Genomic DNA, 71,920 nt, shown 5'->3' on the forward strand with positions numbered 1-71,920 from the left:
GAATATAATTTATGGCATTAATAATTCAATTAATGAAGATTGACCAATTAATACGGTATGTTGATTTATAATCAATAATTCAATACTATATTTAGAACCAAGATTTTTTTTCTTTTCCATCGATAGAAGAGAAATGATTTTGACGGGAATTTGATATTAAGAATTAACCTTAGAATGTCATGTATTATAATTATTTTCTTTTATTAGTATAGATAGATAAGTAGATTGGTAATTTAACATCTTAATTATGCTAGCAGCTAGTATATTGAAGAAACACTAATCGGACCCCGGGCAGATTACGGATAACCTGGGGGTTAGATAGATGTTTCCCACGAGGGGTTGGACCCGGCAAAGATGGTTCTTCTGATAACCTGCAAAACAGACACCGTGAGCTCGTCACTGAGAAGGGGGGGTTCCTCCTTGTGACCACCCTCCGGCGTGAGAATCAGACTAGATTGCTCTTGAATATAAATGTATATTAAGAGATTGCTAGAGCAGATATCAGGTATAATATGTAATACGAGATAGTATATGATAATAAGATGATAAGATCATACCATTTGGGGTATTTATAGCCGAAGGTAGGTTTCCAAGAAGGTGTAGCCGGCTGAATAGTATTCCTGTTCTACCAACTGTGGCCTACGCACGTGCCATGCTGGTAGTTGGTGGGTAGGCAGCGGCTGACAGTGACCAGGCCTGCTGTGTACTATTCCTTTTCCACCAACTGCCGGCTATGCACGTGGTATGACAGGAGTTGGTGAGTAGGCAGCGGCTAATAGTGACATACAGTACAAGAGCATGCTGCTCGCCATACTGTTGTCAATGAGTTGTCGTATCTTTGGTCAGATCTTTTGCCCATACCTCGTCAGGTACAGTACAGAAGATCTTCCCGTATCGTACGGACTGGCTTATTTGGGCGGGAGTATTCCCCCTCCCGCCTTTGTGCGGGATTGTTCCCGGCTTTGCTCATTCCTTCAGGTGACAACTGAATTATTGAGAGCTAAGTGCCTTGTGCGTGTAGCCTTGCTGCGTGGGTGGCCTTCCCTGATGGCTTGTATCCGCAGCTGCGGGAACAGGCAGAGTACTTCACCATTGGGAGGCATTTCCTGCGGGAACAGCTTGCGTACTGCGCGTAAGGACGTCACGTCTCTGAGCATGGTGGGTCTTGCGGATCCAGTTGGTTTCTGCGCAGACGTCTCTCTTCAAGGTGAGTCTTGCGGGTCCAACTGGGCTCTGCTGGGACCTACCTCTTCAAGTCCCCCCAGTCCAATGTTCTTCTCATGAATGTTTAATAAAGTGAGGTGAACTTTTGGACTTAAGCAAAGGGTTTTGAAAAGGGTTTAGTTTTAAGGTTTTCCATGGGGATTCTTCCCGCGGAAGTCCTTATGTCACTTGCAGAAATTCCCGACTTTCCTGCTTGATCTTTGGGTATGATGCGGGTAGGTCTGTAACCTCCTCGCAAGTCAGGAGCGTTGAGTCCCACTTGTGTGGATTCTCCATGAGGTTTTGGTAGTTTTGAACATAGTGATCAATTATGTTTAAACCACCAATTCCATCTTGGAGCTTCAAACAATGTAGTTCTCGACGTTCCCGCTATGCGGGGATGTTATTCCCGTTTCCGCAAGCATTGCCCAGAAGATCCTTCTTGATTTCAATTCCCTACGGAGCGCTAGGTATGTGAAGGGTTTGCCTTAACACTGTACCCGCACTCGTCTTACGGTTACTTTACTTCCAAGGTATTCCTGGCGTCAATTCCCTGCGGGTGCTAGGTATGTGAAGGGTTTTGCCTTAACAATGTACCCGCACCCGTCTTATAGTTACTTGGTTGCCAAGGTATTCCTGGCGTCAATTCCCTGCAGGTGCTAAGTATGTGAAGGGTTTTGCCTTAACACTGTACCCGCACCTGTCTTACAGTTACTTGGTTGCCAAGGTAAGGGGTATTTTCCCGCTTACTTTTGAATCTTTTTGAATTTTTTGAAATTCGAAGAGTTGGTGAAAGGATAAGAACAGTCCAAACCTCTGAAACGTCGTGCGACGGTTTCTTCTGATTGTGTCAGGACGTGCAGGAAGTTATGGTGACGTGACAGTACATGGTCATTCCAGATGCTTTTTCAGGCGCGTGGGCGCGATTTTTCGGGCGCGTGGCCGCGAAATTAATGGTACGCGTCCTTTCAACAGCTGTTGCCAGCTTGCTTTTTGCCACGTGTCATAGTTTCATTGCACCTTCGATTTCTCTCTCTTCCGCATTAAATTCATCGCATTAATTGCGATTAGTATATAAAGGGGGAGAGGGTTCTTTGTAATCCACACTTTCACTTTTCTCTTCATCTTCAAAACGATTTCCGGCGAATACTCAACTTTTCAGTCGAGCATTCTCTCGAAATCGTTTTCTTCTTTCATCTGCAAGATGTCTTCTGCTTACGATCTTGAGGGTACAGCCCAGGAGGTCGGGGTGCACGCCGATGACAAGAGTACTGCTGGCGAGTGCCAGTGTGCTCTGCCTGTCGATCTATATCAGTACATCGTCAGGAAGTTCATGCTCGAGTCTCTCGAGCCTGAGTTTCCTGAACCCCATCAGACGGTGTATGATGCCCCCAGAGGCAAGATCGGGGTATATGCTGCATTCTTTGTCTATGGGAATCTTAGGTTCCCGTTGACAAAGTTTGTGTACAGTGTCCTAGAGAGGCACGGTGTACACCTGATCGAGGTGCACCCGTTGGCGATCGCGAAGATTCGCCACTTCGAGTGGGTGTGCCGGATTCTGGGCATTGAGCCCTTTGTCGACCGCCTGATGACCTTCTACACTTGGAGGTGCATCCAGGGGTGGTATACCCTAATAACCCGGATCAAGGGTTTGAAGATTTGCGCAACCGAGCGCAGTCTTCGCTCGTGGAAGCGGGAGTTCTTTTTCATCTCCGCTCGCGCCATCCCCCTTGCCATGAAATTCAAGAATGGGCAAGCACTTCCCAGCCTTCACGCCTCCAACTACCAGGAGGCGGAATGGTTCTCGAAGATATCCCGAGTCCAATCTCCGGTTTACCGGTTTGCGGAGTCCGGGATGGTGATGCTCGGGATGAGCCGGGTGTGGAAGGATGCGGATGCGCAAAAGATCCCGATCGTCCTCGAATACGGTTTGAACTCTGTTCCTTACGGTATGCTCTGTTTCTTTTTGTTGATTTAGAATCTCTTCTAACTTCTTTCCTGTTTATTTCAGAGGGGAACGACTTGCAGTCGCTCCTGTATCCGCGGGAGGCTGACAGTCCCGCTCGGATGGGTACTCGTGCTCTAGATGAGAACGAGTTGCCCAACCTAGAACAAACGGCGGATCGGTTCGTGGAGGTCTACCCGCTAGGCCACGAGATCCTGAGCGCCAGGCGGCCAGGTAAGGCGCTATTCAACCCTCGACCCCTCAATGTTGAAACCTCTGCTGGAATTCCTCTAATCTTATGTTCTGATGAGGAATCCGCAGATGGTCCTCCGTTGGTGCGGAAGAAGAAGGCTGCCGGCGGGAAGGGGAAGGAGAAGGTGGCCTCCACTGCCGATCCGGTGCCTCGGTCTGACTCAGAGGCCGAGAGCGAGGAGGTGGCGGGGAACCCCGGTGGTGATAAGACCACCGCTCCGGAGGCTGTGACGACTGTCACCTCCGGAGAGCCCAGGATGACAATGGTGAGCGGCGTGAAGAGGCCGGCTCCATCGGGTTCATCCCCGCCTGTCCGCACTTTTAGGCTCAAGAAAACCCGTAAGTACAAACTTTATTTTTAACTTCATAGTTTTCCATCATTAATACTTATCCTCTTTGTGCAGGCGTGGATGTTGACGCATTCCAGGGTGGAGCGGGGATGAGTACCCCCCCGCCCATGACGGTAGGCTTGGTCAGCCTACCTGAGGCGACGACCCAGGCGGCTGCACCTGCTTCCGCTGGTTAAGTTGCTCATTCCATTGAGCCAACTGTTCCAGCTGTGATGACATCACCGCCGGCTGTCAGTGCCATTTTTACCGCATCTTTCACTGAGCCGGCGGTTACTTTTGCTGCGGATTCCGCAGCGGCGACCGCGGCGGCCTTCACCATGTCTCCTCCGTCATCGGCAACGACGGCCGATCCTTCAGGTATGCATGGGGCTTCTCGCCAACCTCTGCCTCCTTCCCATCTACCTGACCTCTTGGACGGATTTCCCTTGGGTTCAGGTGATGGGTTTGGCGGCTATCGGCCTGTTATTGACCCTACAGGTGCGTAGGGTTCTTTTGGCCTATTTTTTTTTTTTATATATCATCTTTTCCTAATTGCTTTTTGTTTTTTGCAGTGTCGGATTCCAATGAAGTGTATGTTCCACGAAAGAACATCCGCCGAGGAACAACCCTTCGCACACCTGTGGAGTGCGTGGAGTGGGCTCGTCACGCAGCTCCCAGTGGTGCGTTGGGGGAAGCCATGGCTAGCTACCAGGAGGGTAGGCTAACCAATGAGCTTCGGGTTCTCCTGGCCCGGATGCAGCCGCGCGTCGAGCTGCTTTGTCGTGAAAACGACAAGTTAAAAGCAGCTCGCATTCAAGAAGAAGCTCAGGCGCGGGCTGTCCGGGAGGAGAATAGGAGGCTCTCCGCCGCGGCCGCGGAGAAGGAGAAGGCGTTCAAGGCACTTGAAGTTGAGGTTCAGGCCCGTCTCGAGGCCCGTTCCAAGGCTGCTGTGACATCTGACCCGATCCGACCCGACCCAGGTACCCGTTTCTCCGATCCGATCTCTTTCTTTATGATTTAATATATATTTATACTTATATTTTACTTTTAATAATAATATATATATTTTCCTTCCCGCCTCTTTCTCTCTCTTTCTTTCCGCCGTCCCGTCCCTCTCCTTCTCTCTTTCCGCCTTCTTTTCCCTCTTGTCGCCGTCCCACCCTTACGCCTTGTTTCCCTCTTTTCTTCTAACTCTTTGCTTGTCCTTTGTTCCTTCCCGCCTAAGGTTGTCTGCGCAGCTCCACGCGCCAGACCCCTTACAAGGAATCCTGCGTGAAGACCACCTGTTTCAGCGATACGCGAGACGAACTCTTCTCGCAGCGCGCTAAGAATTGTAATTCTTCTCGCAGCGCGCTAAGAACGGTAGTTCTTCCCGCGACGCGCTAAGGATTTGTAGTTCTTCTCGCAGCGCGCTAAGAGTCGTAGTTCATCCCTCGACGCGCGAAGAATTATAGTTCTTCCCGCGGCACGCTAGGAATTTTAGTTCCTCCCGCGGCGCGCTAAGAAATGTGATTCTTCCCGCGGCGCGCTTGGAAATGTAGTTCTTTCCGCGACGCGTTAAGGTTGTTTCTGTCTGCCTTCGCGCTCGCGCTCTCTTGACCTTCTGTGTCTGCCTTCGCGCCTTAGCCTTCTCGCGCTAAACCCTTTGAGTTTTCTTCTGTTTAATCTAGCCGTTTGCTTTTGTGTTGTCTTATCTTTTGTGCTGTTGACCTAATCTGCTTTATGTCTGAAAAGTTACTTTCGGCGCAGCATGCGCACCAACCCCATTGGTTGGCAGAAAAAGTGACTGACATTATCTTTTGAGATCTGCTTTTTCCATGCTTGACCTGTACCTTTATCTGATCCGCCCATGCTTTTTACTGTTCCCTGACAGCATTATCTTGCCTCTGCAGCTGCCATATCTTTCCATATCTTTTGCTTTTGGAATCTTTTGCTTTTTGAGATCTTTTCCCCTTTTTCTAGGGATTGTGTTCCCTAGGGTTTCTCTATAAATAATAGTATTATTTTCCTAACACTACACACACAAAACACTTAATCTCTCCTGTCCTCCTCCTTGCTCTCTCTGCCGCCTCCCTCTCTGCCTCCGTCTTCCTCCCTGTTCTGCCCTGTTTTCCGGTAATATATTATATATAATAACTTATTAATTATGCTAACTTGTAATCAAGACTTAAAACCAATCATTAAAACAATAATCTTTAATTATAGGTTAACTTGTGCTTGTTTAAAGTTGGTTCTTGCTTTACCTTACACCGCACCGATTATCAAGTGAGTAATCTCGTACCTAATCCCTTTTTGCTTTTAATGTTTTGGGATGATCATGTGTTCATACAAACTTAGAGTCTTAAACTTGTTTATGAACTTTAGTCGCGCAGTATCCCATGTGTTGAGGACGTAGACTTGGCTGTTTATTTGTATGTGTGGATCATTAACCGTCTTGTCGGTCTATTCCGCAGTTTTCATGGTACCATTAGATGAACACGGGAGAACTATCGTTTATGATTTTCTCTTTTATTTACACATGCACAGTTAGTCTTGTTTGTGAGCTCAATTGTGAGCACTGGCAGTCTTATGAATCTTAGAGTTGGTCCCGATCAGATTACACCCTTGTTGAAAACCAGACATACACATGTTGCGCGCAGATTTATGGTTATCTATGTATTGTATTAAACTTGATTTCTCACCAACACGCAGGTGTTTGACGTTTATTTTAACACATGTTCAGGTTTGCAGTAGCTGTTTTGGAGCTTGTGGACACATAGGAAGTTTTCTTTATTTTGGACCTAGATTAAAATGTATCAAGACAAGTTATTGCTGTTCGAATATTATGATTTATAATATATTGATTTATGATGATTTATGTTATCTCTTGTTTACCCCGCGCGTGCGCAAATGAATGTATTTATTAAATATCGACACCCAATAGTGTCACGAGTAATGAAACAATATGTGGCGCCCCGATGTATAATCCGCCTTTGGTCGGGGTGTTACAGATTGGTATCAGAGCTCGTTGACTTTAGGATAGGTGGTTAGACGTAACGGCCTAGAATACCTAAGAGTCCCTTCTCGCGCATGAGGGAAATCTCATGTTTGCGCGCTTATTGTTAATTACTCGTTATTTATGAATATGCTCGCGCTTGCGCAGTATATGATTTTATGTTTTATTTCGCGATATTTCGATTTTTGTTAAATTTCGATTTTTATTGATTTTACTTACATATTCGTTTGTTGGGTTTGAAAATCCGAAAAGTCATGGTGATACATGAATAGTTGATTTTCAATTTCCATTTACGATTATGTTCTGAGGTTGGAGACTTGAAAAGTCATGGTGATACATGAATTGTCAACCTCCAATACTCATTTTCTTGTATATTTTATATTGAAGATTGAAAAGTCATGGTGATACATGAATCGTCAATCTCCAATACTCGTTTGCTCGTATATTTTAAATTGGGAATTCGGAAAGTCATGGTGATACATGAATTGTCGATTCTTGATTCGAATTTGCTACCTTTATTAAGTCTGCATTTAGGGTCATTTATTTTACTTTAACTTTTGACAGTAACTGACTCTGCGAAACCAAGCTTTATAAAGTTATACTTTGCGATAAAACCAAGATATTAACTAAAATTAAAATTTTTATAGAATGCCTCCGCTATCTCGCCGATTTCAGAGAAGAGAAGCCTCGCGCATGCGTAGACAGCAACGTTCCCAGGAAATGGCCGCCGCAATAGCCCAAGCTTTGAGCCAAAACAATACCAACACCTCCAGTTATAACATTAAGTCCTTTAACGCGGGTAACCCTCCAAAGTTCACAGGTCTTGAAGGAGCCACCGTGATGCTCCAATGGCTTGAGAAAATAGAAAACACTTTCCTCCATACCCAATGCCCCTCAGACAGACGAACCCTATATGCTTCCAGTGTCCTGGAATCCAGAGCGCTTACATGGTGGAATGGAGTAGCTCATGCGCGTGGCGCAGAGGCTGCTTCTAGCATGACATGGGAGGAATTCAAGGAAATTCTTACGCGAGAATTCTGCCCTCCCAACGAAGTTAAGCGCCTGGAGGAGGAATTTTGGAATCTTAAGCAGTACAGCGGTGAAGCGCGCGAGTACGCGACGCGCTTCCATGAACTAAGCCTGCTTGTCCCTCACCTTGTTACCCCTTCCCGCCGAGCCATAGAGAAATTCCTTGGGGGTCTCCCCATGGAAATTCAAGATTCTGTATGGGCCAGAAACCCAGTAACCCTCCCTGACGCTATTGAGTTGGCCGCTGTGCTCAGCGACAACCATGTCAGAGCAGGAACCTTGTTCCTGCGGGGAACAGAAAAGACCAAACTCACCAAGACTGCCCCTGAACCAACAGAAACCAAACCTGAACCCTCAAACCGTAACAACCTCAAGCGCAGGCGCAAGGCCTATGCGCTTACCAACCCGCCCATTGTCCAGCAACCCGCATACCAACCTCCAGTTTACACGCCTAACCCACTATCAGCCTACCCAACTCCCCCTATAGTCCACAACTATGCCTTAACCAATCCAGCACTCCCTGCCCCACCAACTAAGAAACCTTACACAGGAAACCACCCCTTTTGCCCAACCTGTAGATTTCACCACCCACCTCAAGTCCCATGTCGACTTTGTACCCGATGTGGCCGCGCTGGTCCCCTTGCAGAAAACTGTAGAGTCCCTCTCGCCAACCCAATTGCGCCAACACCACCAGTCTACCCGCAAAACCCTCAACCAACCTACCAAAACCCACGACCCAGAACGTGCTTTAACTGCGGTGATCCCAGTCATTTCCGGAACGCGTGCCCGAGACTACAAGTGCAAATCACACAAGCGAATCCGGTGAACCAGATTTCAAACCAAGTAACGCGTGGACGAGCTTTTAACATAACCGCGCACCAAGCGCAAGCGAATAATGACGTAGTTAATGGTACATTTTTGCTTAACGGATTTTATGCTTCTGTACTTTTTGATACTGGCGCCGATCGAAGTTTTATCTCTCGCGCCTTCGAGCAGAAGCTTGCGCGACCGCGCAACGATTTAAAAGAAGATATTTCAGTTGAATTGGCTAACGGTGAAACTGTTTTAATAAACTCAGTGATTAAAGATTGCACGCTTAACCTTAACGAAAACGATTTTCTGATTGACCTCATCCCCATGCCTCTTGGAAGCTTTGATGTTATCATTGGTATGGACTGGCTCTCGAAGAATCGCGCTGAAGTTATTTGCGCCAAGAAGATGATTCGCATTCCTCGAGAAAATGGTGATCTTCATATCTACGGCGAGAAACCCTCCAGTGGTCTTAAGCTTATGTCTTGCGCCGAAGCCCGAAGACTCATGCGGAAGAAGTGTGTTGCATTTCTAGCCCATGTGGTTAAACCTGCTGAAGAAAAGAAGCTTCGCGATATCCCTGTTGTGCGTGATTTCCCTGAAGTTTTTCCTGATGATCTTCCTGGTATCCCTCCCGCTCGTGAAGTCGAGTTTCGTGTTGATCTTGTCCCTGGTGCTTCCCCCGTAGCTAAATCTCCTTATCGTCTTGCACCCGCTGAGATGCAAGAATTGGCAAGCCAACTTCAAGAGTTGACTGCTAAAGGATTCATTCGCCCTAGCTCTTCGCCCTGGGGTGCTCCGGTGTTGTTCGTTAAAAAGAAAGATGGATCGTTTCGCATGTGTATTGATTACCGCGAGTTGAACAAACTCACCATTAAAAACCGGTATCCCTTACCGCGTATTGACGACCTCTTTGATCAACTCCAAGGTGCCTCTTGTTTCTCGAAGATTGATCTCCGCTCTGGTTATCACCAGTTGCGCATCCGCGATGAGGATGTTCCGAAGACTGCTTTTCGAACTCGTTATGGCCACTTTGAATTCTTGGTCATGTCCTTCGGTTTAACCAACGCACCCGCCGTTTTCATGGATCTAATGAATCGGGTGTGTAGACCTTTCTTGGACCGTTTTGTGATCGTGTTTATCGATGATGTTCTGGTGTATTCTAAGACCAAGGCCGAGAATGAGCAACATCTTCGGTTGGTGTTGCAGAAGCTTAAAGCTGAGCAACTCTATGCTAAGCTTTCCAAGTGCGAATTCTGGTCTGATGAAGTACAGTTTCTTGGTCATGTTGTCAACAAGATGGGTATTCATGTCGACCCATCCAAAACTGAAGCAATCAAGAACTGGATTACGCCATCCTCTCCTTCCGAGATCCGTTCCTTTCTGGGCTTAGCTGGTTACTACCGGCGATTTATTTCGAACTTCTCGAAGATCGCTTTGCCTTTAACAGCTCTAACGCACAAAGGTAAACCGTATATTTGGGGCTCGAAGCAAGAAGAAGCCTTTCTGACGCTCAAGCGATTGTTGTGTGAAGCTCCTGTCCTTGCGCTACCTGAGGGTAATGATGATTTTGTCGTGTACTGCGATGCCTCCAACCAAGGTCTCGGTTGTGTTCTTATGCAACGAGACAAGGTCATCGCTTACGCATCAAGGCAACTTAAGGTTCATGAAAAGAATTATACAACTCACGACCTCGAACTTGGTGCAGTTGTTTTTGCCTTAAAGATCTGGAGACACTACCTTTATGGTACTAAGTGTATCCTCTACACTGACCATAAAAGCCTTCAGCATATCTTTGATCAAAAGGAACTTAACATGAGGCAACGCCGATGGAACGAACTCATCAGCGATTACGATTGTGAGATCCGGTATCATCCTGGTAAGGCTAATGTGGTAGCCGATGCGCTCAGCCGAAAACCCTGCCAGCTTAACTGTATTTTGCCGCGCACGCAGCTTCACTTCGCGCCGATTCAAAGCAACCTTGAATCGCGTATTCGTGACGCGCAGCGCGCATCCATCAGTAATGGTAACCTTCGCGCCGAGTTAGCGTGTGGCGCGGAAGCACATTTTGTGCCTAATCTAAGTGGAATTCTCTGCTATCTCAATCGCATCTGGATTCCCTTTGATAAGAATCTTCGCGCTGATATCCTGAGTGAACCACACAAATCTCGGTATTCTATTCATCCTGGCGCTGATAAGATGTACAAGGATTTGCGCATTACTTATTGGTGGCCCGGTATGAAAAAGGATATTGCTGTGTTCGTAGCTAAATGTCTGACTTGTTCTAAAGTGAAAGCTGAACACCAACGCCCATCTGGTTTGCTCGAACAACCAGAAATTCCTACGTGGAAATGGGAATGTGTAGCAATGGACTTTATTACCAAGTTACCTTTGACAGCAAGCAAACATGATAGCATTTGGGTAATAGTGGATCGATTGACTAAGTCTGCTCACTTCCTGCCCATTCGTGAAAACTACCGTGTTGAGCAACTCGCGCAGCTTTATGTCAAGGAAATTGTCTGCCGCCATGGTACTCCTTTGAGCATCATATCCGATCGCGATGGCCGTTTTATATCTCGCTTTTGGAAATCTCTCCAATCTGCGCTAGGAACTCGCTTGGACGTGAGTACGGCATATCATCCTCAGACTGACGGTCAGTCTGAGCGAACTATTCAAACTCTTGAGGATATGCTCCGATCTTGTGTTCTTGATTTTGGAGGTAATTGGGATTCACACCTGCCTTTGATCGAGTTCTCTTATAATAACAGCTATCATTCCAGTATTGGTATGGCCCCATTTGAAGCACTTTACGGTCGTAAGTGCCGCTCCCCGATTTGTTGGAGCGAAGTGGGTGAAACTCAAATCACAGGACCCGAACTTGTTCAAGAGACAACCGATAAAATCGCCAAGATCCGTGATCATTTGCTGACTGCCAGAAGCCGACAGAAGAGTTACGCAGATCGTAGACGGAAGCCTCTCGAATTTCAAGTTGGTGATCTTGTTCTCCTCAAAGTGTCGCCCTGGAAGGGTGTTGTCCGCTTTGGGAAGAAAGGTAAGCTTGCTCCTCGTTATGTTGGTCCATTCAAGATTCTCGCGCGTGTGGGAAAAGTTGCCTACAGACTTGACCTGTCGCCCGCGCTCAGTAATGTGCATCCAACGTTCCATGTATCCAATCTCAAGAAGTGTTTAGCTGACGAGAACCTTCACATTCCACTTGATGAAGTTCAAGTTGATGAAACTATGCATTTCGTTGAGAAGCCTGTTGAGATTATGGATCGCGAGGTAAAGCAAACCAAGCGCAGTCGCATCCCTATCGTGAAAGTTCGTTGGGAGTCCAAGCGCGGAGCCGAGTTTACATGGGAAAGGGAAGATCAAATGAAGATCAAGTACCCGCACCTGTTCTCTGCGCAACCTACTTCGAGATAAATTTCGGGACGAAATTTCTTAAAGTAGGGGAGACTGTGACATCTGACCCGATCCGACCCGACCCAGGTACCCGTTTCTCCGATCCGATCTCTTTCTTTATGATTTAATATATATTTATACTTATATTTTACTTTTAATAATAATATATATATTTTCCTTCCCGCCTCTTTCTCTATCTTTCTTTCCGCCGTCCCGTCCCTCTCCTTCTCTCTTTCCGCCTTCTTTTCCCTCTTGTCGCCGTCCCACCCTTACGCCTTGTTTCCCTCTTTTCTTCTAACTCTTTGCTTGTCCTTTGTTCCTTCCCGCCTAAGGTTGTCTGCGCAGCTCCACGCGCCAGACCCCTTACAAGGAATCCTGCGTGAAGACCACCTGTTTCAGCGATACGCGAGACGAACTCTTCTCGCAGCGCGCTAAGAATTGTAATTCTTCTCGCAGCGCGCTAAGAACGGTAGTTCTTCCCGCGACGCGCTAAGGATTTGTAGTTCTTCTCGCAGCGCGCTAAGAGTCGTAGTTCATCCCTCGACGCGCGAAGAATTATAGTTCTTCCCGCGGCACGCTAGGAATTTTAGTTCCTCCCGCGGCGCGCTAAGAAATGTGATTCTTCCCGCGGCGCGCTTGGAAATGTAGTTCTTTCCGCGACGCGTTAAGGTTGTTTCTGTCTGCCTTCGCGCTCGCGCTCTCTTGACCTTCTGTGTCTGCCTTCGCGCCTTAGCCTTCTCGCGCTAAACCCTTTGAGTTTTCTTCTGTTTAATCTAGCCGTTTGCTTTTGTGTTGTCTTATCTTTTGTGCTGTTGACCTAATCTGCTTTATGTCTGAAAAGTTACTTTCGGCGCAGCATGCGCACCAACCCCATTGGTTGGCAGAAAAAGTGACTGACATTATCTTTTGAGATCTGCTTTTTCCATGCTTGACCTGTACCTTTATCTGATCCGCCCATGCTTTTTACTGTTCCCTGACAGCATTATCTTGCCTCTGCAGCTGCCATATCTTTCCATATCTTTTGCTTTTGGAATCTTTTGCTTTTTGAGATCTTTTCCCCTTTTTCTAGGGATTGTGTTCCCTAGGGTTTCTCTATAAATAATAGTATTATTTTCCTAACACTACACACACAAAACACTTAATCTCTCCTGTCCTCCTCCTTGCTCTCTCTGCCGCCTCCCTCTCTGCCTCCGTCTTCCTCCCTGTTCTGCCCTGTTTTCCGGTAATATATTATATATAATAACTTATTAATTATGCTAACTTGTAATCAAGACTTAAAACCAATCATTAAAACAATAATCTTTAATTATAGGTTAACTTGTGCTTGTTTAAAGTTGGTTCTTGCTTTACCTTACACCGCACCGATTATCAAGTGAGTAATCTCGTACCTAATCCCTTTTTGCTTTTAATGTTTTGGGATGATCATGTGTTCATACAAACTTAGAGTCTTAAACTTGTTTATGAACTTTAGTCGCGCAGTATCCCATGTGTTGAGGACGTAGACTTGGCTGTTTATTTGTATGTGTGGATCATTAACCGTCTTGTCGGTCTATTCCGCAGTTTTCATGGTACCATTAGATGAACACGGGAGAACTATCGTTTATGATTTTCTCTTTTATTTACACATGCACAGTTAGTCTTGTTTGTGAGCTCAATTGTGAGCACTGGCAGTCTTATGAATCTTAGAGTTGGTCCCGATCAGATTACACCCTTGTTGAAAACCAGACATACACATGTTGCGCGCAGATTTATGGTTATCTATGTATTGTATTAAACTTGATTTCTCACCAACACGCAGGTGTTTGACGTTTATTTTAACACATGTTCAGGTTTGCAGTAGCTGTTTTGGAGCTTGTGGACACATAGGAAGTTTTCTTTATTTTGGACCTAGATTAAAATGTATCAAGACAAGTTATTGCTGTTCGAATATTATGATTTATAATATATTGATTTATGATGATTTATGTTATCTCTTGTTTACCCCGCGCGTGCGCAAATGAATGTATTTATTAAATATTGACACCCAATAGTGTCACGAGTAATGAAACAATATGTGGCGCCCCGATGTATAATCCGCCTTTGGTCGGGGTGTTACAGCTGCCCAAGCTGTTAATGAACAGCTTCGGCTGGCTAAGGAAACTGCTAGGAACGCAACTGAAAGGGCCACCAAGGCTGAAGCTGTTGCTGAGCCTCTACGCGTGGAGAATGAGGAGCTTAAAGCCAAATTAGAGGCTCTCCAGCAGGCTCATGATGCCTTGGCGATGGAAGACGCCAAAAAGCTCCAAGAGATCTTGGACCAGAGGGGGGTGCTTGACCACACTGAGCGGAAGCTAAAGGGCGTCGAAGAGGCTGCGGCTAAAGAAGTGTTGCTTGCCAACCTCAACAAAAGTGAAGCCGAACGCGCCCGTAACGAAGCTCAAGCTGCCCTCCAGGAGGCTCTGGTTGCCAAGGAATGGCTTCTTCGAGAAGCGTTGTCTCAGGTATGTTTAGCTTCATGTCTTCACGCTTTTCTTTGTAAATAGAAAAGGTTTTGATAATTGTATTTTTTTTTCTTTTTGTAGGTTGTGCATCGGGTCTTCACGGAGACGTCTTATGACGATGCTATGAGCGCAGCCCTCAACGCTTCTCATGAGGATGGGGAAAAGGCCGGTTTCCTGCTTGGTCTAGGGTTCGTTGAGAAAGGCATCCCGCCTTCCAACTTCCCTTTATTTGATGTAGATACTGAAGCTGTATACGACCAAGCAGTGAATCAGTATGCCGCCTTCCCGCATCCGGTGGTAGAGAAGGTGAACGAAGTTGCTGCTGCTGATGATGGGCTAGCTATCCTTAAAGCTTTCCTTGAACTGCCACGCTCTACTGATGGTGCTGGTCCAAGTGGAAGTGGCCCTGAAGCTTGATCCTGAAGATCTCTTCCCACTGCTAGGATAGATTTAGCTTGTATAGATTTATATTCTTGTAGGCGGGTAATTACCCGGCCATTCTTGTAATGAATATTATGAAATATAAATCTTTGTGCGGGTAAGACCGCTACTTTCACTGGATTCCTTGCTTTATAAACGTTATATGACTTGCATACTTTAGTTTAAATTAGCAATTTTCCAAGTGTTTAGAATAAGTTAACCTGTGAACGTGGTAGATAATAGGTTGAAGTTTTGCTTCCTCTTTCGTGATTGTGCGGTTAGGACCGTCACTTGCACTTAGTAGGATGGCTAAACTTTACCTATATCTGACCTGCGTGGAGGTTTTCCTCATCTTTTTAGAAATTTCTAAGTGTTTAGGATAAGTTAACCTTTGAACGTGGTAGATAATAGGTTGAAGTTTTGCTTCCTCTTTCGTGATTGTGCGGGTAGGACCATCACTTGCACTTAGTAGGATGGCTAAACTTTACCTATATCTGACCTGCGTGGAGGTTTTCCTCATCCTTCTGTTAGAAATTTTCCAAAGTATTTTGAATAAGTTAACCGTTCGACGCGCGGTTGTCAATATGTTAGTGTTCAGTTTCCTCTCATGATTCATGCGGATAGACCGGCACTTTCATTTAGTGGGATGACTGAACTTTAACTGACCTGCGTGAAGGTTTGCCGTTTTTTGGGTTTATGCGGGTTTTGCCGCCTTCCCCACGCAACGACTTTCCACGTAATTATGCGGTGAAAACCGGCATATCCGTGTTGAATAAATTAACCGTTCGATGCGCGGTTGTTAATAGGTTAGTGTTCAGTTTCCTCTCATGATTCATGCGGATAGACCGGCACTTTCATTTAGTGGGATGACTGAACTTTACCTTTAACTGACCTGCGTGAAGGTTTGCCGTTTTTTGGGTTTATGCGGGTTTTGCCGCCTTCCCCACGCAACGACTTTCACACTTATGTATGCGGTGAAAACCGGCATCAGTGTTGGAAGTTCATAAAAGTATAAATGTAAAATCATCAGCGTCGATGTTCTAAAGAGAATCATTTCCATTAGAAGTGGCTCTGGGCCTTTTCTTTACAAATTTGGAATTGATCTACATGCAAACTGTGTAATTGAGTTCCCTTCCCTGTTGTTGGGATGGGAGTGCCATCGAGCCGATATGCACCTGGTTCGAGATCTCGTTGTTTGCGCAGTATGTAGTCTCCAACATTGAAGCTGCAATTTTATTCGTGTTTTCCCCAACTGGGGTTCTACACGCATCAGCCTGCTCAGCGTTCATTGCGCCACGAGGTGCGCGAGCGTCCCATCTCTGACAAATGCTTCGACCATGTCCTTTACGTCTATGCATTCTTCAGTGTTTGCTTCGATCAGCATTGTGACGATGTCGGATTATTGGAGCCTTTGGCCATGGGAGCTCCTCAGTGGCGAATATCTCGATGACGCTTTTGGTGAGTGGCGTCCATCTGGAGTTCTTGTTTGACTGTACGTTATCCCTTCCGCCTAACCGATGTTGCAAGCCGGATGAGGTGTCAAAGTTTACCCTTGACTGCCAAATGCCTAGCTTCCGCTTTTTGTTTAGTCGGGCGGTAAGGACGTTGTCTTCTCTTGTTTTTTGGGTGTAGAGGTTTGTGCTTTGGGGGAGATCTCTACCCAGTTGCTTCTCCGTTTCCGCAAAGCGTTTTGCTGCTGTCATGATGGCATCCCATGTGGATGGCATGCCATCTTTACCCGTTAAGGTGCGGATGAGCTCTGGGTCGTTCGCGCCCTGGATGAAAGCAGCGCGAACAAGATCTTCGCTGATATTACCCAGACTTAGCTTCTTTGAGTTGAAGCGAGTGATGAAGTCTAGCAAAGATTCATCTTCCTCTCGAATGCATTTGAGGATTGTCCATTGCTCTTCGGTATACTTTCTTTGTTGGCTGAAGTGTTGGCTAAACTTCTGTTGGAAGTCTGCCCAGTCGTAGATGTGGTTGACCGGTAGACGATCGAACCACGCTCTAGCTGCCCCAACAAGCGTCATTTGGAACATGTAACACCACGTAGGTTCCGTCCAACTACTGACGGTTGCCCCCGCTATGAACCTGTTCAAATGATCGTCTGGATCAGATATACCATCGTAAGTGCCGATGTTGGACATCTGTTTGGCACTTTTCGGGGCGATTGCTTCCGCAATATCCCTTGCAAATTTGGACGTTCCCGCATTTGCCACAGTTGGTCTGAATGTTTTGGAGAAGTCACGTGGGTTTCCACCCGCGTTTTTTGGTTTGAAGGTTTCTCCAAAACGCCTTCTCGGTTAAGAGTCCGTTTCCTTACGTTTCCCTTTTGCCCTATGGCGAGGGTTCGCGTCGGTGTCGGATTCCTTCGAGTCATTGTCCCAGTACTCTCCGAATTCCTCAGGCTGTTGGAGTGAACGCAAGCGTTCATCCAACTCGGCTTGGAATTCTTTTTGACGTGCTTCCGCCCATGCTTTAACTTCATCGAGTGTTTGGTGGGGGAGCCTCGTTCGTTGTCTCTCTAACTGGGTATCTGTGAATCCCAGTGAGCGATTATTTACTGCACTTGCCCCAGCTTGGGTAACTGGGGTAGTGTTCGTAAAATTTACTGCACTTGCCCCGGCTTGGGTAACCGGGGTAGTGTTCGTAAAAACTGTGTAGTCGCCGGTATTCCCCCCAGTAGCTGGGGTTGTGGTTACCGGAGTTTCTTTAACCATCTTTCCAGAAATTTGAAAAAACTGAAAAGAAATGAAGTTCTAGCTTTTATGCACGGATGGCGCCAATGAAGAAACACTAATCGGACCCCGGGCAGATTACGGATAACCTGGGGGTTAGATAGATGTTTCCCACGAGGGGTTGGACCCGGCAAAGATGGTTCTTCTGATAACCTGCAAAACAGACACCGTGAGCTCGTCATTGAGAAGGGGGGGGGGGTCCTCCTTGTGACCACCCTCCGGCGTGAGAATCAGACTAGATTGCTCTTGAATATAAATGTATATTAAGAGATTGCTAGAGCATATATCAGGTATAATATGTAATACGAGATAGTATATGATGATAAGATGATAAGATCATACCATTTGGGGTATTTATAGCCGAAGGTAGGTTTCCAAGAAGGTGTAGCCGGCTGAATAGTATTCCTGTTCTACCAACTGTGGCCTACGCACGTGCCATGCTGGTAGTTGGTGGGTAGGCAGCGGCTGACAGTGACCAGGCCTGCTGTGTACTATTCCTTTTCCACCAACTGCCGGCTATGCACGTGGTATGACAGGAGTTGGTGAGTAGGCAGCGGCTAATAGTGACATACAGTACAAGAGCATGCTGCTCGCCATACTGTTGTCAATGAGTTGTCGTATCTTTGGTCAGATCTTTTGCCCATACCTCGTCAGGTACAGTACAGAAGATCTTCCCGTATCGTACGGACTGGCTTATTTGGGCGGGAGTATTCCCCCTCCCGCCTTTGTGCGGGATTGTTCCCGGCTTTGCTCATTCCTTCAGGTGACAACTGAATTATTGAGAGCTAAGTGCCTTGTGCGTGTAGCCTTGCTGCGCGGGTGGCCTTCCCTGATGGCTTGTATCCGCAGCTGCGGGAACAGGCAGAGTACTTCACCATTGGGAGGCATTTCCTGCGGGAACAGCTTGTGTACTGCGCGTAAGGACGTCACGTCTCTGAGCATGGTGGGTCCTGCGGATCCAGTTGGTTTCTGCGCAGACGTCTCTCTTCAAGGTGAGTCTTGCGGGTCCAACTGGGCTCTGCTGGGACCTACCTCTTCATCGATAGAAGAGAAATGATATTAAGAGAAATGATTTTGACGGGAATTTGATATTAAGAATTAACCTTAGAATGTCATGTATTATAATTATTTTCTTTTATTAGTATAGATAGATAGGTAGATTGGTAATTTAACATCTTAATTATGCTAGCAGCTAGTATATGATATATCTTGATGGGCTTAAAAAGATAATAGTGGCCCACTAATAATTAAACTTGCACAAGATTAAGGTTTTATATATCAGCAAAGTTTATCACATGCTCGTTACTCGTGGATTTTGTATTTTTTAATAGTAGTTGGGGTGATACTGATGGCACTCTAGACAGATCACCACAGTTCACAAGTGTCCTGTGGAATGACTTGGTAGTATTTAAAGTTTTAAACCACCGATATCTTCATCACTTGTATATTAACTAGTGGGATTTATATACACTACACAATGAGAATTTGATTGGTATTGGTTTGGTTCGTTAGACTCGCTATCGCAACCGAAAGATAAAACCCAAAAGTAAAGTTGCGATATACTGAAAAGGATATCAATATGTGTTTTACATCGATAAAAAAACCATAAGAATGGATATTGGTACATGCTCTGATAATCTCAATACCGGCCAATAATGATGTTTTTCGGTTAAAATTTGTTGGGTTCGTTACAATACCAGCACTCGTGTTGGGGGGGGGGGGGGGGGGGTTTGAAATCAAGTTTGGCTTTTAGGCCTCCTCTTGAATAATGCCTTCAGTTTAGACTAAAAACATATTAAACGGTGAAAATTAGTCGAAACTTAAACCAAAAACATATTAAATTAATGATAAAAATTACCCTTTAAGTTATTTGAAAAGACAAGTATATTCGTGGTTAGTTATTTTGTTTCGTAATATTAAAATTCGAAGAATGCCTCGAATTCGTTTTAGACCTTCAAAATAATTGAGCTGGCCATGAATGTAAATTTCTATGTTTGTTTTGTTAGATTATAAAGACCAAACTACTCACATGAAGACCGAGAGAAACGAGCAACACTTAATCTTTTAGAGAAATTAAAGAGTAGTCGCAAATTCGGTCCAAACCACTACATTTTTTTACACATACTAAAACATTAAAAAAAGTGGACTATAAGTTTATCCCAACGGTATATCTATTGCTCCAACAATTATAGCAAAGAGAGACACGTTTATCTTAGAAGAGGTGCACGCTCTGTTTTTAAGAAACGTGTCAAACACGAATCCACTTTGAAGAGGTATGCACCCGCCTTAACATCGAGCGGGGCGGGTCAACCCACAAGATATAGACAAGAGGTTTGAAATCAAGATGTCATGAAGGCACAAAGCTAAAACCTATGCGCATGGCGCATATCACATATGCTCACGCATATCACATATGCTCACGCACCATATATGCTCACGCATATCACATCTGCGCGTGGCGCATATCACATATGCTCACGCATCATATATGCTCACGCATATTACATCTGCGCGTGGCGCATCTGCGCATGGCGCACATCACATGCTCACGCATATTACATATGCTTGCGCATGAAACATCCGCGCATGAAACATCTGCGCGTGAGAATAAAGAGAAGACCTCGCGCATCCTCAGGATAGGCGCATACCACACATGCACATAATCAACCTCGTCCTTATCCAAATCAGGATAAGGACAACCCTGATTGTGTTCATCAGACAACCTTCCAGAAGGTATCCTTTAAGGAATAAAGAATATGCTGATGTTGACAGCTGCCAATGAAAGGTGGACAACTCAGCAAAACCCATGTGCTACCACGTGATTGCACATGGGTCAGGTGAAATACCTTGGTCAGAGAATAATCAATGAAAAAGCACCAGGTGTCCTAAGGACACGTGGCGCGAAGCAATAGAAGGAGGCCAAAAAGGCACTAATGGGATCTGAGCCCAATCATTAGAAACCCTAACACTATAAATACCACACCACCTCCACAAGGGGAGGTATGCAAGAAAATATACTCTAAATCCTTACTCACTTTCAGATTATTATTATCTTCTCCTACAATCTCTTATTCTCACACTGGAGGGTTACCCCAAAGAGGACCCCTCTGTCCCTTTCTGAGGGGTAAGTTCACGGTGCTGCTCGTTTTGTAGGTGGAAGAATTCATACTCCGAAGAACCATCGGTGATATAGCATACTCATACCCGAGGAAAGTTGATCGTCTACCAGTGAGCCGATCTACGTTTCTTCACACTTTATTCAGAGACACACGTTTAGAAGAGGTGCACGCTTTCTTTCAAGAAACGTGTCAAACATGAATCTGCTTCATTTTTGTAGTCAAAGATACTATATTTATTATAATTCGTGTTCCATATAGATAAGTACCAGACTGTCTCACACATTTTTAAATTATAAAAAAGATACTAAAAATGTATCTTTATTCTATTCTAACTTAAAAATAACCATTCTAGTCAAAACATACTAAGATTGGAAAACTATTGAGACTATTTTGAGCAGACCAATTTATCGGAAGTTGTTCACGTTTTCTTTTTACTAATTCTATCCGACTTATAAGGATGGAGTTACGTAACAATTAACAAAGTAAAAAAAAAAAAAAAAACTAAAATGTAATTGTTTAAATTAAAAATGTCTTGATCAAACAATTGCGTTTGACAGGAAATAAAACCCTTCTGTTAACAATATTAGTTCTAGACTAAATACAATTAATGCATTGATTATAAAATTAAATTTGATTCAATTCAAATATATTCTGTATCTTTAAAATCGAATTAAACATATTCTGTCATTCTTTATCTTCTAGAAGAAAAAAAAAATCGTTAAATACATTACCAATTTTGTTATTCATTCTCTTTAGAATCGAATTAATTAAACATATTCTGTCATTCTGTGTCTTCTAGAAGGAAAAAAACCCGTTTAATGTATTACCAATTTTGTTATTCATTCATGAGCAAGTTAGTGAATGCATGCAAATCCTTTAATTTCTTCTCATTTTAACTTGGTTGACCGAGCTTTTTCTATAACAATGTCTAAAACCACTCTCTTTACCTGAACGAGCAATCTTAAAAACTTGAAGTTAAAGATATCAAGCTTCAACCATCACTTCACGCATTATGCCATAACTAGGATAGAGCCTATGTAATACACATGTAGTTAAAAAAATAGAAGAAAAAAGTTGAATAAATAACATAACTTATAAATTAATAAGATATAAATAATAATAAACAAAATTTTATAATTCATAAATTTATAAAAATTTCTTTAAATACAACATTTGATAGTCACCCATGTAATTAGCAAAAATGCTAAGATCATTATATTTAAACATATTCAAATGTTAACTTATATCATACTAATAGGATATTTTACGAAATTACATACACACGTTCATATAGAGTATTTTTATAACTTATTTATTGGGATTTCCAAATAACATAATTAATTGACTTGATAAAATAGAAAACTACTAATGTATCAACCTACGTGAAATATGTGAAAGCCCTATAATAATACCATATAAAAAAATATTATTTTAATAGTATAATTAGATTGCGTTTTGACCGAGTATTAAATAATATTTGATATTCTAAAGCCACAAGTAAAACTTTTACCTTTTTAAGTTCATCATACATATATCTATATAGGGTGGGTTAACGTCAATAATGGGTTATCGTACATTAGGTACGCAACATTCCAGAGCGTTTGATTAAAAAACGCGCGGTGACAATTTCTTAAATAACCCAACAGTAGTTCGCGATCAAAATTCGTCGATTACAAATCAACTCTGATCCAAATTCGGAACTTGTCGCTCAATCTAATCCAATTTCTAAACTTTAATCATAGCTTAAAGTATGAAATCTCTAAAGTCAAAAACCAAATCAAAATTGAACGTGGTTGAAATCAAGAAATCTTCAAAATTGATCAAAAATTGTTGATTTAATCAATTGAATTGATGTGTAGAAGTGTTTAGAATCATCAATCGATTATGAAATTGTAGAATAATACACTTAATTGAGCTATGATTGGGTTCATGTTTAAACGTTTTGCACAAAACTTTAAACGTTCTGGACTTTTTTGTACAAAACTTATAAACTTTTGTACAGAACTTCTAAATATTTTGTCTAGAACTTATAAAGTAAAAAGTTTAGACCAAAATGAACACCAAAATAACAAAAAGTTTAAACGTTCTGACCAAAATGAACAAAAAGTTTAAACGTTCAACTAATACGTTTTGACCAAAACTACAAATTTAAAAGTTCTGACCAAAATGAACAAAAAGGTTAAACGTTCAGCTAATTAATATGTTCTGACCAAAACCACAAGTTTAAACGTTCTGACAAAAAATGAACACCAAAATGACACAAAAATTTTAAACGTTTAACTAATACGTTCTGATCAAAACTACAAATTTAAACGTTCTGACCAAAACGAACACCTTTTAACGTTCAAGTTTAGATGTTTTGTACCAAAACTTTAAAAGTTATAACAAAAGGTTTAGAAGTTCTATACAAAAACTTTAGAAGTTCTATACAAAAACTTTATACGTTCTGTTTAAACGTATTATACGTTCTGTTTAAACGTTCAGAACAAAAATCAATTAAACTTTAAAAGTTCAGTACAAAAAGTTTATACGTTCTGTTTATACGTTTTAGGTTAATGTTAATACGTTTAATGTTAAAACCCATAACTCAAACTCAAAATTGATAACTGAAACTTCAAATTGATGATTAATTGTATCAATTTCAAAGTTTAATTGATCAATTAGTTCATCAATTTCAATTTCAATTTCAATTTCAATTGATCAATTTGATAAACTAACCTGTGAAAAACTCGTGACGGAGGAAGATGGTGTTCAAGGCTGTAACGTGGATGGTCGCGACGGTGAATACAATCGTTGGACGGCGACGAATTGATAAACGGTGATAGTGAAGGCGTACGAAATCAATGGGAGCAGTGGATCATAGTTGATGAAATTTACAATATTGCCATCTCATGATTTTGAAATCAACAGTGTAAGAACTCACGTACGTAATATACGATTAAGGATTATTGTATTGGATCTTTTATCTATCTATATGTATACACAAACACTCTTGTTACCAGAATTCCGTAAAAACGTGTAAAAAGGTGAAGGAAGACGGCAGAGCGAGGGTCATTTCCGTCATTTCATCACTTCAAAATTCGCGGGCCAACTGTCAGCTTCTATACGCATTAAACAAGCTCTCTATTTCGTTCCCCATGGTCGCATTAACCTGACCCAATTCCATCACATTACAATCAAAAATCACATCACACAATAATAATAATAATAATAATAATAATAATAATGATTATTATTATTATTATTATTATTATTATTATTATTATCCATCCATGGCAGCTTCAGACGGAAGCGAGTACTTCGACGTGGACATAGAGAGCGGCCATGGCACGTTTTCCCGGCGATCGAACCACGGCGAGGTTCACCGTGACGAGACCGAGCTTCTATGGGCGGCCGTTGAGCGGTTACCGTCCGTTAAGGAGAAGAAAACGGCGTTAATGCGACGTCAAAACTCAGGATCCAACCGTGAACGCACCGAGACTATAGACGTCACGAAACTTAACCGATGTAACCGATCACTTATTGTGAAGAAAGCGCTTGACACGTCGGAACAGGATAACTATAAACTCCTTGCGGCTATTAAAGAGCGATTCGATAGGTATTATTAATAATTTGATTGTGTTACTTACTTAATTATTAGTTTATTGATAGTTTGATGTGTTGATGGTGAAATAGAGTTGGATTGGAGGTGCCGAAGGTGGAGGTTCGGTTCGAGGAACTGAACGTTGAGGCGGATGTACTGCTTGGATCGAGAGCGTTGCCGACGTTGTTTAATTATACTCGTGACGTGATTGAGGTTAGTGAAGTGGATCTGAGTGTTATCATATTTCATAGATGTGATTATGTGTATGTTTATAATGGATAGTTAGGTTTTCAGTATTTTGTAGTTATAATATTATTGCTTCCATAATTATAATACTATTGCTTCCATGCATGTATAATATTGTTAGTTTGTTACTCTTTTAAAATGAGAAATAACTCAATAAGGAGCTTAATTACTGTTTTTTTTGTCACTAATTTATGATGTGATTATATTGCAGCATTTGTTTACTAGTTTGGGGATTTTTCGTCCGCGAAGGCATAGTCTATCTATCTTGAAGGATATTAGTGGGTCAATAAAACCGGGAAGGTACTTTTATATATCTATGTTTGATTTAAGATTTATCGTGACTAGCTTGAGAAATGAGAATGCTGCTATGTATGCATTATTCTTGCTACATGGTAACTTTTGTGAGGAAAATATAAGTCCAATAAACAGTAAAATTTTATGTTGGATAGATTCCATTCTTTTATTTGGATACACACATATGGCATTTGCTAAACTACTGTATTTTGTATCATTAAATACTGTCGCGGGAAATTAATTATTTAATAGTAGTGATTGGTGATTAAATCAAACTTAGAACCTTTGAAATTTTGAGAAAGATGTTTATTTATTTTATCATCATTCGCCACTTTGGACATGTGTTATTGATAAATTGAATGTTTAATCCAAGGAGTTCAATCGATGTGAATCCTTTTGAGTTTGCCATTACATTACCTCACTCTTGGAAATCGGTTGATGATTGAATGAAAAAAAATGATTCTTAATTATTTTTATGTTTGACATGTGACAGGATGACTTTGCTTTTGGGTCCACCCGGCTCAGGGAAATCTACATTGCTTTTAGCTCTTGCAGGGAAACTTGACACGAGCTTAAAGGTATCTATGTGATACCTTATTATTTTCAATTCTTGTTTCTGCAAAATTGTAAGTGTGGGTGTGGCTGCTGATTATATGAAAAAACAGCTCACTGCTCATATAACAAGTGGATAACGGATTAATCTGTTTTACATGATTTCAAAATAAAACATAACAACACAATTTACAAACAGCTTGAATTTGCAAAATGATCCATGACCAAGAGGTGGGAGTTTTTAGTTGTAAAGTTTTTTTATTTAGGTTACAAGACCAACAAACGGTAGACTTATCAGAGTTATTAATATCCAGCAAAATGGTACAAGATATTAAGTTTCTTCAACCTATGAAAAATAAAACTATGCTTTAGGTGTATATAAATAAGATCGCATATCAAAAGAAAAGGATTGAAGATTCAAATCAACTTATACTCGTATTTGTGTGCATATGATTAATCTGGATTTTCGTTCAATTAGTCATTGCTGAATGGTATCAGGAAATTCATTCTGTGTAAATCACTTGTTCATGGGAGTTCATAGCTAAAGTTTCCAGCACAAATTAAGTGCTTAAAAAGTACTTGTAATAACTTACGGGCTTTACACATGCTAGTTCCAGATCAAGTAATGATTTTTTTTGGTATAACATGAAATCTAATGTGGAATTGTTATGAGGTGTCAAAAGCTCGCTACACTGTTGAACATCAACTTGTTGTAACCTCTCATTTAGCAATCTATGTTATATTCTTTCAGAAAACGGGTAAAATTACATATAATGGTCATGAACTCAATGAGTTCTGTGTTCAAAGGACTTCAGCTTACATAAGTCAAACAGACAGCCACATTGCGGAACTAACAGTACGTGAAACTCTTGATTTTGGTGCACGATGTGAAGGTGAAGGGTTTGCAGGTTTGTCTTACTTATTTGCTGAAAACTGCATATTCTCAATTATATTAATTGAAAACAATATATTTCCTAATGGACATATTTAATATATAAGAACATCCTAAAATGAGGACTAGGACACATGGAAATCAAATGTAATACTAGTTAGCATTACTCTTATTTACTCGATGCTTTGATGATGTTTTAAATGATTTCTGTTTTCATCTGTCTTACTTTCAGGAAACTTGATGAGAGAACTTACGCGTTTGGAGAAAGAAAATAAAATACGCCCGAGTCCTGAAATAGACGCGTTTATGAAGGTTATCATTTTGAGATCTATAGCTTGCTGACACCATTTCTTTGCTAAATACCTTACAATTTGAAAATACATATTCTAATACAATAATATCATATTTAGGCATCCTCTGTTGCGGGAAAAAGACACAGCATCTCAACCGATTACATACTGAAGGTGCTTGGTCTTGATGTGTGTTCAGACACAATTGTTGGAAATGATATGCTCAGGGGTATTTCAGGTGGTCAAAGAAAGAGAGTCACTACAGGTTCATGTCTGACTTTTCCCGTTTGCCATATTAGTTTATTTAAAGTTATAGCTGATAAAGACATGTTATTATAGGTGAGATGGTGGTTGGTCCAAGGAAAACTCTTTTTATGGATGAGATATCAACGGGATTAGATAGCTCAACAACGTACCAGATTGTGAAGTGTGTAAAGAATTTTGTTCATCAAATGGAAGCCACAGTGCTAATGGCTTTGCTTCAACCTGCACCTGAAACATTTGATCTTTTTGATGATCTGATTCTATTATCAGAAGGACACATGGTCTATGAAGGTCCGCGAGAAGACGTCCTTAACTTCTTTGAGTCTTTAGGTTTTCAAAAGCCCGCACGTAAAGGCACTGCAGATTTTCTTCAAGAGGTATAAATGTATTATATAAGCATTTTTTTATAAATACTTGCTTTCTACTAGGAACGCCCTGCTTGCGGTGCGCGCATATAATGTATATATGTGTGAACCCTCGGGTGGGCAAAAGTAAAATTGCACTAATTTTGACGTTATTTTACTAATCTCGTGAAAATAACGTTAAAAGTGGCGGAAGGTTAATCAGGCATCATGTGGTGGCGTTGATAGCCGAAAGACAAGGGCACATGCACCGATCAGCCAGTGTCCCGATGATTGAGTGCTATGTGCCTTATGTCCAAGGCTTGATGCAAAACTACTATCGAGCCGGGGGTCTCACCGGAAGCAGCCTCTCTATCCCTATGGGATAGAGGTAAGGCTGTCTACATCTTACCCTCCTCAGACCCTACCATAGCATTGCTATTGGTGGGATATACTGAGTACGATGATGATTGCTTTCTACTAGGAAATTTCACAAGTGTAGGCCTGTTAACGAACTGAACGAACACGAAGTAGGCATGTTTGTGTTTGTTCATTTAACTTTAACCGAACAAATGATCGAACACGAACAGTTAAATGAACGGGGTTATCATGTTCTTGTTCGTTTGTTATGAATATGAGGGTGTCTATGTTCGTTCGTGAATAGTATAAATGAACAGTTCACAAAATGTAAACGAACGAATATAACTAAATACAGATGAACGATCATAACTAAGCAGACGCCAATCAAAAGTTAACATGAACATAAATATGTTGGATTGTTGGGCTTAAAAATTTATTAAAAATGGACTAAATTGTAACGGGCCTAAAAAAAATTAGATGATCATGTATAATATATATAAATGAACTTAACCAAAGGTAAATATCAATGGACATAAATGAACGACCATACACAAATGAGACATGTTCATTTTCGTTCGTTCAACTAATTGAACAAAAAAACTTGTTCATGCTCATTTGTTTAGTAAATAAACGAACATAAATGAACCTCCACTAAACGGCTCACGAACAGCTCACTGAACGTTCAGTTCACTTAGAGGTCTAATCACAACTGATGAGTTATTTTATATGTATAGGTCACCTCAAGAAAAGATCAAGCTCAGTACTGGGCTGATGCGTCAAAACCATATGAATACATTTCAGTTTCCAAGATTTCAGAAGCTTTCAAAAATTCCCCCTATGGAAAGTCTCTGGAATCTTCTCTTTCTGTTCCATTTGATAAATCCAAGAGCCACGTGTCAGCATTGAGGAAAAGGCGGTATGGCGTATCAAAATGGAAGCTTTTTAGAGCTTGTTTCTCAAGAGAATTTGTATTAATAAAACGACATCGTTTTCTCTACATTTTCAAGACGATACAGGTATGTCTCTCTTAATATTGAAACATAACATTGTTTGAAATTGATATGTCATATGTTGTACAGGTGGCATTTGTGGGCTTTGTTACATGCACGCTCTTTATAAGAACAAGATTACATCCCACAGATATGATGGATGGAACCCTTTATCTTGGTTGTTTATTCTTTGCACTTGTGCACATGATGTTCAATGGATTTGCAGAGCTCCCACTTATGATATTTCGGTTACCTGTGTTTTACAAGCAACGGGATAATAATTTTTATCCCGCATGGGCATGGTCTGTTTCTAGTTGGATATTGCGTGTTCCATATTCTTTTGTTGAAGCTTGTGTGTGGTCTATTATAGTGTATTATAGTGTTGGCTTTTCCCCAAATGTAGGAAGGTATGCTATATTTCTTGTCTTTTAAGCTTTAACTTTTAACTAGAGGTGTAAACGAGCCAAGCGCCTCGTGAGCTATTTGAAATTGGCTCGCTAAAAGCTCGAATCAAGGTGAGCTTAAATGAGTTCAAACTCAAGCCTTAGCTTCACTTATTGAACTTGCACTGGCTCGTTAGTCTAGACGAGCCAATAATATATATAGTAATTATATAATATGGTAATTATATATCATAAAATAATTATTATTATGCATAAAACAATGATAGAAGTTATTAAATAATATGTTTTATGTTATTTATAAAAGTAATAATTAAATTAGAGATAAAAATACTTAAAAACATAGATAAATTGATAAATAATAAACGATCCAAGCCCGAGCCAAGCTTAAACGAGCTCGAACCCAAGCCTGAGCTTCCCTTATTGAACTCATGCTCGCTAGCTTAAAATGGATTATTATTTATATAAGATATTAAATATATCATATATGTTTATAAAATATTTATTATTGTCAATAAGATGTTCGTAGAAAAACCAAATAATAAATATTATGTTATATATAAAGTTACAGTTAATTTATATATAAAAAAGTATTTGAAAAGGTAAATAAATTAATAAATAATAAATAAATAATAACGATCTGGTTTGAGCTCAAACGTGCAAAACTACTGACGATTGAGCTAGAGATTTAGAAATAGAGCTCGAGATAAGCTGAGCTCAAGCTCTCGTTAGTTTTACGAAATCAGGCTTGGCTCATTTACACATTGTACTTTTAACTTCTGCAAAAAAATATCTTCATTAGAATTTTTGACATTTATCTATGATTTGCATTTTTTACAGGTTTTTTCATTACGTGTTTGTTCTATTTTCGATACACCAGATGGCTTTAGGCCTTTTTCGTACATTGGCTGCAGTTGCAAGAAATATGATGATTTCCAATACATTCGGGTCGGCTTCTCTGCTTGCGATATTTTTGTTGGGTGGATTTATCATGCCTAAAGGTAACTTACCAACTTTAATATTAATCTCAACGAACCACGGGTTTATAAATCTGCTTGTTTTCTTTCAGATATGATTAAGCCATGGTGGATATGGGGTTATTGGGTGTCACCTTTATCATATGCACAAAGTGCAATTGCTGTTAATGAGTTTACTTCCACTAGATGGCAGACGGTTTGTTTGTTTGTTTTTATGCATCTAACTTGTCCACGTCATCTTTGTCAAATACAGCTGTGTTTTTTGTGAAATGACAATTTCAAATGCTGCCACTTTGCAGAATCTTACTGGTACAAACATGACACTCGGGTACGGTGTTCTCCGGTTTCATCATCTGCCCACTGAGAATTATTGGTAGTGGATTGGAGTTGGTGCCTTGTTACTTTATGCTCTGTTTTTCAATATCGTAGTCACTCTGGCTTATCTTCAACGTAAGTGCTTGTTTATTACTGTTTGGATGTGGAGTAAATAAGTATACTAATATCGGTGATATGTATACTATTTTCTTTCTACTGCAGCTCTAAAAGGTGCACATATTGTTCTACCATCAACCATAGATGCAGGTTAGTTACTTTTACAATCACTTTTTCACGCTGGTTGGTAATTAAGGATGTGCATGAACTGTTTAACCAATTGTCCGGTTTATGCCTTTACGGTTTGGTTTCCATGGTTTTACAGTTAGGTTTACAGTTTGGAACTGGGAACCGGCAGTTTGACATTTAATATTTACTATTTTATAATAAAATACAGTATGTATATGTATTATATTCATGAATCCAGCCTTGTTATTCTTAAATAAAAATAATACAGTATTACACTTTTAAAGAAACATTAAAAAGGGAAATTTACCATAGTAGTCATTTTGATCATTGACTTTGACAAAATGGCCCATGACTTTTTTGTTTACTCAAATATCTTTTACCTATCATTTTTAAAGAAGAAAATGGCTTCAGATAGAAATCTGCTGTGTCATGTGGAAATCTGTTGCGCCATGTTGAATATGCTGCGCCAAAATGACATATGTCGTGCTCGGGTTTGATCAGCATTTTATGAAGTCAAGGCTATTTTGTTGATTATCTCGGTCAGAATGGTTATGTTGGTGTTTTTCCTTTTAAAAAATGGTTCGAAACTGCCAAAACGACCAGTTTTATTTGTTGTTTGTATGAAATCGTAGTCAACAGTTTATCCAAGATTTTTTGTGAAAATGGCCCGAATTGGATAGTGTACACTATTGCATGGTATTCGTAACTTGAATCTGTTGTTTTGGTTTTGATCTAAAAGTTTTCTTTATTACATTTTTATTAAAAGGTAAATTTGATATCTAATTATTATCAGTAGTTTACAATTTTTTCAAAACTATGTGATGTTGCATTTGTGTGATGAAGGGAACATATTAAAAAAGTAATTTTTCCATTCTTTACAGCCGGCGAGAAGACGACAGTTGCCAAATCTGAAAGTGTTTCTAGAAGACAGGGCATGACTCTACCTTTTAAACCGTTGTCAATGACATTTCATAATGTCAGTTACTTTGTTGACATGCCAAAGGTAAATCTTACAGTTTCTCTACTGCTTACGTGGCAAACACTTAACTTGAGCTAAAAGCCTAAAGCAAAAAAACTTTTTTTCAGGACATGGTTATGGAAGTTACGGCAGATAAGAAGTTACAGCTCTTGTCTGACGTAAGCGGAGTGTTTTTGCCAGGTGTCCTCACTGCACTGATGGGGTCGAGTGGGGCCGGCAAAACAACCTTAATGGACGTCCTTGCTGGCAGGAAGACAGGTGGATACACTGAAGGTGAAATCACCATATCCGGGTATCAAAAGGAACAAAGCACATTCGCCAGGGTTTCTGGTTATGTTGAACAAAATGATATTCACTCGCCTCAAGTCACCGTTATGGAATCTCTATTATTTTCTGCTTTTCTCCGCCTTCCCTCAGACCTCAAAGAAAAGCAAAAACGGGTTAGTTTTATTCATCCCATTTCAGTCTTTGACGACTCATCTGTTTGAATCTATTACTTACCCGTTTGAATCCTTGACTGGCCCGTTTGAATCTCTGACTGACCCTTTTGAATTTGACCGACCAGTTTGAACCTTTGACTGACCCTTTGGAATTTTTGAGTGACCCATTTAAATCTTTGACTGATTCATTTGAATATCTTTGACTGACCCGTTTAAATATCTTTTACTGACCCGCTTGAATTTTTTACTGACCCTTGTGAATCTTTGACTGGCCCGTTTGAATCTTTTACTGAACAGTATGAATCTTTAACTGACCCATTTGAATCTTTGACTGACTCCTTAGAATTTTTGACTGATCCGTTTGAAAAAAAAAACAGGAGTTTGTGGAAGGAGTGATGAAGTTAGTTGAACTAGATATTCTAAAAGATGCATTAGTAGGCTTACCTGGCAGTACCGGGTTATCCACTGAGCAAAGGAAAAGATTAACAATAGCAGTTGAGCTTGTTGCTAATCCCTCTATAATATTCATGGATGAACCTACATCTGGACTTGATGCACGGGCTGCTGCCATTGTAATGCGAACCGTTCGTAATACAGTTGATACTGAAAGAACAGTCGTTTGCACCATCCATCAACCTAGTATTGAAATATTCGAAGCATTTGACGAGGTTTTGTTTCATTACTTTGTTTATCATCAGTCATGTTGAATCTTTATAAAATTATGTATAAGTTTTGATTTTTTATTAACAGCTACTTCTAATGAAAAGAGGAGGACGCGTGATATATGGAGGAAAAGTGGGCGAGGGATCGGATATTTTGATTAAGTACTTTGAGGTCAGAGTTTGAATACTATTTAGTTAGTTTTGAAAACTAATGAAGATTATATCTAAAAATTATGCAGAGTATAAATGGGATTACACCGATGCCTAGTCATTATAATCCTGCAAATTGGATGCTTGAAATGACTACACCTGCTGCTGAAGAAAGAATTGGCCAAGACTTTGCAGAGATTTATAAAAATTCTAAACAGTATCGGTAATAATTTTTAAAAACAAAAGCTTGATATATGTTCAATACAGAACCAGTTTTGATGGTTTTGTATTTGTAGGGAAATTGAAGAGTTGATTAAGCAAACGAGTACTCCAGAGCCAGGATCCGAGCCGTTAAAGTTTTCTACACCATACTCTCAAAATAGTCTATACCAGTTTAAAACTTGTTGGTGGAAGCAGAATCTTGTGTATTGGAGAAGCCCAGAATACAATGCTGTGAGGCTGTTGTTTACAACTATGTGTGCATTAATTGTCGGTTCTGTATTTTGGGACATCGGTTCTAAAAGGTAATACTTTGTTTTTCTTTAATTAAGTTTACCTTCATTATCGTTTTCAAACATCAAAGTTTATTTATTATTAAATTGTTCATTCCGCAGAGACAGCACCCAGAACTTGATGGTGGTTATAGGTGCGCTTTACACAGCTGTCTTGTTTCTTGGTGTAAATAACGCTTCCACCGTACAGCCCGTGATTGCAATAGAAAGAACAGTTTTTTACCGTGAAAGAGCTGCTGGGATGTATTCTGCAATCCCTTATGCAATGGCACAGGTACGTCTTTTTTTCATATAAATACAATACTGAGTTTGATTTTTTATTTTATTTTATTTTTCAGGGTCTGGTGGAGATTCCATACATAGCAACTCAGACGATCGTGTATGGTGTGACTACATACTTCATGATCAACTTTGAGAGGAATTTAGGTATCAATCCAAAACGCATAAAATGATAAAAGTTTAATATGTGAATAAAAGTTACAATTTTGATTCTTTTTGGTGCAGAAAAATTTTTATACTATCTTCTGTTCATGTTTTTAACTTTCACCTACTTTACCTTTTATGGAATGGTGGCGATTGGTCTTACACCGTCTCAACAAATGGCTGCGGTTGTTTCCTCTGCGTTTTACTCATTATGGAATCTTCTTGCTGGTTTTCTCGTCCCAAAACCGGTAACTAGCTTAACTAACTTCTTCTTGTTCTATAGGTGTTTTCTTGTGCAAGGTTTAACTAACTTATTGTTACCGGCTTTTATTGTAGCAAATACCGGGCTGGTGGATTTGGTTTTATTATGTGTGCCTGAAGAAACACTAAGTGACCCGGTACAGATTATAGATAATCTGGGGGTTAAGTAATGTTTCCCACGGATGAGGTCTAACTGAGAAGGCTGTTCTTCAGGAGACCTGCAAAACAAACACCGTAAGCTCGTCACTGAGAAGGGGGGAGTTCCTCCTTGTGACCACCCTCCGGCGTGAGAATCAGACTAGGTTGCTCTGAATATAAGTGTATATTAAGAGATTGCTAGATAACTGGATATCAGATGATCTTACCATTCCAAGATATTGGAGTATTTATAGCCGAAGGTAGGTTTCCAAGAAGGTACAGCCGGCTGAATAGTATTCCTGTTCAACCAACAGTGGACTATGCACAGGCCATACTGGTTGGTGGGTAGGTTACGGCGAACAGTAACAAAGTCGGCTGCACTATTCCACCAACTGTAGTTTATGCACGTCCCACTTACTGTGGATTGTACGCAGGCCATGCTGGTTGGTGAATAGGTTACGGCCAACAGTAACACTATTCCACCAACTGTAGGCCGCGCATGCTCCTCAGTAAGGGTTGGTGAGTAGGCAGCGGCTAATAGTGACAAACAGTACTAGAGGGTGCTCCTCCTCGCGCTGTTGTCGATGAGCTGTCACCCTGTGATTGGCTCATGGGCTGTTCTGGTCAGATCGTCTGTCCTGTCCATACCTTGGTAGGCATGGTACAAAAGATCTTTCAGAATCAGACTGGCTCATTTAGGCGGGATTGTTCCCGCCTTGCTCATTTCTTCATGTGACTACTGAAGTAGCTAGTGTCTTGTGCGTGTAGCCCTGCTGTCTGCGGGTAGCCTTCCCTGATGGCTTGTATCCGCAACTGCGGGAACAGGCGGGGTACTTCACCATTGGGAGGCTTTCCCTGCGTGTTCAGCTTGTGTACTGCGCGTAAGATCCTATGAGCATGGTGGGTCCTGCGGGAGCAGATGGCCTTTGCGCAGACGTCCCTGTTCAAGGTGAGTCTTGCGGGACCAACTGATCTCTGCTGGGACCTACCTCTTCAAGTCCCCCCAGTCCAATGTTCTTCTCATGAATGTTTAATAAAGTGAGGTGAACTTTTGGACTAATGTCACTTGCAAAGGGGTTTTGAAAAGGGGTTTCTAGTTTTAAGGTTCTCCGTGGGGATTCTTCCCGCGGGTTTCCTAATGTCACTTGCAAAAATTCCCGATTTTTTTGCTTGATCTTTGGGTATGATGCGGGTAGGTATGTAACTTTCTCGCAAGTCAGGAGCGTTGAGTCTCACTTGTGTGGATTCTCCTTGAGGTTTTAGTGGTTTTGAACATAGTGATCAATTATGTTTAAACCACCAATTCCATCCTGGAGCCTCAAACAATGTATTTCTCGACGTTCCCGCTCTGCGGGGATGTTATTTCCGTTTCCACAAGCATTGCCCAGAAGATCCTTCCTGGTTTCAATTCCCTGCCGGGCGCTAGGTATGTTAAGGGTTTTGCCTTAACACTGTACCCGCGCTCGTCTTACGGTTACTTTACTTTCAAGGTACTCCTGGCGTCAATTCCCTGCGGGTGCTAGATACGTGAAGGGTTTTGCCTTAACACTGTATCCGCACCCGTCTTATAGTTACTTTGTTGCCGGGGTATTCTTGGCTTCAATTCCCTGCGGGTGGTAGGTATGTGGAAGGTTTTGCCTTAACACTGTACCCGCATCCGTCTTATGGTTACTTGGTTGCCAAGGTAAGGGGTATTTTCCCGCTTACCTTTGAATCTTTTTGAATTTTGAAATTCGAAAGGTTGGTGAGGATAAGAACAGTCCAAACATCTGAAACGTCGTGTGACGGTTTCTTCTGACTGTGTCAGGACGTGCAGGAAGTTATGGTGACGTGACAGAACATGGTCATTCCAGTCGCTTTTTCAGGCGCGTGGGCATGATTTTTCGGGCGCGTGGCCGCGAAATTACTGGCACACGTCCTTTCAGCAGCTGTTGCCAGCTTGCTTTTTGCCACGTGTCATAGTTTTATTGCGCCCTTGATTTCTCTCTCATCCGTATTAAATTCACCGCATTAATTGCGATTACTATATAAAGGGGGAGAGGGTTATTTGCAATTCACACTTTTCACTCTTCTTCTTCTTAGTGATTTCCGGCAAATACTCCCCTTTTTCAGGCAAGCATTTTCCCGAAATCACTCTTCTTTCTGCAATAATGTCCTCTCGTGATGCTGAAGCTATAGCTGACGATAGGGGTACTGCTGGTGAGTGCCAGTGTGCTCTGCCCGGCGATCAGTACCGGTATGTTGTCAGGAAGTTCATGCTCGATCATCTCGAGCCTGAGTTTCCTGAATCCCACCAGACCGTGTACGATGCCCCCAGTGGCAAGATCGGGGTTTATGCTGCATTTTTTGTCTATGGGAATCTTAGATTCCCATTGACAAAATTTGTTTACCGTGTCCTTGAGAGGCACGGTGTCCATTTGACCGAGCTGCACCCCATGGCGATCGCCAAGATTCGCCATTTTGAGTGGGTGTGCCGGATTTTGGGCATCGATCCCCATGTGGACCGCTTGATGACCTTCTATACCTGGAGGTGCATCCAAGGGTGGTACACCCTGACGACCCGTATTAAGGGTCTGAAGATATGCGACACCGAGCGCAGTCTTCGCGCGTGGAAGCAGGAATTCTTCTACATTTCTGCCCGCGCCATCCCCCTTGCCATGAAGTTTAAAAATGGCCAAGCGATACCGAGCCTTCACGCCCCCAACTACCAGGAGGCGGAATGGTTTTCGAAGATACCCCAGATCCAATCTCCGGTTTACCGGTTTGCGGAGTCCGGGATGGTCATGTTAGGGATGAGCCGGGTGTGGAAAGATGCATCTCTGGTTCCCATCCTCCTCGAATACGGTTTGAACTCTATTCCCTATGGTATGTCTTGTTTTTCTTTTTTGATACAAGTTTGTCTTCTAACTGTTTCTTTTTTTTTCAGAGGGAAATGATTTGGAGTCGCTTCTGTTTCCGCGGGAAGCCGACGGTCCCGCGCGGATGGGTACTCGTGCTTTGGACGAGGGCGAGTTGCCCATCCTGGAGCAAACAGCGGATCGGTTTGTGGAGGTCTATCCGCTGGGCCACGAGATCCTGAGCCAACGGCGGCCAGGTAAGGCGATATTCCTTCCTCAACCCCTTAATGCTGTACCCGCTGTTGGAATTCTTGACCTGTCTTCTTCTGAGGAATCCTCAGATGCTCCTCCATTGGTGCGGAAGAAGAAAGCTGCTGCCGGCGGGAAAGGGAAGGAGAAGGCCTCCACGGCTGGTCCGGTGGTTCTATCTGACTCGGAGTCAGATAGTGAAGAGGTGGCGGGGAAGCCCGGTGGTGAGGAGACCACTGTTCCGGAGGCTGCGACCGTTACCGCCGGAGAACCAACGAAGACGACGGTGACCGGGACCAAGAGGCCGGCTCCATCGGGTTCCTCCCCGCCCGTCCGTACGTTCAGGGTCAAGAAAACCCGTAAGTACAATCATAATGTCTTTGCAGATTTATTACTTCTTAAATTTAACATTCTTTGTGCAGGCGTGTATGTTGACGCATTCCGGGGTGAAGCGCAGGGGGGTACTTCCCCGCCAATGACGGTAGGCTCGGTCAGCCTTCCTGAGGCGTCGACCCAGGCGCCTGCGTCTGCATCCGTTGGTCCAGTTGCTCATTCATTTGGGCCAACTGTTCCGGTCGAGATGACGTCACCGCCGGCCGTGAGTGCGATTTTTACAGCATCCTTCACGGAGCCGGCGGTTACTGCTGCTGCTGATGAGGCGGCGACCGCGGCGGCGACCCCAACGGCGACCACGGCGGCTGCCACCATGCCCGCGCCACCGGCACCAATGGCCGGACCATCAGGTACGCGCAGGGCTTCCCGCCGATCTTTGCCACCTTCCCGTCTGCCTGACCTGTTGGATGGATTTCCTTTAGGTTCAGGTGATGGGTTTGGCGGTTATCGGCCTGTCATTGACCCTACAGGTGCGTAGGGTTCCTTTCTTTTTCCCTTATGTTTTTTATCATCTTTTCCTTACTGCCTTTGTTTCTTTTGCAGTGACGGATTCCAATGAAGTGTATGTTCCGCGATGGAACATACGCCGAGGAACAACCCTTCGCACACCTGTGGAGTGCGTGGACTGGGTTCGCCACGCTGCTCCCCCGGGTGCGTTGGGGGAAGCCATGGTTAGCTACCAGGAGGGTAGGCTAACCAATGAGCTTCGGGTTCTCCAGGCCCGGATGCAGCCGCGCGTCGAGCTGTTTTGTCGTGAAAACGACAAGTTGAAAGCAGCTCGCGCCAAGGACGTATCTGAGGCGCGTGCTCTTCGGGAGGAGAACCAACAGCTGGCGGCAGCTGCCGCCGACAAGGAGAAGGCCTTCAAGGCCCTCGAGGTTGAAGTTCAGGCGCGACTCGAGGCCCGCTCCAAGGCTGCCCAAGCTGTGAATGAACAGCTTCGGCTGGCCAGGGAGACTGCGCGAAACGCAACCGAGAGGGCTGCCCAGGCTGAAGCCGTTGCTGAGCCTCTGCGTGTGGAGAATGAGGAGCTGAAAGGCAAATTAGAGGCTCTCCAACGCGCTCATGATGCCTTGGCAATGGAAGATGCCAAGAAACTCCAGGAAATCCTGGACCAGAGGGGGGTGCTTGACCAGACCCAGCGGAAGCTTAAGGGCGTCGAAGAGGCTGCCGCAAAGGAAGTTTTACTTGCCAACCTTAACAAGAGCGAAGCCGAACGCGCCCATAACGAAGCTCAAGCTGCCCTCCAATGGCTTCTTCGAGAAGCGTTGCCTCAGGTATGTTTAACTTTGTCTTCACGCTTTTCTTTTGTAAGAAAAGGTTCTAACACTTGTATATATTTTTTTTTTTGTAGGTTGTGCGTCGGGTCTTTTCAGAGACCTCTTACGATGATGCTATGACCGCAGCCCTCAACGCTTCTCATGAGGATGGGGAAAAGGCCGGCTTCCTGCTTGGTCTAGGGTTTGTTGAGAAAGGCGTCCCGCCTTCCAACTTCCCTTTGTTCGATGTGGATACCGAAGCCATTTATGACCAAGCATTGAACCAATACGCCGCCTTCCCGCATCCAGTGGTGGAAAAGGTGGACGAAGTAGCTGTTGCTGATGATGGGTTAGCTGTTCTCAAAGCGTTCCTCGAACCACCCCGTTCTTCTGACGGAGCGGGTCCAAGTGGAAGCGGCCCTGAAGCTTGATCCCGAAGATCCCTTTCCATTGCTAAGATAGACTTGTATAGATTTACTCTTTCAGGCGGGTAGTAACCCGGCCATTCTTGTAATATATCATTGAAATATAAATCTTTTTGCGGATAAGATTGTTATTTCCTTCTTTGGATTCCTTGCTTTATAAACTCATAACTTGCATACTTAGTTTTAGCAATTTTCCAAGTGTTTTAGAATAAGTTAACCTGTTGAACGTGGTTGATGATGGGTTAAAGTTTCGCTTCCTCCTTCGTGATTGTGCGGGTAGAACCGTCACTTGCACTTGGTAGGATGGCTAAATTTTAACTGTCATCTGACCTGCGTGTAGGTTTTCCTCATTTTTCCTCGAAATTTCTAAGTATTTAGGATAAGTTAACCTTTGAACGTGGTTGATAGTGGGTTAAAGTTTTGCTTCCTCTTTCGTGATTGTGCGGGTTGAACCGTCACTTGCACTTGGTAGGATGGCTAAACTTTACCCATACCTGACCTGCGTGTAGGTTTTCCTTATCCTTATTTCTAAGTATTATATATATATATATATATATATATTTTTTTTTTTTTTTTTTTTTAGGATAACCTTTGAACGTGGTAGATGATAGTTTGAAGTTTTGCTTCCTTATTTGTGATTGTGCGGATAAGACCGTCACTTGCACTTACAAAGATGGCTAAACTTTACTTACATCATACCTGCGTGTAGGTTTCCCCTATTTTTAACGTTGTGTTTATGCGGGTTTTGCCGCCTTCCACACGCAATGACTTACTTCTCCTCATTTATGCGGTAAATACCGGCACCAGTGGGGAGTTCATAAGGATAAAGGTAAACACATTATGAAAGGAGAATCATTTCCATTAGAAGTGGCTCTTGGCCTTTTCTTTACAAGTTTTGGAATTGATCTACATATAACATTTGCGTAATTGAGCTCCATTCCATGTTCTTGGGATGGGAGTGCCATCGAGCCTTTCGAGCCGGTATGCGCCCTTTCCCAGAACCTGTTTGATAACGTATGGCCCTTCCCAGATCGGGGCCAACTTTCCTGGGCGTTCTTGGTTCGAAGCCTCGTTATTACGCAGTATGTAGTCTCCTTCCTTGAAGTTGCAGAGTTTTACCCGCGTGTTGTAGTACTTTTGCATTTGTCGTTTGTAGTTCTCTTCACGCACTGCGGCTAAGTCTCTGCGTTCCTCGGTTAGCATAAGATCCAACCGTCTTTCCGCATCATTGTCTTATGGCTGACTCAAGACCCTTGGTGAGGGTAGACCAATTTCGACCGGGACCATGGCTTCAGTGCCATAAGTGAGGCTGAACGGGGTTTCTCCCGTACTGGCCTTCTTCAACGTTCTGTTTGCCCAAAGGACGTGCGGAAGCTCGTCCACCCAGCCGGATCTGTGTTTCAAGAGTCTTTTCTTTATGCCTTCAACGATGCTTTTATTTGCTCTTTCCACCTCACCATTTCCTTGCGGGTGTGCCACTGAGGTAAAGGTGTGGGTGATTTGAAGTTCTTTTAGCCATTGTTGTAGCTTTTTGTCAGCAAAGTTGGTGCCGTTATCGCTCACCAAATTCTGTGGAAGTCCAAAACGACAAATTATAAATTCCCAAATAAATTTTTTGATATGCTTTGCGGTTGTTTGGGCTAAAGGTTTTGCTTCTATCCACTTGGTGAAGTAGTCGATGGCTACCACTAGGAACTGAACATTTCCTGCTGCTGTAGGAAATGGGCCTGTCACATCGATGGCCCACTTCTGAAATGGCCATGAAGAAGTGACTGGAACCAGTTCGTTTTTCGGGCGATGCGTGTTAGGTGCGTAAAGCTGGCAAGACCTGCATTTTCTGATGTATGCCAGTGCATCCGTATGCATCCCCGGCCAAAAGTATCCCGCGTTGTTTAGCTTGGCTACAACAGCGCGGGGACCTGCGTGTACCCCACAGATGCCTTCGTGTACTTCCCTTAGGAGGTAGTTAGCATCTTGGTTGTCCACGCATCTCAAGAGTGGGCCAAGAAAGTTACATCTGTAAAGGATATCATTGACGAGTTGATAATTCAGTGCTTTACAGCGTAGTTTTCTTGCCTGTGTTTTTGACTCTGGTAGTATTCCAGCTGCAAGGTAATTTATTATTGGTGTCATCCACGTTTCTGTACTGGTTTGGATGACACAAATTTCCTTGTGCGGGACTGATGGCGCTTCGAGGAGTTCAATGCGGATGTCCTTTCCCAGGTGGGTGAAGGCTAGTGATGCAAGCTTGCTTAACGCATCCGCAGATTTGTTTTCGCTGCGCTTGACATGTATGACTTTACAATCACTAAAATCACGCATAAGGGTTTTTGCCTGGGCGAGGTACAGGGCCATGGTGTCGTTCACAGCCGTGTATGTTCCATTTATTTGGTTGGCCACCAGCATGGAATCCACATGGGCTTCCAAGTTTTTCACTCCCATCTTACGCGCAATTCTCAAACCGGCCAAGAATGCTTCATATTCGGCTTCGTTATTCGTACTTGGAAAGTCCAGCCGAATAGCGTAAGTATATTCTTGGCCCGCTGGGTTGGTTAATTTTAACCCTGCGCCTGAACCCTCGTTACTGGCTGCTCCATCAGTATAGAGTCGCCAGACATCATTGACGTCCTGTGCTGGGGAGGGTTGAGCCTCCTCCTGGCACTCTTTCTCCCGCGAAGCGGGGACTTCTGCAATAAAATCGGCCAGGACCTGGCCTTTTATGGCTGGTCTTGGCTTGTACTTAATTGCATATTCTCCCAATTCAATTGCCCATTTGGCTAGACGTCCCGATAATTCGGGTTTGCCTAGAACGTTTGAGAGTTTGAAGTTGGTGAGAATGGTGATTGGGTGGCCCTGGAAATATCGTCTTAACCTGCGTGAAGCATGTATAAGTGCTAAGACTAATTTTTCGAGGGTAGAGTACCGGGTTTCTACGTCTGTTAGTACACGGCTAACATAATAGATTGGCATCTGGACGCCTTTTCGTTCTACTAGCAGGACTGCCCCGGTTGCTCTATCTGTTGCGGAAAGGTATAGGATTAACTCCTCTCCCGCTTGTGGTGCTGTAAGTGTTGGGAGTTCGATCAGGCGTGACCGAATCTCCTGAAAAGCTGCTTCCGCTTCTGGTGTCCAGCGGAAGTGCGTTTTCTTCAAGCAATTTCTCAATGTTGACACGAAAGGAAACGACTTATCTGCATGGTTTGCCAAGAAGCGATTAAGTGCGACTAGTCGTCCATTCAGTGTCTGAGCCTGTTTGATGGTGGTAGGTGATTCCATTTTAACAATGGCTTCAACCTTTTCAGGGTTCGCTCTAAAGCCATCTTTAGTAACAATGACTCCCAAGAACTTCCCTTCTTCCATCCCAAATGAACACTTGCTCGGGTTGAGCTTCATGTTTATCTTTCGGAGCGTGTTGAAAGTTTCTTCAATGTCTTTCAACATCGCCTCAGGCTCGAGGCTTTTGATGACCAAATCATCCATATAGACTTCCAAGTTTCTCCCGATTTGGGCATGAAACTCTTTGTCCATTAGTCGTTGGTACGTGGACCCTGCATTCTTAAGTCCGAATGGCATCATTTTATAACAAAATGTACCATCGGGCGTCCGAAATGCGGTTTTGTCCTGGTCATCAATGGCCATGTGGATTTGGTGGTACCCCTTATACGCATCCAAGAAGCATTTAAGGCGGAATGGTGCCAACGAATCCACTTTGAGATCAATTTCTGGTAACGGATAACAATCTTTGGGGCATGCTTTGTTCAAATCTTTGAAATCTATGCACATGCGCCATTGTTTGTCATTCTTCGGTACCATTACGGGATTTGCAACCCATGTTTGATATCTACTAACGCGTACGATGCCTGCGTCAAGGAGTTCCTTGACTTGGGTTCTACACGCGTTAGTTTGCTCAGGCCCCATCACTCTGCGCTTTTGTACGATCGGCGTAACAGCCGGATCGCATTTGAGTTTATGCTCTGCCTTACTTCGGGGTACACCAGTCATGTCAGCTGGTGCCCACGCAAAGATGTCAGCGTTTTTCTGCAGTAAGCGTTTGAGTAAGGTGCGGGTGGGATCAACGATTGTAGGTCCGATGGTAACGGCCTGGTCGGGGTATTTGCCGTTGAAGGCCCATTTTTCTGGTTCAGTGATGGTTGGTTTAGCCTTTTTCGGTTTGGGTTTAGATGAAACAGATGCAATGCATACCTGGGGAATGCCAGAGATCATTGCTACACCCTCAGCTGTTGGCCATCCCATCATGCCATGGATTGAAGATACCACGGCGTTGAATCTTGCCATCCCGTCTCTTCCGAATAGGATGTCGTACGTATGATGTGGCTTTTTCATTACGACAAAATCCACGTCTTCTGTGCGTGAATGATTCCCATCAGTAAGAGTAACGGGGAAAGATAGGATACCCAGGGGTGTTTCTGTACTTCCGTCAAACCCTTCCATTGAAGCGTAGACCGTTTCCAAGCGTTCTTTGTCTTCATCATCCAGCTTATCAAAGAACTGTCTGTACATCACTGTCGACGAAGCGCCGTTGTCAGCAAGAGTGCGTGAAGTGATGTAGTGCCCCAGCTGGCTTCTGATGACGATGGGGCCTTCTTTGCTGGGGCCTCCTGGCACTCTCGGGAAGCGCACCTCAGCTTCTTTCCACGCGCATGGTTCTGCCACCCGTCTTTTTCTTCCTCTGACCTTGCCATGAACCATGTTGATGCTGATATCGACGGGCTTTCGTCCGTTACCTCTGTACCGGTTGTCACTCCTTCCTCCCTTCCTGATCGATGCCACAAGATGTGCAAGCCTTCCGTCCTTGACAAATGTCTCAATAATATCTTTCAAGGATGTGCACTCTTCAGTACCATGACCCTTTGTCCCGTGGAAATCACAGGATTTGCTTTGATCCGCATTAGGTTTCTGCCGGATCAATGGGGCTTTAGGCCATGGTAATTTTTCCGTGGCAAATATCTCCGTGACGCTCTTCGTGAGTGGCGTCCACCGGTGTTTTCGGTTTGAAGGGTGTGTGTTGTCCCTTCCGCCAACAAGAGGGCGAGAGCTGGATGAGGTGTCAAAGTTTACCCTTGACTGCCAAATACCTAGCCTCCTCTTTTTGTTTTGCCGGGCGATCCGGACATTGTTCTCTCTGGTCCTCTGCTTGTAGAGGTGTGTACTCTGGGGAAGATCTCTTCCCAGTTGCTTTTCCGTCTCGGCAAAGCGCTTTGCCGCCGTCATGATGGCATCCCAAGTTGATGGCATGCCATCCTTACCCGTCAATGTGCGGATAAGTTCTGGGTATTCGGCGCCTTGGATGAAGGCGGCGCGAACCAGATCTTCACTTATGTTGCCGAGACTAAGCTTTTTGGAGTTGAAGCGAGTGATGAAGTCTAGTAGAGATTCATCCTCCTCTCTCACGCAGTTAAGGATCGTCCACTGCTCTTCAGTGTACTTCCTCTGTTGGCTGAAATGCTGGCTGAACTTGTTCTGAAAGTCCGCCCAGTCATATATGTGGTGGATCGGTAAACGATCGAACCATGCCCTGGCCGCTCCGACCAGAGTCATCTGGAACATGTAGCACCACGTGGGTTCCGTCCAGTTGCTGACGGTAGCCCCCGCAATGAACCTGTTCAAATGGTCGTCTGAGTCGGATAGACCATCGTAAGTGCCAATGTTGGACATTTGTTTGGCACTTCTCGGGGCGATTGCTTCCGCAATGTCCCTTGCGAACTTTGACTTCCCTGCATTTGTAGCAGTTGGTCTAAAGGTTTTGGAAAAGTCACGCGGGTTTCTCTCCACGATTGGTTTAAAGGCTTCCCCAAAATTCCTTTTTGGTTGGACGTCCGTTTCCTTACGCTTCCCTTTCGCCTTATGGCGAGGGTTCGCGTCGGTGTCGGACTCCAACTCGTCGTCTGAGTACTCGCAGTCACTGCTCATATTGAGGTGTTGGCGAGTACTGGCGAATTCGTCAGCCTGTTGAACTGAACGCAAGCGTTCGTCCAATTCGGCTTGGAATTCTCTTTGCCGTGCTTCGGCCCATGCCTTCACTTGATCTAGTGTTTGGCGAGGAACCTTCGTTCGTTTTTCCAGTTGTGTGACACCCGGTAAATTCCCAATCCCTTAAACTAAGTAATCAACCTAATAATTAGGTGATTGTAAATATTATGCGCGCCATGTTAGTCAGCGCGTGCATTTGTTATGTGCGTCCTGCGCGAGCGCGCCATGTTAGTCAGCGCGTGCATTTGTTATGTGCGCCCTGCGCGAGCGCGCCATGTTAGTCAGCGCGTGCATTTGTTATGTGCAACCTGCGCGAGCGCACCATGTTAAGAACCAGCGTGAGCATATGTTATATGCGCCATGCGTGAATGTTTTGGCTTTATGTTTTCATGTAACTTAAACGTTATGTTGTCTATGGGTTGACCATCCCGCATGATGCTAAGGCGGGTGCATCCTACATCGTTTATGCGCGTGCGGAAGGGAACTAACCTCCCCGCATGGCGGGAACATTGAGAGCTAGTTTGTCTGAAGCTCCAAGATGGAATTGACTTCAACATGACTGATCACTATGTTGAAATACCAAGACCACCTGGAGAATCTACAAATGAAACTCAATATCCCCAACTGCGAGAAGGTTACGCACCTACCCGCAGCAAAGAAATGTCCTTCACGCAGAAAGCTATGCGCACAAAGTGATGCGCACAGAACACTTAGGCTATTCTCCAGACATAAGGAGATTACTCCCGCCCAAAAGGAAACAGTAGCGTGTTTCAGAGATTTTCCACTTTTTACTGTACACTGACAAAAGTACCTGAAAAAGCACACTGTAACATGAAAAGTCAACTGTCAGCCACCCTATTCTCACCAACCCCAGACCTGCATGTCCTGTCCAAATCAAATCAAGATCTTTTGTCCACTCCTCCACTTTTAAGTAAACAATAAACAATAATAATTTCCATACTTTATCATCATTACACCTAGATATGAAAAGATTTCAATCCCCTAAAGCAAGGGATTGTGTTCCCTTGAGTTTGCCTATAAATTTGTAACCTAAATTATCACCCAAAACACACTTCAAAGAACTACAAACTTGCACTAATCCTCTCCCAAGCATCCGTTGTTCCCAGCTCCGATCCTGTTACTAGACCTTCGATTCCGAGGCCAACACCAAGAAAACCCGAATCTCGATTAATCCCTTAACAAGAACCACAGGTGAGTCTCACAGCCCCTATTTTCACTGTTTTCACTATTTTTAAACTGTTTTCGGGGCGAGGGACACGTACTTAAATAATGTTTATCATGGTATACTTACAAGCTATGCAAGCGATTATGTGTTTAAGTTATGTTTCATGTTGAGTAATGCAAACGGTTATCTAAGGTTTTCGATGTATGTGCGCTAGAACTCGAGTAAGTGATCACTTTACCATTGGAACTCTAAGGGTAGGGACTGCTGGTTTGATCCACCCACTCGTAGGGGTCGCACCTCTTTGCATGGACGAGTGCCTAGTATGGTCATGGGGCAGTACTATGGGTTTGAACCCGCTCGTAGGGGTCGCGCCTCTTTGCATGGACGAGCGCCTTGTTTTCCGGCACAACGTCCGCGCGTAACCCGCGGGACGGAATTATTATTTTAGCTCGTAGTGGCAGCGCCACTTTGCATGGACGAGCACATGTTCCTGAAACGTTCGCGCGTAACCCGCGGGACGGTATTACTTATTTTAGCTCGTAGTGGCAGCGCCACTTTGCATAGACGAGCACAGTTCCCAGAAATGTTCGCGCGTAAACCGCGGAACGATTTTATCAGAATATGTTGATATAACTATGTTTTATCAATCATGTGTTTTAATGATGCTATCAGAATTATGTTTCAGAATGATTTGTATCAAGATTATGATGCAATACGATTTATCAAGTTACTAAGACTTGTGAACTCACTCAGTTTATACTGATTCAAATGTTTTTACGTGTCTTTCAGGAGATAACTAGGTAGCGCATGGAGTCACACTTAGAGCACCTCACGCTAAACATCTAAACTAGCTTTTTGGAAGATTTTAGTTCTATCCCTTCGATGCGCGTGGTTGTTCCCGCCGCGCATGGGGATATGGCGTGGAAATCTTCAACAATTTTTATACTTGGATGTTTTTATGTAATTTTTAAACAATGTAATGTATTTGTATTAAACTTTTCATGCGCATGTAAATCTTACTTTGAATGTTTGCAATGGCCCGTGCTTAAGTATCAATTCCCACTCGCGCGCGCCCGGCTGTTTCCGCCGCTCAGGGCCGGGTGTGACAGATTGGTATCAGAGCACTGGTTATAGCGAACTAGGAAAAGAAGTTTTAACCTAGACTATAACCGTTGGGGAATCGCATGAAATATTTTTCAAAGAAAATATTTTCAAAAGAAACTATACACACACTTAGGAACACGGGTCACACTGTCTAGTAAATAATGATAACATTATGTGCTCAGAGTACATGCGCTAAGTCTGATATATTTTCACTCTTTTAAAGCAAGAATGCCTCCAACTAAAGCCAAAGGAATTACCATGACACCCGAGGAACTCGCGGAAATAATCGCGCAGGCGATTGCGACACATGAGGCCAGCAAGGCCGAATCAAGTCAGGGTCGTCAGAATGAGACCCCAGAACCCGAATCAGGAGCCTTGGACAAAGGATGCTCCTATAAGACATTCATGGCCTGTAAGCCTTGGCCATTCAAGGGAACCGAAGGGGCCATTGGGCTCTACAACTGGATTGACAAGATGGAGACAGTTCTCTCCATTAGCGGATGTAGTGAGAACCAGAAGGTCCTTTACGCGACCTGCATGTTCCAAGAGGCAGCTTCGTCTTGGTGGAAGCTTCAAACGAAAACATTGGGGCGAGAAGTTGCTCTCCACAAGACCTGGGAGGAACTGAAGGAGATGATGATGAGAAAGTTCTGCTCTCGCGCAGAAATCCAGAGTCTACAACAGGAATTCTGGAACCACACCATGGTAGGAACGGATATCGACGCCTACAACAACCGGTTCAACGAACTTTGCCAGTTGGTGCCAGACATGGCAAACACGGAGGAAAAGAAGATCGAGAGGTATATTTTTGGGTTACCTCCTGTTGTTAGGGTTCCGCTCAACGCCGCAGCGCCTCCAACCTTTGATGAGGCGGTAGCGCGGGCCATTACCCTTACAAGGGATACGATCCGTGCGGGTATGTTGACTACGCGCGGAATCGAGCAGCGAACCTCTGATCCCACGAGGAAATGGAACTCTCACCACCGAGGGTCCGACACCAAGCAGCCACCGTTCAAGAAGCAGGAAAGCGCAAGGGTTTACGCGATTCAGGCCGCGGAGCCACCACGAAAAGGATACAGCGGGCCTCGCCCATGGTGCAACAAATGCAAGTATCACCACGAGGGTGAATGCGCAAGAATCGAATGTGCCAAATGTGGCAGACCAGGGCACAAGACGATAAATTGCCGTGTCAGAGAAGCTGGAGCAAGCGACAACTGCTACGCATGCGGGAAGCCAGGGCATTTTAGTCGGGATTGCCCGCAAAAGGGGAACCAAGCTCGCGGGAGAGCTTTTGTGATCGGCGCAGGCGAAGCTAAAGAAGAGCCGAATGTGGTAACCGGTACGTTTTTGCTTAACGGACATTTTGCATCTGTCTTATTTGATACTGGCGCTGACCTAAGTTTTATATCCGCCGAGTTTAAAGACTCCCTAGGCCTAGCAACCAGTAGACTAGACACGCCTTATACTATAGAACTAGCCAATGGTAGGCAGTTATGCGCGAACGAAAGAACTGAACAATGTGTTATAGTCATGGGAGGTCACGGGTTCAATATTAACTTGTTGCCAATAGACTTGGGAAGTTTTGACATTGTGGTAGGTATGGATTGGTTAGTTGAGAACCGCGCGGAAGTTATTTGCCATGAGAAGCAGGTTCGGATCCCACTGTTGAACGGAGAAACCTTAGTAATTCAAGGGGAAAGAAGGGGAGTTGCGACGAAACTGATTTCGTGCCTAAAGGCGCGAAAGTGCCTAAGGAAAGGGTGCTACGCCTTCCTGGCGCATGTCGTAGAGAAGAAAGGAGATGAGCGAAGAATTGAAGACTTACCAGTAGTGCGCGAATTTCCAGAAGTTTTTCCTGAAGATTTGCCCGGATTACCGCCGCCGCGACAAGTCGAGTTTCGTATTGATCTAGTCCCAGGAGCTGCGCCAGTAGCTCGAGCGCCTTATCGATTAGCTCCATCTGAGATGCAAGAGCTGTCCAATCAGTTACAGGAACTATTGGATAAGGGTTTCATACGCCCAAGCTTTTCACCTTGGGGAGCTCCAGTACTGTTTGTTAAGAAGAAGGATGGTTCGTTCAGAATGTGTATTGACTACAGGGAGCTGAACAAGCTGACAGTCAAGAATCGGTACCCCTTACCGAGGATTGACGACTTATTTGACCAGTTGCAGGGATCCAGTTATTATTCGAAGATAGATCTACGGTCAGGATACCACCAACTTAGGGTCCATGAGGAAGATGTGCCGAAAACAGCCTTCCGAACTAGATACGGCCATTATGAGTTCTTAGTGATGCCTTTCGGGCTAACTAATGCGCCGGCTGTGTTCATGGATCTGATGAACCGTGTGTGCAAACCATACTTGGACAAGTTTGTGATTCTGTTTATAGATGATATTCTGATTTACTCACGGACCAAGGCCGAGCATGAGCAACACCTGAGATTGATTTTGGAATTGTTGAGGAAAGAAAAGTTGTATGCGAAGTTTTCCAAGTGCGAGTTTTGGCTTAGAGAAGTTCACTTTCTCGGTCACGTTGTAAACGAGAAAGGAATTCACGTTGATCCTTCCAAAGTCAAGGCCATCGAAAACTGGGAAGCGCCAAAAACCCCAACTGAGGTGAGGCAATTCCTAGGACTAGCTGGCTACTATCGACGCTTCATTGAGAACTTCTCCAAAATAGCTCTACCTCTGACCGCGCTAACTCAGAAAGACAAGAAGTTTGTTTGGGGCGAAAATCAGGAAACAGCATTTCAAATGTTGAAACAGAAGTTAAGTAGTGCGCCAATTTTGTCTTTGCCCGAGGGGATGGATGACATTGTTGTTTACTGCGACGCTTCACATCAGGGACTTGGATGTGTCCTTATGCAGCGAGACAAAGTCATAGCGTATGCCTCACGCCAACTCAAGACCAATGAAAAGAACTACACAACGCATGATTTAGAACTTGGAGCGGTTGTCTTCGCGCTAAAGATTTGGCGCCATTACCTCTATGGTACAAAGTGTATAATCTTTACGGATCACAAGAGCCTTCAACATATATTTGATCAAAAGGATTTAAACATGAGGCAACGAAGATGGGTGGAGTTGTTGAACGATTATGATTGTGAGATTAAGTACCACCCTGGAAAGGCGAATGTGGTAGCAGACGCGCTAAGTAGGAAGGAGCGAATAAAAACGCTACGAGTCAAGGCTCTAAGGTTGACCATTCACGCAGATCTCTCTACCCGCATCCGAGACGCTCAGCAAGAAGCCTTGAAACCAGAGTTTGTTAAAAACGAATGCCTTGGGGGTATGGTTAAGAATTTGGAACTTAAAGAGAACGGCAATCTATATTTCGCTAACCGCATATGGGTCCCTCTCAAGGGAGGATTGCGCGAGCAGGTCTTGAACGAAGCTCACAAGACGCGGTATTCCGTACATCCTGGCGCAGACAAGATGTACCAAGATGTTAAAACGCTGTATTGGTGGCCCAATCTTAAAGGCGCCATCGCGACGTATGTCAGTAAGTGCCTGACGTGTTCGAAGGTGAAGGCTGAATACCAGAAACCATCAGGGTTGCTTCAGCAGCCAGAAATTCCCATGTGGAAGTGGGAACAAATCTCTATGGACTTCATCACCAAACTGCCAAGGACACCTGGGGGTTATGACACAATATGGGTTATTGTGGATCGGCTAACTAAGTCAGCGCACTTCCTGCCAATCAAGGAAACCGATAAGATGGAAAAGTTAGCCCGACTGTATATTCGAGAAGTAGTTTCAAAACATGGAATCCCAGTGTCCATCATTTCTGACAGAGATAGTCGGTTCACATCAAGGTTTTGGGGATCGTTACAAGGGGCTTTAGGTACTCGTCTTGACATGAGTACGGCATATCATCCTCAAACGGATGGGCAAAGCGAGCGAACAATCCAGACATTGGAAGATATGCTACGCGCGTGCGCAATCGATTTCGAAGGTAGCTGGGATACTCATCTCCCATTGGTTGAATTTTCTTACAACAACAGCTATCACACAAGCATTAAGGCTGCGCCGTTCGAAGCTTTGTATGGGCGCAAGTGTAGATCCCCACTGTGCTGGGCTGAAGTGGGTGACAAGCAAATGACTGGTCCAGAATTGATCCAAGAAACAACAGACAAGATTTTTCAGATAAGGGATCGCCTTAAGACAGCGCGCGACAGACAGAAGAGCTACGCAGATGTGCGAAGGAAACCATTGGAGTTTCAAGTAGGGGATAAAGTACTTTTGAAAGTCTCTCCATGGAAAGGAGTCCCCCGTTTCGGCAAGCGAGGAAAGTTGAATCCGCGCTTCATTGGACCATTCGAGATCCTGGAAAGGATCGGTCCGGTTGCTTATAAGCTCCGTTTACCCGCCGAACTCAGTGGAGTTCATGATACGTTTCACGTGTCCAACCTCAAAAAGTGCTTATCTGACGAAACGTTGATTTTGCCGATGGAAGAGATTCACATCGACAAACAGCTGCACTTCATAGAAGAACCTATAGCAGTAACCGATTGGAAAGAACAAAAGTTACGCAGGAGCAAAATCAAGTTAGTAAAGGTTCAATGGAACTCGAGGCGTGGGCCTGAATTCACTTGGGAAAGAGAAGACCAAATACGCAAGAAATACCCACACCTCTTTCAGAGCATGGCTTCTGCCAGCAACGTCTCCTAAATTTCGGGACGAAATTCGTTTAACGAGGGGAGAATGTGACACCCGGTAAATTCCCAATCCCTTAAACTAAGTAATCAACCTAATAATTAGGTGATTGTAAATATTATGCGCGCCATGTTAGTCAGCGCGTGCATTTGTTATGTGCGTCCTGCGCGAGCGCGCCATGTTAGTCAGCGCGTGCATTTGTTATGTGCGCCCTGCGCGAGCGCGCCATGTTAGTCAGCGCGTGCATTTGTTATGTGCAACCTGCGCGAGCGCACCATGTTAAGAACCAGCGTGAGCATATGTTATATGCGCCATGCGTGAATGTTTTGGCTTTATGTTTTCATGTAACTTAAACGTTATGTTGTCTATGGGTTGACCATCCCGCATGATGCTAAGGCGGGTGCATCCTACATCGTTTATGCGCGTGCGGAAGGGAACTAACCTCCCCGCATGGCGGGAACATTGAGAGCTAGTTTGTCTGAAGCTCCAAGATGGAATTGACTTCAACATGACTGATCACTATGTTGAAATACCAAGACCACCTGGAGAATCTACAAATGAAACTCAATATCCCCAACTGCGAGAAGGTTACGCACCTACCCGCAGTAAAGAAATGTCCTTCACGCAGAAAGCTATGCGCACAAAGTGATGCGCACAGAACACTTAGGCTATTCTCCAGACATAAGGAGATTACTCCCGCCCAAAAGGAAACAGTAGCGTGTTTCAGAGATTTTCCACTTTTTACTGTACACTGACAAAAGTACCTGAAAAAGCACACTGTAACATGAAAAGTCAACTGTCAGCCACCCTATTCTCACCAACCCCAGACCTGCATGTCCTGTCCAAATCAAATCAAGATCTTTTGTCCACTCCTCCACTTTTAAGTAAACAATAAACAATAATAATTTCCATACTTTATCATCATTACACCTAGATATGAAAAGATTTCAATCCCCTAAAGCAAGGGATTGTGTTCCCTTGAGTTTGCCTATAAATTTGTAACCTAAATTATCACCCAAAACACACTTCAAAGAACTACAAACTTGCACTAATCCTCTCCCAAGCATCCGTTGTTCCCAGCTCCGATCCTGTTACTAGACCTTCGATTCCGAGGCCAACACCAAGAAAACCCGAATCTCGATTAATCCCTTAACAAGAACCACAGGTGAGTCTCACAGCCCCTATTTTCACTGTTTTCACTATTTTTAAACTGTTTTCGGGGCGAGGGACACGTACTTAAATAATGTTTATCATGGTATACTTACAAGCTATGCAAGCGATTATGTGTTTAAGTTATGTTTCATGTTGAGTAATGCAAACGGTTATCTAAGGTTTTCGATGTATGTGCGCTAGAACTCGAGTAAGTGATCACTTTACCATTGGAACTCTAAGGGTAGGGACTGCTGGTTTGATCCACCCACTCGTAGGGGTCGCACCTCTTTGCATGGACGAGTGCCTAGTATGGTCATGGGGCAGTACTATGGGTTTGAACCCGCTCGTAGGGGTCGCGCCTCTTTGCATGGACGAGCGCCTTGTTTTCCGGCACAACGTCCGCGCGTAACCCGCGGGACGGAATTATTATTTTAGCTCGTAGTGGCAGCGCCACTTTGCATGGACGAGCACATGTTCCTGAAACGTTCGCGCGTAACCCGCGGGACGGTATTACTTATTTTAGCTCGTAGTGGCAGCGCCACTTTGCATAGACGAGCACAGTTCCCAGAAATGTTCGCGCGTAAACCGCGGAACGATTTTATCAGAATATGTTGATATAACTATGTTTTATCAAGCATGTGTTTTAATGATGCTATCAGAATTATGTTTCAGAATGATTTGTATCAAGATTATGATGCAATACGATTTATCAAGTTACTAAGACTTGTGAACTCACTCAGTTTATACTGATTCAAATGTTTTTACGTGTCTTTCAGGAGATAACTAGGTAGCGCATGGAATCACACTTAGAGCACCTCACGCTAAACATCTAAACTAGCTTTTTGGAAGATTTTAGTTCTATCCCTTCGATGCGCGTGGTTGTTCCCGCCGCGCATGGGGATATGGCGTGGAAATCTTCAACAATTTTTATACTTGGATGTTTTTATGTAATTTTTAAACAATGTAATGTATTTGTATTAAACTTTTCATGCGCATGTAAATCTTACTTTGAATGTTTGCAATGGCCCGTGCTTAAGTATCAATTCCCACTCGCGCGCGCCCGGCTGTTTCCGCTGCTCAGGGCCGGGTGTGACAAGTTGGGTATCGGAGAACCCCAATGGAATATTTACTCCACTTGCCCCGGCTTGGGTAGTCGGGGTAGTGTTCGTAAGGATTGTATAACCGCCGGTGTTTCCCCCAGTTGCTGGGGTTGTTACCGGGGTTTCTTGGTCGGTTACTGGCCTTTGAACCGGAGTAACGTTAACCATTTCTTCAGAAATTGTGAAAAAACTAAAGTAGTTCTAGCTTTTATACACGGATGGCGCCAATGAAGAAACACTAAGTGACCCGGTACAGATTATAGATAATCTGGGGGTTAAGTAATGTTTCCCACGGATGAGGTCTAACTGAGAAGGCTGTTCTTCAGGAGACCTGCAAAACAAACACCGTAAGCTCGTCACTGAGAAGGGGGGAGTTCCTCCTTGTGACCACCCTCCGGCGTGAGAATCAGACTAGGTTGCTCTGAATATAAGTGTATATTAAGAGATTGCTAGATAACTGGATATCAGATGATCTTACCATTCCAAGATATTGGAGTATTTATAGCCGAAGGTAGGTTTCCAAGAAGGTACAGCCGGCTGAATAGTATTCCTGTTCAACCAACAGTGGACTATGCACAGGCCATACTGGTTGGTGGGTAGGTTACGGCCAACAGTAACAAAGTCGGCTGCACTATTCCACCAACTGTAGTTTATGCACGTCCCACTTACTGTGGATTGTACGCAGGCCATGCTGGTTGGTGAATAGGTTACGGCCAACAGTAACACTATTCCACCAACTGTAGGCCGCGCATGCTCCTCAGTAAGGGTTGGTGAGTAGGCAGCGGCTAATAGTGACAAACAGTACTAGAGGGTGCTCCTCCTCGCGCTGTTGTCGATGAGCTGTCACCCTGTGATTGGCTCATGGGCTGTTCTGGTCAGATCGTCTGTCCTGTCCATACCTTGGTAGGCATGGTACAAAAGATCTTTCAGAATCAGACTGGCTCATTTAGGCGGGATTGTTCCCGCCTTGCTCATTTCTTCATGTGACTACTGAAGTAGCTAGTGTCTTGTGCGTGTAGCCCTGCTGTCTGCGGGTAGCCTTCCCTGATGGCTTGTATCCGCAACTGCGGGAACAGGCGGGGTACTTCACCATTGGGAGGCTTTCCCTGCGTGTTCAGCTTGTGTACTGCGCGTAAGATCCTATGAGCATGGTGGGTCCTGCGGGAGCAGATGGCCTTTGCGCAGACGTCCCTGTTCAAGGTGAGTCTTGCGGGACCAACTGATCTCTGCTGGGACCTACCTCTTCAGTGCCCGATCGCGTGGACTTTGCAAGGTCTAGTTGGCTCTCAACTTGGTGACGTGGAAGACCTGATTGTGGGGCCTGCTTTTCAAGGGACAGTGAAAGGCTTTTTGAAGGAAGAACTTGGTATCGAATCCAGCATGATTGGTATTGCAGCTGCGGTTATATTTGCAGTCAGTTTATCATTCTTTCTTGTGTTTGCTCTTTCCCTCAAGTTTCTTAACTTCCAGAAAAGATAGATTACAGTTTTGTCCCTGATATGACCGCCACGAGTTGCAAGCATCGAGCACGCCGTGTAGCCACAGGCGCTCGGGTTAAGAATCCAAAGGCACAAATGAATCGGTTATGGTATCATATCTTATGTTCATTTCAGCTTCTATGGCTTTCACACATGCCGATTTCTTTAAACTAATTTGATGCACGACTTAGCTTAGGAATCAACTAGGCTTTGATGGTTAAAAATTCATATGATAACTTTGCAACATTTTGTTATTACTTTTCTATAGCTCTCATGAACTACATATTATTGTTAATGGATGAAAAAAAGCATGTTTTCTTAGGTTGTATGTAGCATCTTATCGTTTATACTTTATACTAACTATAAGCCAATATTGTCTGCTTTGCTAAAAAGTTCATAGATTTAGTTTTAGTTGGCCGAGTAGAGATATTCAAGAAAGTCGCCCGAGTTCTCATCCCATTCACAACTAATGTGTCTAAATCATTACATATTGACGCAACTTCTTTCTTGTCTATGGAATGGCGAAAACTTTACATAGCTAATTGATGAAATCAAAGACACTGATAAATTCATAGATTTAGACAGTTAATAGTTTACATGATTTTTACTTTCACTAACAATAAAATAATTGGTAACAAATAGTGGGATTCCGGTCAAATATATGGGCCAACCCACCTTTGGAATTCGAGACCTTTTCTTCCACTACTTAGGGGCTTTGTAACGTAGTTTCACTCGTAATCCAAGTTTTACTTTTTTTATTTATTTTTTATATTGGGACTCTTTTTGTCTCGTTTTCCCCTGTTTAGCTGTTATAAGTAGGACTTGACTAACTTTTGGATCAACTCCATATCATATTTGCTTAAGATGTTATGTATTTTTATAAACATCTTTTGTTATGTCACCGCTATGTTTCTTGTGTCCACCGTGTGAGATTTACATGATACGTTAGGTAATGTGAATACGTTATGTTGTTATGTTATCATGCTACGGATCAATGAAGTTTGTTGAACATATTAGGTAACAATGTTTGAAAATGAAAGACACCTTGATCTTCAGCAACTTTGATCCTTTGTTTGAATATCCTTTACCAGACAAGATGAGAAAAACCTGGGCAACTGGAGTTTAATATTTTATCTATATCTTATGTCCTTTGAAAAGGGTACAAGATTATTTAAAAAATAGATAGATATACATATGTATTATATGTATATTCAAAGATCACAGCTTGCTGAATGAGTCGTACACCACATTTTCTTCCAAATAAACTGGGGAAATTTTACATTTACACCCCCACAACTATCACTTTTTATAGATTCATACCCTACATTATTATTATCATTAATATTCTCTCAATTTCATGGAATTAGTTTTTCTTGTCTCAAAACATCAATCCAATGTGATATTGAATCAAGTGCTAGATAACGTGTTGTGAAACCGAGCCTATCGGCTTTCTCTCGTGTTCCAAGCATCTTAACAGGGCAATGAAACAACGCGTCTAAGAAATACTAGTTCGCCAAATCCTCCATTTCGGTATCAACCAAACCCTCTATCTTCACTATTTCTTTCCAAACACCCCCTTTGTCACTCATAGACCCCGCGAATGTGAAATCCTCGGATAACATATCCAAAGGCACAACCGCGCCAAACTTACCCCCAATCGCCCTCCATATATCCTTCCAAGTTGAACCATCCCCGTTTATTGAATTAAACGCTTGCCCATTGTTTGATTGAACCGAATTGTTTGTGGCTGCCCATATTTGTTGTTTAGCCACAAGTCGAGCGTCGGACACATCAACAAATTGTTCTTCCCAACATTCTTTTTTCCCACCAAAAACAAAGGGAAGATTCAAATACTTACAAATGGTCCCGTACACGCATAAGCTACCCATGAAGTTATACACGGTTTTCCTCGAACTCCCGATGATCAAACCTGGCCGGTGAACCGACCATGGGACCGATCCGGCTAGCCTTTCTTTAAGCAAATCTTCAAGACCATAATAAAAGTTATACCCTACTTGTGTCTCAACCCTTGGACAATTCTCATCATAGTAACAAACCCTTTTGACAAGATGGTCTAATGAACCACCATGCAAAGACACATAGTGTTTGGTCCCGGTTTGAAGCGAGACGTGCTTCAAACCCTTGGATCGTGGGAGGATCGCGTCCAACGCGTTGGACATCATGGATTTATTTTGCTCATAACATTCAATGCTATCTAGTGGAAACTCACTAGCCCATGTGACCCAAAACACATGGGTTACATCATGCAAATGAGAGAGCTTGTCTAGTGTTTCGTAACGATCAAGAAGGTTACATGAAATGAAATGGTAATTAGGGTTCGTGTACACCGGTTTCTTGATTTTGAACACGGTCTCTGGCCTCCTGGCGACACCGTAAACTTTCCATTTGGATCTTGAAAGAAGGTTTTCAAGAAGTTGTTTTCCAACAAGACCGGTTACTCCAAAGATGATGGCAACATCTTTTGGAGCTTTTTTGAATCGTTTTTGAAGCTTTTCAATAGCCATTGTTTAAGGCTTTTGGTTCCTTAATAGGCTTTGTTTTGAGTTTGTTATGGTGTGGTGATCATAGATGAGCTAGAAGGGTTTATATAGTTGTGCATTGGATGGTTAATAATGGCTTCACCAACTGTCATATGATAAATTATTTAAGATGTATCAAGTGGGCTTTGACTCAATACATTTGCAATGGTATCTTTTTACTAATTGCTTGTATATGTATTCTAGAGATGGATTAAGCCCTTGGGGGGGGGGGGGGGGGGGGTAATTCATACTTGTTACGTTAAATGAAAAAATCACGAAATGTATTTTCCAAACTTTTCATTTAGGAAAAAAAATTACTCAACATTTATAATATGTTTTATTGTTGTAAAATTTGATATATTTCGTTAGTTTACCGGTTACAGTTTAAATATATATTTTGTTTGTTTAGCCCCCATTGTCAACCCATGATTTCGGCCATTTGCTAACACGTTCAGGAATCAAATCCATCGTTCTCATAGGAGATTTCTTTGTTGCGGATGTTAGTCAGTTTAGGTGGATTTTAATTACTTGCATTCGTTATGATTTTACCATTTCATGAAATTCAAACCCATAATCTAATTTCGTTCATGAACCTTATATTTTACAGGAACCCTAATTAAAAACCTTTTTACAATCGTATTTGTCCTTCACTTACTCATCATCAAGTCGACCATTTATTTATCCATCAATAAATTTTCATGCTCATTTATTGATCTTTTTAATATAAACTATTATTTTATATGCTAATTTTATGCACTTGATTATCAATCCACTATCAAACGATATGGAATATGTTCATTCCTTTTGTAATGTAATTATTCTTGCCATGGCTTTCGTCACCACCGTTCTATTTTCTTTACATAAAAATAACACTTATGTAAATCATTCATTCATGCTACGTTAAAATTTTTAAAGTGTTCAAATATATAAACATATATTCATATGCGCAATTTTTTTTTAATTATCTGTACGTGTGAGACATGGTCACTAGCTAACATAGTATACTTATAAAATCATAAGATAGTGTTTTGAGTAGTGAGTTTCAAGTCAACAATAATCTTTGATTGCATTAAAGTTTAACAATAATCTTTTACTTCTTTGCTAGAGTATTAGCTTGCTATGATAGTTTATAAATCTATAGTTTATGATAATCATATTAAAATAATATTTTTTAACACCATTTGAAACCACCACAATACTCGAGTGAGCCTACATAATATGATATGTCAACTGTCTATAGATGTTTTAGGCTTGACTCAATCAAAAACACCATAAAAATAACACCCACCGTTGTGAAAATACTCATTTAAGTCAGATTTTAAATCTAAAACCATAATATCTTGAACCTTAACTATCACCTACGTACCTACATGCTACTAAACCAAAAAAACAAACCGGGAAAAAACAAAGAAATTAAACATAGAAAGTTAAGTTGTTAACCACCATCCAATATAATACCAAAGGCGACCACTTTTGGGTGACAATAAAAAAATATATTTGACCGGTCCATCTAAAGTTTCTAAATTCTAATACATTAAACAAAAAGAATAAAAATCAAAAACGATATCAAGTGAGATTTGAACACGTATGTCCGGCTAACAGTTACGTATTAAATGCCAAATTGCAATCAGTTATTGCCATGAGGCTTGCGTGCTAACACAGGTCGATTTTGGAGGAATATTTTTCAAACTACTTGAAAGAATAGAGTTAAATATATTTGATATAATGAAAATTGAGTTTATAAATCTAAGAAAATCGGTATGTTATTTCTTTTATTTGTATGTATGTTATACCAATTTATCATCTCTAAGCATGACATACATATAACATTTTTATTGTATATATATATACTTTACTTAGATATCAACCTATATGTATACAACATTATGTTAAACAAATCCGATTCAGTTATATGAATTTTAAATCCGTGAATCTACAAAAAAATGTTTTTCATCAACATATGAAAGTATATGTGACTTATATTCGAGTATTTGCACTTGCATTTTACAATTTTGTATCCTATAGCAGCATGCCTATGCGTGTTCATATATAAAATGATATACGAATTGGATTCAAATATATGACCAGATTCACGTATCACTCAAATGTGTTTTCATATACTCATATTAAGTGACAAGCGGATCAAATTTGAGTATGTCTTTTCTATGTATATATTCATATATGATCACTAAAATGCATTTTGTCTATCATTACCATTGAAATGTGAAATTTGAGTACGTCTTTTCATTTGATATCTCACTTTGTTAACGTCGGGAGCTCTTGCAATATTTGGTGAGCCAAGAACAACACGCTAAAACAACTGGCAGTCTTGCTACAAGATTGTTAAACGTGTCCAACACCAAACCAGATTGAAGGCTTCTAGAATCTTGGAGAATACTTAATATAATAATTAGTTTATTATTATAAGATAAGTTAGTCATATTTTAGTTAATCCTATTTGTTTTGGATTCAAATTGTGTATTTGAGTTAGTATAGGATTGGAACCGTGGGCTTATATATACCCTATGTTCAATGTATTAGAAAATTATTAAGTTTTTCCCGTTAGTCATTTTCTTAATAAAAGAGTCGATCGTGTGTTGATCAAATCTCGTGTTCGCGTTCTTGATTCGCCCGCTTAAAGTTTAACAGAGATCAGTCTCGCAATAAGCTCCAACATGAGGTTAAGTATCAACCATAGTTAAATCAAAGAGTCTCTAGTGCGTGAGATCATTATGTAACAGTTGATGTCTCTGATGTCCGGAGGTGAAGTGTCCTGTGGTAGTTCCGGCAGTTCTATAATCCATAGGTTATGTGTCCCGACCGTAAAGAGTTTCCGCGATTCATGGTTGTTATGAACTCAAGTATGTTAGTTTCATTTTTTCTATCTCGTACATGTCCTACATGTATTGTTGAATTATGCTATATAAGTGCATAGTCTAAAGAAAGAATCATATGTTTATTTCATGATAAATGCTTTAATTATTTTTTTGTTGCTTATCTTGTAAAACAAAAAGTTATTTGTAGTCAAAGCGCCGAAGCCGAATAGAGGGTACGGCGTCAAAAGACAGCTTTGTAGGAAACCATTAAACAAGCCACTCTCTTTTGCCTTTATCTCTTATAAAAGCCAAATAATTTTCTTTTGTTTATACTTTTACGTTATGTACTTTGTTATCTCACAAAAGATATAGAGATATTGTACGCTAATGTCTTAACGTATGATAGGTATGTGAGACGCTCAAAGGCAAAAGTACTAATCAAAAAATGCTCAACCAAAAACCTAAAACGCTCATAAACGGTTTTCGTGAAAAATTGATCGATTAACCATCCAAAACTGTTTTTTACGGTGAACCAATAATTAATTGGATATGTATTGACGATTCCGAGATGTTTGGTTGTGATTTCATGGATCGATTTCGTGAAAAAATGGATTCACGTACCTATTATAAGTTAATGTATTATTGTATTGGATTTTTTCCCTTGAATATATTATGTTAATAACTATTATATCATATAATATTTTTAAAACTTTATAATACGTTGATATACTTGCAATGTAAAACTAACATATTGTACTTTTCGTAGAAATTAGAAACATATCAATAAGTTCATGTGGGTGTATTGTTCGGTTTTGCATGTTTTGTTGAAAATTATTGGCTGAGTTGTACGGTTTTAAGAAGCAATAGCTAAACCAGTCTGATGGGTTTAGTCGGTTGGCTGAGGAAAGTAAAATGGTTTAGCGATGATTTGGATGCTTAAAGAGATTTTATTTTCAGCAATAAGTTGATATATATTGATCATAATTTGGCAACTAAGATCAATGACAACTTGTTTTAACAGTGACTTTTTGGTCATAGATGGTAAGTTACTGCTAAGCAACAACATATTAATTATCGGTGATAAGTTACTATTTAGTGGTAACTATGCTTAGCAGTATTTTTTTAGGAGCATTAACTATGCTCAATAGTATCCTTGAGCATTAGTAAACACCTGATTACTGCTAAGTAATAGTAAGTTTATACATAATTTTTTCACTAATTCTAGCAATATAACCATCAAACTTGTAATTTATGAAAAGTTGTAGGTTAATTTCAACCAAATTATCATGATTCGTGTTCTTCTAGAACTTCCTATGTTATCCAAATATGGATTTTGTGCTCTCGAAATACTTTATTTTGATGAATAATTTAAAAAAAAAAACTCTTTCAATTCAAAAAAAAAAAGAATGTCCAGATTTTTTGAAAATACGAAACCAATAATAAGGTATACATTTTTGTGTACTTTCTTGAAAATATTCTTTTTGGAATCTATGTTAATACTGTCTGTGTCTCATTAGATACAAAGAGAAATTTGTTTTATTCTAAAATAGACAAGGTATATGATGTCGTTTTCCTTGCATATTACTCCTATTTGAATAATTTTCTTTCAAATTAACATTAAATAATGGCAATTAACACTGTCGTATCTTTTATATCAAATTTAACCATATTTAAATTACAATATACGGGGTATATTCCAAGCTCTTTTGAGGGTTTGAAGTAATTAAAATACTTTTTCTAAGATTTTGTGACTATTAAAAATCCTTTAAAAAAGTTTATGGAATCTGATAGAGTAAAGTGAGATTGATTTCCCACATCAAAATCACATATAATATAATGCTATATGTATTCTATTTTATTATTAACATATACTGTTCTTTAATCTAATATGAATTAATTTATGTAGTTCGTGAAACACAAGCAAATTTTCAAGTTGGTTTCACATTTCTATGAGTTGTACCGTATGTAGACATGCTCTTTTAAAATACAAAATTTTAGTTATAACATTATTAAGTGCAAATCGAATTGATATCTTCGAGTTCCGGTCGTAACGTGCGTGTTTAAGGTTTTGCGAATCAAGTTCGAGGCACTGTCAACACAGAGAGAGTCTAACTTGTTATGTTTAAGAAACAACTTGAACCCTCTTTGATTAATGAAGGACATGAGGCCTTAAGATTCAACACAATCATGTATTATTACTTTATTCTTATGCTAAGATTATATAACATATTTTATTATTAACATAACAATTATTTAGACAAATAAAGTAGACCACTTGTGGGCATCAAGGGAGAGACATGCTTAGCATTATCTGTTGCTTGTTAAAAAGTAGTTGCTACAAATTGTCAATAGGTCCAAGTAGGCATGGCATTTATACTATACTCCCCATGTGCAATGCCTACTAGTTATCTTCCTACTTGGACTCTTAAAAAAAAGGTTATCTTCCTACTTTTCTTAATAGAAAACCTATTCTTTTAAACTAAAATTTATCTAAACTGATAAACAAAATGTGAAAACATACCTAGCTAAATTCGACTCAAGATATATACAGATTATGAATGCTCTAACAGCCACTCATAATCACACCTTAAATTATGAAAAACTCACTCATATATAGCGAAAAAGTTATGAATACTCTTAACCCATTGTATAATTAGTAATGAGGATGCAAGAAATGAGTATACGATATTGAGTTGGTAATCACGCTTAAGGCACATGTGCCAAGTTGTCTTTAGCTTTCTCATTCTGTAATAAAACGTGCACTTATGTGGATTCAAAAACAAGAATATTCACATAATCTCTAAATTAATTAACACGTTATCATCTTTCTAGCTTCCTTCATTTCCATACTATGAAACCAATATAGAACCGCATATGCTCATGGCACATGGGTGGCAGAAATATAAAATCAATTGGTTGATTATGGCTTAGGTCATTAAGACTTTAAATGTATTTGATATTAAAGTATGATATAATAAACTAGTTATAAATTTTATAAATATTAGAATCCATATCTATACTCTCTAACAAAAAGATACAAGTTATATCACCTATCACTCACATGAAATGTCGTCATTTTCTAATAAACTTATAATAATAATAATAATAATAATAATAATAATAATAATAATAATAATAATAATTATTATTATTATTACATTTTACATTCCTAAAATTTATACTTTTAAAGTTGTTAATATTTGAACACTATCTTAACATAGCGTCATGCGGCTTGACTATCTTGACATACAGTAAATGTTTGTAAGTGTAAAGATATGCTATCTTGATATAGTGTGTGGACAAATGTGATCACTACCATGGCCTAGTGAGACGTATCGGTAATCTCTTCTGTCCAAGAGAAACGTTGTTAGTGGTTCAAATCCCGATTAGGAGAATCGAATAAAGGACGTAGAGTGAATTATTTAACATTCACTTAAACCTCTATAAACCGGTTTTTTCATCTCTGATCCTTAAACTAATTACTGACTTACATACTTTACATCCTGAGTTACACAAAGAATATATAAACAAGATTAACATTCTTAAACTTAAGATAAAGTAAATGGCTTAAAAACCTATTCATCTATCTCTCTCAAGTTTCTACAACTTTGGGCTGAAAGTTGAAACCATATAGACAACCCTTGCTTCTTTCTTTTCCTTTTCTTTTGAACACTGTTTGAAACCATCATCTAATACATATAAAGCCTTTTTGAGACGAGATGTCAACCATTCATGCTGAATTTGACGCTCCAGGCTTGACTCATCCAAGAACACGAAACGCACCACTGTGACAAAACCCTTAAGTCAGGTTTCGAACATGAGACTTTAAGATCTCAAGCTTTAACCATCCACGAACTTGAACCGGAAGGCCAATTGCGGACAACCCTGCTGCCCCATGTTCTGTAGAAATGTTTTCCATGAATGTAATGGGAAAATTAGCATCCCTTTGAATCTCGTGCTTTCATCATTTATATTTCTGCCAATGCACTTGAAAATCAAAACAACTCAATCAATTTGCAGTCGCTAAAGGTGACTTTTATGTGGTTAATTGTAAAACAATTATGTTGGTCATTTAGTGGATTAGTGTTGGAATTTAGTGGTTTAGGGTTTATTTACTGTTTTTATATTTTAATCTCAAAATGAATTTGTACCCAACCCGTATCCATAAATTGTAAAACACGTGTCAACCCAAACATAACCGGTTTAACCCATTCATTTTTTGTTCGATGTGCAAGTTTACTAAAATTGTATACCTTTACTATTGTTTTCTTGAAGGTTTCTTTACCAGCAATGTGTTTTTCAAGCTAAGAATTTGCTACTATTTTCGGCATCAGTTTTTGAAGATTGAATTGCATTCATGATATTTGATAGGTTAGAACTTAGAAGGTCATTAGACACTATTGAGCAAGTTCAAAAGGCTCATACAAGGTAATAACGAATAAATGATGACTGAATGAAGATTGAAGACAAATGTTAATAAAAAAAATGAATTGTGCTTTGAAAGACTAATTAAAATTTGTTTGAATCAAGTGATCACTTTTGTATTTTGTTTTAGACTTTCTGTTAAATACACTAATAAACTAGCTTGAATGAATTTTGTTTAGATTTTACTAATTACATATAATGCATAAATCAACTTAGCTTTTCGAACGAGTTTTCAATATACTATTCAGTTAAATAGGAAGTCGTTTAGATCAAAAGACGTTACAAATCACACGAGTTCCGGTATATACTATTCAGTTATGTAAACAATGTAAAAAACCAAATATATACACATAACCTTCTTATCATTAAATATCTTTAAACCAAACTATAAAAATCGTCATTAGTCGTAAACCGATTGCATACAACCACTGATAACACACCAGAACAAGCGATATTCACTAATCCACAAGCACCCCCTCGAGTAAAAGCTTCTACAACTGATTGACCAAATTGAGGATTCAAAATTTCATGAGTAATAAGTCTTACATGTAAAAAGGGTCCTGAATCCATGACTCAAAATTTCTTTGTCAAACTACATGACAGAGATTTCTAGAAGTCCACATAAAAAATGAATGATAATTGCTAGAAGTTAGAAGCAAAAATATTCTGATACGGTGATAGAAATGATCAGCTTCATATATATAGGAAACCGTTCAGATCAAAAGACGTTACAAATCATACGATTCTTAATATATCATATTCAACTGCGTAAACAAACAACGTAAGCACCAAATATAAACACATAACCTTAACCTTGTTAGTTGTTATCATTAAATTTGTTTAAACCAAACTATCATGTTCTCATACCAAACCTTAACAATTTAAAACATGTTACATAATAGGGACGAGCGTTTTCGATACCGGTATCAAATTCGGTACCGTCAGTATCGAATCAATACCAAGTTTTTAATTTTTATATGGTACCAATTATTTCTCGAAATTTGCACAAATACCAATACCGTACCACTACTATATATCTTGAATTTTTGGGATGAGTACAGGTTGATACCGATACCATTCCGAGCTAATCCAGTTACCAAACCTTAAAAAGAAAAGGAAAGAACAAATATTAGCTAACTTAGCTAACCAACCCGCACTCCTATGCAATTGAATCAACCACCATTGATCAGCCACCACCTCCGCCACCTCACCGTCACCACCTTCCAAGCGTCATCTCCTCCACATTCCAAATTCATTAATAATAATATTATTAATATTAATAATAATATGTACTACTCATGAACACCCACCACCACAAACCCTAATCATCAATGGGTGCAAATCCAAATCAAAACCCAAACCCTCATGGGTTAATCGTCGGTAACTACTGCCACGACGTCTTATTCAAAGACGACGTCGTTCTCGCCCACACCCTCGGCGGCGCCGTCGCCTTCATCTCCGCCGTACTCGACGCCCTCACCATCCATTCCGATTACATCTCCAAAACCGGCACCGATTTCATCTACACCACCAACATAACCCACCCACCAATTCCATCACCGTCGCATAAAACCACCGTCTTCCACGCGTACTTCATCTCCGACCCGTCGGAGATCCGTCGGGAAGATCGGATCCTCAAACGGGTCGAATCCTGCGACCCGATTACCCCATCGGACCTACCCGACGAAACCCATTTCAGCTTCGGTATGGCCGTTGGAATCGCCGGTGAGATATTGCCTGAAACGTTGGAAAAGATGCTGGACATATGCGACGTCGTGTTGGTGGATATTCAAGCTTTGGTTCGTGAGTTTGATGAAATCGATGGGACGGTGAAGCTTGTGAATTTGAAGGAAACCGGGTTTGCGCATTTGGTTCATCGGATCGGGTTCTTGAAGGCTTCGGCGGAGGAGTCGCTGTATGTGGATGTGGATGAGGTGAGGAAAGATTGTTGTGTGGTGGTGACGGGTGGGAAAGACGGGTGTACTGTGTATTGGAAGGATGGGGAGGTCCAGGTGGACCCGTTTTCGACCGTGCAGGTTGACCCGACGGGGGCGGGTGATAGTTTTTTGGGAGGGTTGGTTGCGGGGTTGGTTCAAGGGCTTGCGGTTCCGGATGCGGCGTTGGTTGGGAACTTCTTTGGGTCGTTGACGGTTGGGCAAATCGGTTTGCCGGAGTTTGATTCGAGGTTAATGCAGGTTGGTTCGTAATTGTGTAAAAACAAGAATGTGCATGAATTGTGTTTAGATTTAGTGCAAGATTTTGGACTAGGGGTGCAAACGAGACGAGCCCGAGCCTGAGATCAACTAAGCTCAATCTTGGCTTGTTTCAAGCTCGAGCTCAACTTGTTTATTATTTATTAGTTAACTAGAATCTTACCCGGCGCGTTGCACCAGGACAGTTGGTTGGTAAAACCCGACTGTTACGATAGCGAGTCAACACGCATTTGATCAGTATCGGTTACGTTTATTATGGTATAAACAACGTTGATAAAATCCTTTCGTTGAAACCCAGACAAATAAATTCGTCAAAAGTAATATATAAAAACAAAAATTTTAAAATGACGTTTATTTGGTCAGTAAAACACAAGCATTGTGGTCCCCGGTGTTGCGGGTGAGTCGGTAAAACCCGTGCGTTGGAAAACCCGAGCTTTACGATAGCGAGTCGACTCGAATTCGGTCAGTTTCAGTTACGGTATAACCAACGTTGGTAAAACCCAATCGTTAAAATCCAAAATAAATAAATTCGTCAAATTGACATATAAAAAATCTAAATATTTAAAACGACATTATTCGGTTGGTAAAATCCGAGTGTGCAGTCCCCAGTGTTGTGCTAGTGAGTTGGTAAAACCCAGACATTGTATAAACCCGGAGTTTATACAAGGTTAAGGTTATGTGTTTATATTTTGTTTTCTAACATATTTGGTCAAATGCTGCGAGTTTTTCATACATAACACATTAATTTTTCTAACTATGATAACTTGGAACATAATTTTATATTCATTTTACCTTTTGATTTGTTGTAGAAAGTGAAGGAAGAGATGCGGTTGAGGAAGATACAGTGTGACGAACACGATGGCAAATCAAGGTTCACAAAGCTGAGTGGACATGACCAGTTTGTTGCATCACTAGGTGCTGCTAGATTACTAACGCGTACGGTTTCTCCAAATGTATGAGATGAAGTTGTTGATACAAATCACCAGATGTTTGTTAAAGATAGTGTATATGAAGAGCCGATTAAGTCGATTGATGCTAAACCTTGACACTCCCAACCCCTTTAGTATCAATATGTGTTTTAAGATAGAATTGTAGTTATGAATAAGGAAGCGTTGAGTCGATTGCAGACCGTTTTATGGTTATGTAATCTTTTAGTTGTGTCACGCAACAAAATATCGTATGTTCTTTCGTGGTTGATCGATGGTGTATTCGTGTCCCTATGTACTGTCATCGGCCAAACATGCTGATACTTTGATGGTTAATTGATGTTGCTAGCACACAACTTGGAAAGGTTGGCGTGTTGCTATAATAGAATTTGGACTACAATCATTATTCCATCATCATAACAGTTCATGACTGAGTATAATGCTTATGATGACAACAATGGTAACTTATGCGGTTTTGGGAAACGATTAATGACTTAAGAGACTCATGATTAATCAAAAGACGATAAATTGAATCGAAGTTTTAAGAACTATGTTTTATTTCAGTGAACTTAAACAAATGAACCATAAACTTAATAGCTTTATCTATACTTAATAAAGATCTTGAGTTTTAAACAAATTATAAAAGATATTAAAATCTGCATTCAAGTAAGGAGATAATCATGCATCATCACTAACAATGTAACATACTATTAAGAGATCATACTTGTAAGTTGTAACTATAGATAGGTAAGGAGCAATGCAAATTTGGGTATAGTCCATAACTATAAAATATACTATTTATGAACTGTTGTTTTTTTTAATTAGTATTTACTTTTTAAAAGGTTACAATATGAAATTAGGGGATAATGACCAAAATGACCCTCTTTACCAACAACAATCCCTTACCAATCCTTCTAAACCAAAAATACCCAAGACGATCACTTTCTAAACTGTTGGATTCAACATATTAGAAATGACATCCGATGAATCTATCTAACACCCTTCAGTTTTTTGACCCAACATCTAGACATGCATACACTTAAACGGTTAGCCATTGATCTATTCCGTCAGGCTTCACATCTATTCTATCGGGCCCAACGAAATAATATTACATACGAAAATAAAGCCCAACAGAATAGATAGGAGGCCCGGCATAATAAATATGAAGTCCGACGGCATAGATCCATGGCCGACCGTTTAAGTGTATACGTATCTAAATGTGGTTGATTTAAAAACGAAAGGATGTCAGATAGATCCCTCGGATGTCAGTTTAATTTGTTGGACTCGATAGTTTAAAAAGTGACATTTTGGGTATTTTTGGTAGAATATGGTTGTCAAAAAGGGTTATTTTGGTCATTATCGTTAAAAACAGTTAAAACAGGATTGATAATAAATAATTTGTTACATCCAAGGAGTATGATATATCTTAACTGCGAAACTCACCGTTAAAAAAAACATGAAAATGTTGGAAGTCCATTTTCAAACTAAAGTCAATTAGTTACACTGAAAATATATAATAAGAATTAAGAGGACTAATGTATTTTGACCTTTTGTTTTGGCGGTCAGTTCTCGCAACAAAACATGGGGATATAAATTGGACAACAACCCATATTAAAGTGATGGGCTCGTGGCTTTATACATTTTGTGGCTTAGCTTATTTTGAATAATCAGTTTAGGCTTTACTTAATGGTTAAGGCAGCCAAATGAGGTCACGAGGAAATTAAAACAAAGGTCGATCGGTAATTTAGAGAAGGGTTATCGCGGCGGTGTAACTTGTGAATGTGCAATGGTAGATAGAAGGTTTTCTGAGAGGACGACAACAATTGATTGAATTTTCATTTCTATAACTGCTAGTTCATTTCTTGGTGATTATAACCGGGACTACGGTTTAGTCATTTGTTTAGCTCTGATGTTGATATATACATTCAACATACAGTATTTCTAAATTATTACAAATGAGTTCGTATTTATTTATGTGCTTTTATTGGTTGTGTTAATTGTTAGACGGTTATTATTCTTGACATGTTGGTGTAGGTTGATATGCCATTCCACCAATCAAATATTTATAATAAATTAATAAGTATCGAAATAAAAGGTTGCAATCCAACCTTGTTGAATGATAGCTATATATGCTTAAGCATTCAAACGGGTTTAATCATGAACCTATGATTTTTATTTATTTTTGTGTGATTGATCTTGTGCTTATTAGATTACTCATAAAATTAAAAAAAAAGAGTATGATGGAATAATGGATATTTTTATGGGAAAAATTCTGGACATAGTCCAAAATAAGAGAGATAAACTGAAAATAGTCCAAAGTAGGTTCCATTCTGAAAATAGTCCTTCCAAATCTATCTTTCACGTGAGATTGGGATTCGTGATGTGAGATTTGGGTATCCTATCAGAAACTGACACGTGTCCTTTCACATATAAAGTTTCATTGAAATTTGACTTGGCCGATAGTTTTCAGGTGAAAATAGTTTTCTGAAAAACCATAGGTTAGTAATGAAAGTTGTCCGTCACGTGAAGTTTCAAAAAAGATGATTTTCGAGTTTTTTTGAAATGCATCTCCTCGGACGCATTCCAAATGAATTTCGTCTGTTTTTGCATAAAAAGACGTGTTGTCAAAAAAGATAGATTTTGTTACAAAGTATTATAATTCGATGGTTTTTTTGATGAAACTTATCTGTTTTTGCATAAAAAGAATATATATTAGAAAATGTAAATTTATCCACCCACCGCCATCATTCACCACCCACCGCCATCATAACCACCACCACCCACCGCCCACCGCCATCATCAACCACCACCGCCATCATCCACCACCACCACCCACCGCCATCATCAACCACCACCACCCACCGCCCGCCGCTATCATCAACCACCACCACCCACCGTCATCATAACCACCACCACCCACCGCCATCATCAACCACCACCACCATCATCAACCACCACTGCCCACCGCCATCATCCACCACCACCACGCACCGCCATCATCCATCACCACCCATCACATTCTTAACACTTGCAATATTTTTAAAATTTTTATAAAAATCATCCAAGGAGATTAAATTCGTTGAGAAATTATCGTTTTTTAAAATTTTTTTGAAAATCATCTAACAAAACT

At 41.6% G+C, this 71,920-nt stretch overlaps 3 protein-coding genes and 2 pseudogenes across 6 annotated transcripts; 4 read left to right on the forward strand and 1 right to left on the reverse strand.

Annotated features, from left to right (window-relative positions):
• Positions 1-23,997: 23,997 nt before the first annotated feature.
• LOC143554883 (ABC transporter G family member 31 pseudogene) lies at positions 23,998-24,601 on the forward strand (annotated as a pseudogene). The gene is made up of 2 exons (XR_013139102.1): positions 23,998-24,323; positions 24,401-24,601. The product of XR_013139102.1 is annotated as an ABC transporter G family member 31 pseudogene (transcript).
• Positions 24,602-24,654: 53 nt separating this feature from the next.
• LOC143554884 (ABC transporter G family member 31-like) lies at positions 24,655-33,407 on the forward strand. The gene is made up of 20 exons (XM_077044547.1): positions 24,655-24,660; positions 24,766-24,854; positions 25,342-25,426; positions 26,152-26,308; positions 26,525-26,604; positions 26,703-26,847; positions 26,922-27,223; positions 28,282-28,563; positions 28,627-28,943; positions 29,778-29,938; positions 30,007-30,110; positions 30,214-30,223; positions 30,344-30,364; positions 30,452-30,496; positions 31,357-31,478; positions 31,562-31,894; positions 32,272-32,562; positions 32,645-32,728; positions 32,796-32,929; positions 33,003-33,407. The coding sequence occupies exons 1-20, from the start codon at positions 24,655-24,657 to the stop codon at positions 33,232-33,234; spliced, it is 3,000 nt and encodes a 999-aa protein (XP_076900662.1). The 3' UTR covers positions 33,235-33,407.
• LOC143554885 (ABC transporter G family member 31-like) lies at positions 33,340-55,871 on the forward strand. Its single transcript, XM_077044548.1, has 4 exons — positions 33,340-33,492; positions 33,557-33,644; positions 33,723-33,889; positions 55,641-55,871. Exons 1-4 carry the CDS (start codon positions 33,340-33,342, stop codon positions 55,869-55,871), a joined length of 639 nt encoding a protein of 212 aa, XP_076900663.1.
• Positions 55,872-57,129: 1,258 nt separating this feature from the next.
• LOC143554871 ((S)-8-oxocitronellyl enol synthase CYC2-like) lies at positions 57,130-58,665 on the reverse strand (annotated as a pseudogene).
• An 8,123-nt stretch (positions 58,666-66,788) lies between these two features.
• LOC143554901 (inositol 3-kinase-like) lies at positions 66,789-69,273 on the forward strand. Of its 3 annotated transcripts, none has more exons than XM_077044564.1 (3): positions 66,789-67,846; positions 68,674-68,869; positions 68,942-69,273. In XM_077044564.1, the coding sequence occupies exons 1-2, from the start codon at positions 66,983-66,985 to the stop codon at positions 68,821-68,823; spliced, it is 1,014 nt and encodes a 337-aa protein (XP_076900679.1). In that variant the 5' UTR covers positions 66,789-66,982; the 3' UTR covers positions 68,824-68,869; positions 68,942-69,273. The 3 variants fall into 3 exon arrangements, with proteins under 3 accessions (XP_076900679.1, XP_076900678.1, XP_076900677.1); XM_077044563.1 differs by having other exon boundaries at positions 68,674-68,856; positions 68,929-69,273; XM_077044562.1 differs by having other exon boundaries at positions 66,790-67,846; positions 68,674-69,273.
• The last annotated feature ends 2,647 nt before the right edge of the window (positions 69,274-71,920 follow it).

Source organism: Bidens hawaiensis, unplaced genomic scaffold (assembly GCF_021521415.1).
Source record: "Bidens hawaiensis isolate Kalapana, Puna unplaced genomic scaffold, B.hawaiensis_p1.1 tig00017861_1, whole genome shotgun sequence".
Taxonomy (NCBI): domain Eukaryota; kingdom Viridiplantae; phylum Streptophyta; class Magnoliopsida; order Asterales; family Asteraceae; genus Bidens; species Bidens hawaiensis.

Excerpts from the sequence above, each read along its gene's own strand:
- LOC143554885 (XM_077044548.1), top strand. The coding sequence starts at position 33,340 with ATGGTGGTTATAGGTGCGCTTTACACAGCTGTCTTGTTTCTTGGTGTA. Across the intron at positions 33,493-33,556 it reads TCCCTTATGCAATGGCACAG|GGTCTGGTGGAGATTCCATA; the intron begins GTACGTCTTTTT and ends TTTATTTTTCAG. Across the intron at positions 33,890-55,640 it reads GTTTTCTCGTCCCAAAACCG|TGCCCGATCGCGTGGACTTT; the intron begins GTAACTAGCTTA and ends CTACCTCTTCAG.
- LOC143554901 (XM_077044564.1), top strand. The coding sequence starts at position 66,983 with ATGGGTGCAAATCCAAATCAAAACCCAAACCCTCATGGGTTAATCGTC. Across the intron at positions 67,847-68,673 it reads TTGATTCGAGGTTAATGCAG|AAAGTGAAGGAAGAGATGCG; the intron begins GTTGGTTCGTAA and ends GATTTGTTGTAG.
- LOC143554884 (XM_077044547.1), top strand. Across the intron at positions 27,224-28,281 it reads CTGCAGATTTTCTTCAAGAG|GTCACCTCAAGAAAAGATCA; the intron begins GTATAAATGTAT and ends TTATATGTATAG. Across the intron at positions 32,729-32,795 it reads TTTTGATTAAGTACTTTGAG|AGTATAAATGGGATTACACC; the intron begins GTCAGAGTTTGA and ends AAAATTATGCAG.